The sequence below is a fragment of the Canis lupus genome, chromosome 7 (assembly GCF_003254725.2).
Source record: "Canis lupus dingo isolate Sandy chromosome 7, ASM325472v2, whole genome shotgun sequence".
NCBI lineage: Eukaryota > Metazoa > Chordata > Mammalia > Carnivora > Canidae > Canis > Canis lupus.
Window position 1 is genome coordinate 29,413,575 of NC_064249.1, and position 60,948 is coordinate 29,474,522.

Below are 60,948 nucleotides of genomic sequence, written 5' to 3' on the forward strand. Positions count from 1 at the left end.
GTCCAATGATCACATTCACTTCTTGAGCATTGTACTGGACTATTCTAAATTATCCGGTTTCTTGTATCTATGAATGATACATCCAAGGGGGCAGAGACTTGCTGGACTTCCTCATTCATGGAGAATAATTGATAGTTAATTCCTGAAGGGCAATAATTAACCTATATATCACCTTTGTGCAACTTGACAAAATATTCCATCTGCAGGAGAGGCAATCCAAAGCTGTATAACTTGGCTGGCAGAAAGAGACTTTGTGAGAAGCAATAAAGCATTCCTTCCTCTGAATAGATTTTGCCCTGTGCCATACCCTGAAGTGGTAGTTAATACTAGCTTCTACAACAAAGAAACTAAAAATTACCAGTGGCTTATTACAATAAAATTTTGTCTTGAGTTCACATTGAAATTGCTCATCAACCTCCAACAGGCAGGTGGGAGAAGACAGAGAATGGGGAAAGTCAAGCAGCTTCTTAACCTTTCAGCCTCACTTCTACTTATATTTTGTTGATATGAACCAGTCACTTGGAGGGATGTAGGTAAAAGGGAAAAGAAAATCTGGGAAGTGTGGTTGATATGTGGGGAGCCACTTTTCAGATACAAAGAGATTTCTGTGCCTGAAGATTTAATAAAATGCATTTTGAGCAAGTCAAGGTATCACTGTGCAACATCCTCACATTTAAGGAATCCAAGGAGCTGCTTTTGGCCAATATGGGAAGCTTTTCAGATCCCAATTGTTTTGGGTCATAAGTTCACATGAACATCGACTTGGAAGTCAGTCAGGACTGGATTTAAAAATCTCACAAATTGCTTAGCCACTCACTTTCTGTTTCTAACCTATAAAATACAAAAGGGAAGTACAAAGAATTCCAATTAAGCATATGAATGAATCACTTGTTTGCCTCTGTTCCTTTCTGAAATCTTAGTAAAATGGGTATGAAATGTAAAAACATTATAATTTATGGATCTAGGAGGACAGTGACAGCATGTTAGAAATGTCAATACAATTTTAGATGATGGATAGTGAATTAATGAATAATAAGTGATTTGATATAACAAAAGCAAATAAAGCTTCCCAAAGTAAGGTGAGAGTGAAGAAAGCCCACAACAAGCAAATTGATTTATACCATAGAACCCTATAAGGGCTCAAAATTGGAAGTACCAATTACTTCTATAGGGTAATACTGAAAAGAGTGTTGCCTATAAATACCCTGGGATCCAAGGAGAGATGCAGTGCCATAAAAAACATGTTTTTAAAAAAATCTGAATGGTAAGACCCCTTGCTTGGTTCATGGACTTCAAGAAGTCAGGATTATTTTCTCTCCTTTCTGGAGAAGCTTCTGGACAAAAGAAAAGGTCTACACATACTGCTGTTGGGAGTGTATTAGTTCCAACTGCTACTGTAACAAATGACCACAACTCGTCAGTTTAAAATAATAAAAATTGTTATCTTTCAATTCTGGAGCTTAGAAATCCAAAATGGGTCTCATTGGGCTAGACTAAAGGTGTTGGCATTCTGGACACTCGGGGCAAACTGTTTCCTTGTTTTTCCTGCTTCTAGATGTTTTCCACATTCTTTAGCTTATGGCCATTTTCTTTCAGTTTCAAAAACAGCAACATCAGACCAAGTCCTCTTCTTCTTTTTTTTTCTTTAATTTAAATTCAATATAATTAACATATACTGTATTATTAGTTTCAGAGGTAGAATTTAATAATTCATCAGTGACATACAACAGCCATTGCTCATTACTGCAAGTGCCCTCCTTAATGTCCATCACCCAGTTACCCCATCTCTCCACCAATCTCCCCTCCAGCAACCCTCAGTATGTTTCCGATGATTAAGAATCCCTTATGGTTTGTCTCCCTCTCTGATTTTGTGATCTTTCTTTTTCCCTCCCTTCCCTTATGATCCTCTGTTTTGTTTCTTCAATTCCACATTGGAGTGAGATCATATGATAATTGTCTTTCTCTGATTGACCTATTTCTTTTAGCAAAATACCCTCTAGTTCCATCCACATCATTGCAAATGGCAAGATTTAATTTTCTAGTGATGGCTCAGTAATATATATATATATATATATATATATATATATATATATATATATAGCCACATCTTCTTTATCCATTCATCTGCCAATGGGCATCTGGGCTCTTTCCATTATTTGGCTTTTTTGGATGTTGCTGCTATAAATATTGGGGTGCATTATCCCCTTAAATCACTACATTTGTATCCTTTGGACAAATACCAGTAGTGCAATTGATGGGTTGTAGGGTAGTTCTATTTTTAATTTTTTGAGGAATCTCTTATACTGTTTTACAGATTGGCTGCACCAGTTGCATTCCCAACAGTGAAAGAGAGTTTGCCGTTCTCTGCATCCTTGCCAACATCTATTGTTTCCTGAGTTGTTAGTTTTAGTCATTCTGACCAAATCATTGTGGTTTTGATTTGTATTTCTGAGATGACAAGTGATGTTGAGCATTTTTTCATGTTTCTGTGGACATTTGTATGTCTGCTTTGGGGAAATGTCTGTTCATGTCTTTTGCCCATTTCTTAACTGAATTTTTTGGTTTTATGGGTGTTGAGTTAGAGAAGTTCTTTACAGATTTTGGATACTAGCCCTTTATCTGATAAAATATTTCAAATATCTTCTCCTATTCTGTAGGTTGCCTTTTAGTTTTGTCAACTGTTTGCTATGCAAAAGCTTTTTATTCTGATGAAATGCCAATAGTTCATTTTTTCTCGTTTCCTTCGCCTTTGGAGATGTGTCTAGCAAGCAGTTGCTGTGGCTGAGGTCAAAGAGGTTGATGCCTGTGTTCTCTTTAGGATTTTGATGGATTCCTGTCTCACATGTAGGTCTTTCATCCATTTTGTCTATTTCATCCATGATGTCTAGGATCATCCATGTAAGACAGTGATCCAATATCGTTGTTTTGTATGTGGTTGTCCAATTTTTCCCAACACTATTTGTTGAAAAGACTGTCTCTTTTCCATTGGATATTCTTTCCTTCTTTGTTGAAGATACTTGACCATAGAGTTGAGGGTTTTTTCTGAGTTCTCTAGTCTTTTTCATTGATCTATATTGATCTGTGTGTGTTTTTGGTGCCACTAGCATACTGTCTTGATGATTACAGCTTTGTAATACACCTTGAAGTCCAGAATTGTGAGACCTCCAGCTTTGTGTTTTTTTTTTTTTTTTCACAACATTACTTTGGCTAATCAAGATCTTTTCTGGTTCCATTACAAATTTTAGGATTGTTTTTTCCAGCTCAATAAAAACTACTGATGGTATTTTGATAGGGATTGCATTGAATGTGTAGATTGCTTTGGATTGCATAGATATTTTAACAATATTGTACTTCCAATACTTGTGCATGGAATGTTTTTCCATTTCTTTGTATCTTACACAGTTTCTTTCATAAGTATTCTATGGTTTTCAGAGTACAGATCCTTTACCCCTTTGATTAGGTTTATTCCTAGGTATTGCATGATTTTTGGCACAATTGTACAAAAGGGATCAATTCCTTGATTTCTTTCTTCTACCTCATTGTTAGTGTATAGAAATGCACTGACTTCTGTGCATTGATTTTATATCCTGCAACTTTGCTGAATTCCTGTGCCAGTTCTAGCAATTTTGGGTGAAGTCTCTTGGGTTTTCTATATCAGTGTGTCATCTGTCAAGAGTAAGAGTTTAACTTTTTCTTTGCTTATTTGGATGCGTTTTATTTCTTTTTGTTGTCTGATTGCTGAGGCTAGGATTTCCAGTAGTATTGAACAACAGTGGTGAGAGTGGACATCCCTGTTGTGTTCCTGACCTTAGGGGAAAAGCTCTCAGTTTTTCCCCAAGACCAAGTCCTTTTCATGCTGCCATCCATCTGATTCTCTCTTTCAATTCCTTCTTCCACTTTTAAGGATCCACTAGGTCCTTGTGATTTCACTGGGCCCACCCAGATAATCCAGGATAACTTCTTTATTCTATGGTCAACTGATTAGCAACCTTAATTTCACCTACCTGCCTTAATACCTCTATGTGCATAACATAGTATAGTCACAGGTTTGGAATTAGTAGATAGATTATAAATACCTTTGGGAGCCATTGGATCACCATTTGTGTCCCAATCTGATCACCCTGTGAGTGAGCCCTACCAACTCAGAAGCTCTGCTCTTGCAGAGAGAGTCCCTACTTGACTTTTTAAAACTACATCCTTCTGTGTAAACTCACAGTCAGGGACCACCAGATATTAGAAAAGTGTTCAGAAGTTAGAGACACATACATGGGCACATACAGGCACATAGCAGTAGATCAACATACCACACCAACACACATCTACACTTATCCCTCTTCTCCCTCTACATGGCCCTACTGAACATAGAGTAGGGATGTCCATTAGGTAAACTGGGCCATTCTAGAAGGAGCAGAGCTTATATTATATTTTCCGTCTTATCCTTTAGAATGAAAATAGAAGAAAGGCCAGATCCACTTATTTATCAAAGAATAGGTGAAGCTGTACACACACTGGTCTGGGTATCTGAGTCCTGTGGTCCAGGCCAGTACAGAAAGGTTCTTGGAAGTCTATGAAAGGAATTTTCTGGCAATAAGTAAAGAGGTTGGGTCTGAGTTAGAGTTGGAAATCTAGGTCCAATTGGCTACAGACAAAAGGACGAGATCAGAAAAATTGTTGGGTTGTTAGGTAATACAAGAGAGGCTGGGAACATGGCCATGCGCACAGTACAGGTTCTACCTGTATATCTGCTATTCTTTCCCTTCCCAGTCCTGTTATTTCTCTCTTCCCTCTATTTAACTTTTTTTTTCTCAGCTTTTCTCCTTCTTTCTCTCCTCTAGGCTTTTCTATTTGTTAAAGTCTTTATACTATGACAATATCCACCCATTTTATACATAAATGTACACTAGAGTCAATTTACCTTTTTCCCAATTGTCCTAACAATTTTATAGAATTGTCATTGCTGACATATCATTTCTCCTGTCTCCTCAAGATTTCCAAAGAGCATGTGAAGCTTAGGAAAGACTTTTAACAAATGTAAAAAAAAAAATTTCTTTCCTTTCATTAGATGTATTCTGAGAAAGTGTGCTAATGGAAGAGGTGGAGATTTTGTTGCCTTTAGTCAATAAACTTAATTAAAACATTTCAATTACTCCTCAATTTCACCTGTGGGTTAATGCAATATCTTGGTTACAGTCATTTTGGTAGTGATGATGATATCAATGAATGTTAAATGCTAGGGGAGAGGTAGGGGTTAGCTCAGAACATTCTGCTCCTGTGTTGATGATTCATATCCCAATGCATGCCAAGAGGAGAGCTTTGATATTCTAGTTTCCCAAGCTAAGCATTTACTAGAACTATCAACAGCATCCCAATAGTCAAAAGAAGATCACAATTTATTATTTTTTTCTTAAATATGAAAAGGAAGGAATTAGGTGTTTTTCAAATATATAATTAGATTTCAATTTCTACACAATCATGTCCAAATTGATATAAAAGAAAAAACTTGCATCAAAACTTCCTAAAACTACCTACCATTAAATACCTGTATATTTGATTTGCTTCACAGTTTTTAAGTTTTAACACGTGAAAAAATAATTTATGTATGTAGTCCAATATTTCAAGCAGTGCTATAATGGTTTATAATTTTAAAAAGTGGGCTCTCAGCTCTATCTTTTCCCATTCTTGATTTCTTTTTTTTTTTTGTTTTGTTTTTTTGTTTTTGTTTTCCATTCTTGATTTCTATTCCTAATATGTGACCTTTCAATTCTTTAGATCTTTCTAGGTATTTTTTTTTCTTTTTCTTTTTTTTTTTTTTTTATGATAGTCACAGAGAGAGAGAGAGAGGCAGAGACATAGGCAGAGGGAGAAGCAGGCTCCACGCACCGGGAGCCCGATGTGGGATTCGATCCCGGGTCTCCAGGATCGCGCCCTGGGCCAAAGGCAGGCGCCAAACCGCTGCGCCACCCAGGGATCTCCTTTCTAGCTATTTACCTCCATCTTACTAGAAAAAATACTGTGTTGCTATTTCTTTTTTTTTTTTTTAATTTTTTTTATTTATTTATGATAGTCACAGAGAGAGAGAGAGGGGCAGAGACACAGGCAGAGGGAGAAGCAGGCTCCATACACCGGAAGCCCGACGTGGGATTCGATCCCAGGACTCCAGGATCGCGCCCTGGGCCAAAGGCAGGCGCTAAACTGCTGCGCCACCCAGGGATCCCGCTATTTCTTGATTTTTCAATTTTACTTAGTTGATTTCCTACAATAGAAAATGAGGACTTAACTTTTTTACTCTCCATTGTCTCTGCACACTTACACTTCCCTCATCCCCTTATTCAGGATATATTATTGTCACAAATTTGGGTACATCAATATTCAGGTCTTACAAGGTTATGATGATATTAATAGCTGGGCTACATGGAGTATTACATTATGTTTCTCATTCCAATTTTTCTGTCAGTGGAATTCATCATCACTTTTGTGGTTATTTGCTTAGTTTTCAGTGTCCTACAACTAATTCACTTCCAAACCCCCTATCAGATCTGTAAGACACCTCTCTTTATATTCAAGTATATCACAAAATGTGTAAATACTTTTTTCTGTTTGTTTTGTTTTTGTTTTTGTTTTGTGAACCATCACTTCTGGAAACTTTCTCTCTTTTGTTTCTATGTGTACTGGTTGTTCACTAGCCCAATAAATAGCCATTTTCTTGGGTCTTCTTTTCATTATTATTTTTTAAATGTCCTTTGTTTTTTTTCCTATGTTGGATATTGCCTCATGGTTTTCTAAATTCCTTATGCCTCCTTATTTTTTGTCTATTCTCCTTTCTGATGAAAAACATTCTTTTAGCAACTTACTTTAAAAAAAAATTATTTATTTATTTATTTATTTATTTATTTATTTATTTGAGAGAGAGAGCACAAGTGGGAGGGACAGAGATAGAGGGAGAGAGAATCTCAAGCAGACTCCACGCTGAGCACAAAGCCTGATGCAGGGCTCAATTCCTGGACCCTGAGATCATTACCTGAGCTGAAACCAAGAGTCAGATGCTTAACTGACTATGCCACCCAGGCACCCCTCTTTAGTAACTTTCTAAGAAAGAATCTGCTATTGACTGAATGTTCATGTCTCTTTCAAATTCATATTATAAATGTATGCCCAGTGTGATGGTATTTGGAAGTGAGGCCTTTGGGAGGTGATTAGGTGAGATCCCATTTGGGTGGAATTAGTGTCCTTATTAAGATGCATCAGAGTGCTCCCTTGCCCCTTCCACCATGTAAGAACATGGCAAGAAGGCAGTTCTCTATGAGCCAGAAAGTAGTTTCTCACCAGACATCAAGTCTGCCAGCACTTCGTTTGGGACTTCCCAGCCTCCAGAACAATGAGAAAGAAATTCTGGTGTTTAAGCTAACCCATGCCATAGACTTAAGATATTTTTATCATAGCAGCACAAATGAACTAAGACCAGGTTCAAGGTGGATAAGTGTTTTGAGACTTTGCGTATAAATGAAAATCTCTTTATTCCACTTTTTTTTTAAGTGATAGTTTATCTGAGTATTCAGCTGTAGGTTGGAATTTAACTTTTCCTCAGTCTTTGAGATGCTTTTTTACATTACCTTATAAATGCTAGATTTGTTGTTAATAAATTGAATACCATTCTATTTTAAGTTGTTATGTGTTACTTTTTTCTGTTTGTGTTTGTTTGCTTGTTTATTTCTTATCTCAAAAAGTACTGAGGATGTCTTTAGAGTCAGTGCTCTGAATTTCCTAGTGATGTGCTTCAATGTGAATTCTTTTTCATTCACCATAAAGGGACCTATGTAAAGTACTGAACACACATCGAGCATTACCAATGATCATGTGAAGGCAATAACAAAAAGGCTTAACCTTCATTAGATTACATGAATGAAGAGATTAGATTAGAGATTACATGCTCTAAACATGTGATAACATGCATGCTCCCATTTGTTTCTTTTTTTCCCTTTTTTATTGAGATATAACTGACATAACACATGTTCTTAGTTTCAGGTGTACAACATAATAATATTTGCATATGTCGATATATACAAATATACTATTTGTGCATATATAAGGTATATACATGATCACAATAAAAAGTTAATATCCATTGCCACACATAGCTCCATATTTTTTTCTTGTGATAAGAACTTTTAAGATCTATTCTCAGCAACTTACAAATACGCAATACAGTATTATTAACTACAGTTACCATGCTACATACTATATCTCATGATGACTTATTTATTTTACAACCTAAAGTTTGTAGCTTTCACCCATTTTACTAACTTATAACCCCCCTACTGGTAACCAGCAATCTTCTCTGTTTCAATGAGTTCTGAGTTGTTTTCTTTCTCCACTTATAAGTGAGATCATATGGTATTTGTCTTTTCCTGTCTGGTGTTCTCACTTATCATAATACCCTCAAAGTTCATCCATTTTGTTGCAAATGGCAGGATTTCCTTCTTTTTATGGCTGAATGATATTCCATTGTGTGTGTGTATTTTCTATATCCATTTATTCTTTGATGAACACTTAATTAACTTATGACAAAAAAAAAGCTAAGAATATACAATGAGGAAAGGACAGTCTGTTCAATAGATTATGTTGGAAAAACTGGACAGCCACATGTAAAAGAATAAAATTAGTTGACTATCTTACACCATACACAAAAATTAACTCAAAATGGGTTAAAGACTTGAGCATGAGACCTGAAACCTTAGAACTTTTAGAAGAAAACATAGACAGTAAGCTCCTTGATATCATCATTGGAAATTATTTTTTGGATTTATACCAAAGCAAAGGCAACAAAAACAAAACCAAACAAGTAGAACTACATCAAACTAAAAATCTCCTGGACAGCAAAGGAAGTCAATGACAAAATGAAAGGGCAACCTACCAAATAGGAAAAAATGTTTGCAAGTCATGTATCTGATAAGAGGTTAATACCCAAAACATATAAAGAACTCATATAAATCAATAGCAAAAAAAAAAAACTATTTCAATTTAAAAAATGGGCAGAGGCATTGAATAGAAATTTTTCCAGAGAAAACATACAGATGGCCAAGAGATACATGAAAAGATGCTCAACATCACAGATCATCAGGGAAAGGCAAATCAAAACCACAATGAGACATGACCTCACACCCATTAGATTGGCTATTATCCAAAAGACAAAAAATAACAAGTGTTGGTGAGGATGTGGAGAAGGGGAAACACTTGGGAACTGCTGGTGAGAATGCAAATTGGTATAGCCACTGTGGAAAATGATATGGAGATTCCTCAAAAATGTAAATATAGAACTGCCATATGATTCAGCAATTCTACTCTGGGTGCGTATCCATAGAAAACAAAACACTTACTCAAAAAAGATATATGTACCCTTATATTCACTGAAGCATTATTTATAATATCCAAGATATGAAAGCAGCCTAAGGAACCATACATGGATGATAGATAAAGGAAATTTTGCATGTATACTATATACAATGGAATATTATTCATTTATTTCTTATAACAACAATCTGAGACAAGAACCAGTATTATTCCCATTTTATATATGAGGGAAAATGAGGTGCCAATGGTTAAGTAACTTGTCAAAGATCATACAATGAGAAAATACAGCACTAGGCTATGAAACATGATAGGCTCATAATCACCATGCTGCAGTATTAAGAGACCAAAACATTAAAAAGACTTACTTAGAGACTTACTTTATAATTAGGGAAAACCAAAAAATATAACTAGAAGACAATCAATAAGTAGCCTATTAAAAGTGCAAAGGGCATCAATTATTTAAATGAAAAAGAAACTAGAGGAAATAGAGACATGGTAAATCCAAAAAAAACTTTCTAGAACTAACAAATTTTTAAGCCAAAAAAATACGGTTCCAGAAACTCCAACTAAGATTCAACTATAGTAACTTAGGGACAATAAAAACGTTGATATAAGTTCTTTTTATATTTTATTTTTTTATTTTTTATTTCTACACACTTACTCTGCACCCATTTCTCATGTCTTATCCTAAGCAAATCATGGATAATGATGAAAATGTCTCCAAACAGGTTTGGAATTCAACAACACAAATTTTTCCATCCTTCCATCCAATTATTTGTTTATTATCTTAGTCTCTAGGACACAAAGATGAATAAAGTATAGTCCCCTCTCCACAAAGACTTTGTAAAATAATGGGAGACACAGAAACTTAACCTATGCTGTAAGTGTAATAATAAGAGATAGACATCAGAATTTACAGGGAGAGGAAAAAGGGCCTCCTGGGACCTGGGAGAGTCAAGGAATTCTCCATTGAGAAGTGATGTCCAAATTAGGTCTTAAAGGGAAAATTGAAGTGAGACAAGCAGAAGAGGGAAAAAGAGGGAAAAATGAGCACAATAAAGCACCTTTAGTGGTACTAAAGCAAAAAGTACATCCTTTGAGGACTGAAGCTGCACCCATCATGGTAGGCCATTTATGTCGGGCTGGGTACTTACATGTTATCCAGGTGGTAAATAGAAGCCACTGAAAGCTTGTCATCAGTGAAGGTCATTCCAAAATCTTCTACTGCTTAGCCCCGGTATGCGACCTCTCATCTTTGTGTGATAGTGGGAGCTAGCTACTCTTCCAGGAACAATGAGTTGGATTGCCCTTCTGTTAAGATATTTAAATTCAAGTAACTTATTCACCCACCTTCAACCTACCTACAGTGACACAGGCAATTGATATCCTAAACTTTCTTCTGTTAATGCTGCTTTATGGAACTTCTGGCTTAAGCTCAATATATCAATGGACAATGAAGGATATCTCCCAAGCTCACTGCAACACATACATGAATGTCATTGTCCTTCTTTCTTACAAAAATAGAAGAGCAATCTATTATATCTTATATCCCTCACTGACCCTCATGTTTTCCCATTTATTATTTTGATCTTTAGAAATTGATAAATAAACTAATAAACTAATTTATTCTAAGAAATAGATCATTAATAATGGTCTATAATATTAACTCTTCCTAATAATATATTTGCATATTCGCCACATTCTTCAATTCTCAACTCAAAGCAATCCTTAAAGTGGGAATGTCAACCACTTGACAGGTCATTGGAAAAGGAATCTGTGGCTGGACTTTCCATCACATAGTTCCTCCAATCTTAACATGTGGACAGTCTCATACACTGTTTATAGTCAGAGTCAGAGTGGCTGAGTTTTCTCTGTCAGGATGTCTATGAGAGCTCATGGTGGCAATCTGCCATGGGGAAGATACTGACCTTCTGAAGATAGCCAAATTCAACCCAGATCTTGGCTCTATTAATTTGACCATATCCACAAAAGAATTTCTACAACTATGCATTGCATTGCAAGCATACCTGCCACTGTGTTACTCAAGATATAAGATTACATTCATTCCTAAATTTGTATTCTGCTCTCTTTATGTGACCCCTTATCATGCAAAGTGACCACAAAATGACTTCAGAGGAGATGTGCTCTTCCTTACTGGAAGTGCACAGAAGTTCAGATAGGAAAATAGTATATGCATTCTGACTGCTATAATAAAATACTACATGACTGGATAGCTTATAAACAACAGAAATTTATCTCTCACAGTTCTGAGGCTGGAAGTACCGGCATTGTTGAGTGAGGGCTCTCTTCTGTTGCAGAGATCTTCTATCCTCAAATGGTGGAAGGCAGCGAGGTATCTATCTAGAGCCTGTTTAATAAGGGCACTAATATTATTTATGAAGACTCTGCCTCAAGACCTAATCATCTCCTAAAAGCCCATCTCCTAAGGTTTAGTATTTCACAGTATGAATTAGGTAGGGACCACAAACATTCAGATAATAGCAGTGTAGCGAGTAAACCTAAAGAGGTGAGAAATGAAAGGTTTTCAGGCCTCTTATCATTGGAGTTAGGGTTTGGAAAGTGCCAGAATTTCCTAGTTTACTGGTCTATATAGTGACACCAATTTACAGATAGTTTTCATTGATCTGCTCAACATTTTTATCTGAAGCTTCTTAAAGTCTAAAAATTGCTTAGTAAGCAAAGTGAATATAACCTAACTTAATTGATAAATGTGATTTTAATTTCACTTTAGTTGTAAATGATTTAAAATATATTTAAGTAGCTTAAATTTTTATGGAAGCATTCTCTCTCTATATATGATAGATCATATATTGTATATATAATATATACATATATTTTTTATAGATTCTCTTTATATATTATATTACCTATTGAGGGCATATATACATTCAAACAACTAAAAATCAATAGATATATTATGTATACATGTAAGTTTTGTGTATATTTTACATATTGTATAACATATACATTCATATAATAAATGTAATAATGTATAATTTATATCAAATTTTTAATGGTTTGAGTAGATATTTTCTTAGCCCATAGTATAGTTAGTATAGTTAAATTCAGGTAAGCAATCTACAAGTGGTTCTCAACCTTGGCTTCAAGTTGGAATCTTCTTGATATTCTTACTTAATAGACTTGGGGTGCATCCCAGGCAACTGGGCTTTTAAAACTTCCCAATGATTCCTGTGCATAAAGTTGAAAATTACGAATTTAAATCATACTTCTACCTCCATAATGATCAGTGACTATATATCCATAATCACCCCATTAGTGACTGTATATTACATGTCTTCTTGTGATTTCATTATTATATTTTAAATTGAAATATAATACAATAATGAATTGTAATTCATCATCCTACTGTGAACACAACAGCCATGTATTTTCCTCCTCAGTAAACAGATAAAGGAAACAAGGCTCCGAGAAGTTAGATAACTTGCTCAAGGTCACATGACTAGTGAAGTGACAGAACTTGGAACTTAGGTGGGGTGGGTGCACTAACTGAAACTGGGACTGTTTGATTCCATGCCCAATGTTCTTGCCAGCTTGTCACACCATGATGTCTTCTCTTCTGCAAACCCATCAAGATGCAGATTAAAACTGTAAAGGCTATGGGAGGAAATTGATTCCACAACACAAAAATAACATTTTCTTTTTTTATAATTCACATCTTTCCTGTAACTTTCTTTGTGACTATACAAACCCATTGGTCTGGGTCTTACCACTTGTGGTACATGTTCAAAGCCATTTTGAATATTGGAGATTTTCCTAGGCAGATGTACTTAGTGATATCCATCCACAAGATCAAAGGCCAAGACTAGTACTCATGTTCTTGGTCCTAGCCTTTCTTCATCATCTTCTACCCATCATCAACCCTTTAGATAAAAATGAAGCACCTGACTTTCCTCTGGTTTCTTGAAGTCCTGCATTCTTGTATTTTGGGTGACAATAGGAGTATAGAAGCATACTACCAAGTAAAAAAAGTGGAGGATTACAGTGTAAGGAAACATGAAAATATTGCTTAGCTGGTGTTATGGATTTATTTGTGTCCCTAAAAAAAAAAAAAAAAAAAAAAAAGATATGTTAGAGTACTAACTCCCAGGACCTCAGAATGTGACCTTATTTGGAATCAGGGTCTCTTTACAGAGATAATCAGGTTAAAATGAAGTTATTAGGTTATGCCTTAATCTAATATTTCTGGTATCCTTATCAAAAGAAGGGATTTGGATAGAGAGAAACACATAGAGTTAGAAGACAAGGTGAAGAAACAAGGACACAGGGAGAAGATGGCCTTCTCTCACAGCCGTCAGAAGGAAACAACTACACCAACATCTTGATTTCAGACTTGTAGCCTCCAAAACCACAGGACACTACATTTCTGTTGTTTAAACCACTCATTTTGTGGTACTTTGTTGAGGCAGCTCTAGAACACTAATATAGCAGGTGAGTGCAAGGCAATCAGGTTCCAAGAGAGCAGCCAGATGGGGCTGATGTGCTCTGCTTAGCAAACATTAAAGTCAGGGAATGGGAGTCTCCAGGGAACCCCCCCCCCCCCTCAGAGCTCTGCATGTGTGCAACTCTCCTCCTCCATCACTGAAGAAAAAAGCTTCTTGTCTGAGCAGTCAGCATCTGGTTCTCCTTCCACCTGGGAGCAACTTAGTCTCCCTGTTGCCATGCCAACCATTGAGGTCAGAAAATTCAGGTTCTCTCTCTCTCTCTTCTGCCAAAAGGCCACCATTTAGGCTCTTAATCAGGTAGGCTTGAGGTCTTAAATTTTCATTCTAAAATGGATAAGCCTTAACTTTATCTTTTCCCCTGATTTCAAGGATATAGTCTATTTCTATTAGCAGGAACACTTCTATGTATCTTGAAAAATTCACCACAGGTATTAGGGCAAGTTCACCAACTAAAGTGTTTTGGTTCTTTGTTGTACACAGAAAGGTGATACTCCCTCAGGCTTTGAGCCAATAAATGCACTTCTTTCATTGCCTGACATCACACACATATCTCTCTTTGATTCTCTCCTGTCTGTTCCACCCTCCCTCATCACATACCACACCACCACAGGTATTCCTGTGGGAGCTCAGGTGTCAGACTTCAGGCTGCTTATTTTATCACTATGATGATGACAGGGCCATAAGTTATTCATGACTAGCTCTCCTGAACAAAATGAATAGACAACACATACTCTGCCCTTGTGTCCATAAAGCACAGAGACTTACAAGCATATAGAGCATCATGAGAGGTCATGATTGAGGCTTTCTGGAGGGCCTTAGCATTAGAGTAGCCAGCTTTAAGGAGCTGGAATAATAGTTATGATCTGTTGAGATTCACGTACACAGTGACTATGAACATAGGTCATATTTATAAAGTTCTCAAAGAAGGGTGCATTGTAAAATATTTATTGACTGGAATGAGAATAGTGGGAGGCATGCAAACAGGAGAAGTTCTGCAAGAGTCACCACAGCACACAGAGCAGCCAAGATGGTGGCAGTGACTTACTTTCTACCTCCTTCCTGTCTCCCATGAATGCTGACAGAACTTATGACCACTAGAGCCTAGAAGGAGTGTATAGCAGAACTAGTGAATGTACTGTGCCAAAGTCATTTGACATTTATGCTAAATAAAAGATTTTTCTTCCAACTTTTCTTTCTATTCAGTTAGTTTTCGATAAAGGTATAAAATTACAGGAACACTCTCAAGAAAACAGCATTACATAGACAAAGTTTAAAAAAATGGGGCACCATAGGGCTGGATTGTGAATCTTGGCTATACTGTTTTATTAGAGTCTGAAATTGGGAAATTTCTTTGATTAGTATTTTGGGGAAGGGATCTATAAGGGAATCTTTGCTGATAGATTGATAAGTTGTAAACAATGTATCCCCCGTTCTTCTCTTTTGGAGTCTTTCCTCCCCTCTCTGAGCACATGGGCATGATGATAAATTTAAACATCCAAATGAAATGAACAATTATCTGTAAAAAAAAATTTATCAAGTTTTTCTTCAGAAAACAATTTAGGAGTTTTCTAAATTTTTCACTGGCTGACTTAGATGCAGTGCCTTCCTGCTCTCCTTCCATATTTAATTCTCCTCTATGTCTTTTTACCACCATTTTATTTTTACCTCCTTGTCTGTTCATTTTTTTATTACATGACTTTTCCCCAACTAGATTAAATTTCCATGAGAATAACTTTTAAAAATTGTGTTGTTGTTTTTTGGGGGGAGTGGTGTTTCTGAACTGTCCTCTGCAAGGTCTAAAACTCTCAGAATATTTCACCTGCTTCTAAATCCTCAAGTAGGCCCATATTTCTTTCTTTCTCTCATTCTTTTTCCCTAAAAAAACACAAAAACAAAAACAAATTAAAACAAAAACAAATGCATACAACACCCCAAATATCTCAAATGACATTATCTCTGAGCCTTGCTAGATAATTGGCTTATTAATTCAATTGAGACATTACTCATGTAATTTGTATAGTAATAATATAGTTAAATTAATTGTATAATTAATATATAAAGTATATAATTAAATAGTCTTATTCATTTAATTCACTTTTTGTATATGTTTGATGTACCATTGTGCTGTGCTCATTGGTATTATTAAACTTGTAAGATACATTTTCACTTTTAAGAACTATTGTCAGTGACCCTAAATTAACTTTTGGGAACTTCAAGCCCTAAGGCAGGCAGATATTTTCTGAGCCATAGAAGTAAATGAATGTTACACTTGTGAATGGCAGTGAGTTCCACACCCAGGGTGACACAAGAGCACTAAGGAGGGACAAATGAAATTCAATTCTTATGACAAGAAGGTCCTCATCTGATGCAGGCAGCCCTGAGGCTGCTGACTGGTAAATTATCTCTGTTAACTTTGTCCTATCAACAGATTAGCAGGGAGCCCTTTCTGAGGGGCTTTGAAAAGCATCTGAAGCCCACATGAGAGACACAGAGGGAGAGGCAGAGACACAGGCAGAGGAAGAAGCAAGCTCTCTGCGGGGAGCCCAATGTGGGACTCAATTCCAGGACCTAGTATCAGGCCCTGAGCCAAAGACAGACACAACCACTGAGCCACCTAGGCGTCCCTGGCGTATGGGTTTTTGATGATAGATATGAAAGGAGATTTCTAAGTAGATGGTAGACAAACCAGCAGAGTCAAAGGGGTAAAGCAGTGAGGGGAATCTGGATTCTTCTGTACATCTATTCAATCACTAAGCTTCTAAAGAAATAGCATGTAAAATGAATAACATGAAGAAAGCACTCTGTTTAAAGGAAGGCCTTTAGGGGAGTTACATATAAAGCAAATATTCTTTCAGTTAGGTTGTTTGGCAAATATGGGTTTTTGATATTAAATGTTTTTTATAGCATAGTACCCTGTGTAAACATAGAGGAGAAGTAAGCATATGAAAATCAATAAATGTGATACATCATATTAACAGAATGAAGGACAAAAATCATATGATCTCAATAGACTCAAGAAAGCACTTGACAAAATTTAATATCTTAAAAAAATTCCCAACAAATGTAGGTATAGAAGGAATGCATCTCAACCTAATAAAAGCCATATATGGCAAGCCTATAGCCAACAACATATTCAATGGTAAAAGCCAAAAGCTTTTCTTTTAAGATCAGGAACAAGACAAAGATACCCACTCTCACCACTTGTATTCAACACCATATCAGTCCTAGCCAGGAAAATTAGTCAAGAAAAAAAAAAAAAGAAAGAAAGAAAGGTATCAATATCAGAAAAGAAGAATTAAAATTGCCTTTCTATATAGAAAACCCTGAAGACTCTACAAAACTGTTAAAACTAATAAATTCAGTAAAGTTGCAGGATACAAAATCAACATACAAAAATTAACTATGCTTTTTATACACTAGTAAGGAATTATCTGAAGAGAAATTAAGAAAGCAATCTCATTTTCAATAGCACCAAAAGCAATAGGATATACTGTCCTACTCTCTCTACTTTCTCTACACAGAAACTGGCAGCTGCCTCGCAGTGGAGAGCAATGTAAGGAGCAGCAGTACCTAGATGTATCAGGTCTCCAGGGCCATTTGCATTTTAACAAGAGGCTTCAGGAGATGCAAAACAGTAATTCAAAGAAACATATCTCTAATAACTGAAGAGGAATCACTTAGGAATTCCCTCAAATAAATCATCTGGGGAAAAAGGTCAGTTAATGCCCTGCATTGGTCTTTCTATAATACTGAAATTTAGATAACATCTCTAATAATTTGAATAATTAGGACCAATCAGGGCTAATCAATTTATAGAATATTTGTTATTTAAACTCCCATTTAGGTAGACTATGGAGGGCTGAAATAAAGTCTTTGATTAAAGGATTTCATTATTTTCATTCAGTAAATATGGTATACCTACTATATCACAGTCACTGCTCTAGTATCTTAGGATACACTAGGGAACAACACAGACAATGGTTCTGCCATCAGGGAGCTTACATTCCAACTGGGGACCCAGACAATACACAATACATTGAATAAATAAATATACATATAATAAATATAAATATATTTATATTTATAGTGTATGTAAGAAGAGAAGTAATAGAGCAGGGTGAGAGAGTTTGGCTCTATAGAGGGGTGGTGGGAGTCTGGGTGGCAGGTTGTAGTATTAATAAGGTGGTTAAATTAGGGTTCATTGAACAGGTAAGAGAAAGGAGTGCACCAGTGAGATATCTTAGGAAAGAAGTTTCCAGCATATAGAAGAACTAGCACATATCCCTAAGGAGGAAGCATTTTTGAAAAAAGCAAGAAGAGGAGAGTTATTGAAACAGGGGCAACAAGGGGAGAATAACAGAAGAGAATTCATTGAGGTAATATCCGTAGAGCAGGTCTTACAGGGCTTGTAGGCCATGGTAAGGACTTGTACTCCCACTCTAGCTAGAAAGGGAGACAAAGCATATTTTAATTAGGGCAGTGAGGGATCCCTGGGTGGCTCAGCGGTTTAGAGCCTGCCTTCGGCCCAGGGCATGATCCTGGAGACCCGGGATGAGTCCTACATCAGGCTCTCTGCAGGGAGAGTGCTTCTCCCTCCCCCTATGTCTCTGCCTCTGTGTGTGTGTGTGTGTCTCATGAATGAATAAATAAAATCTTTAAAAATAAAATTAGGGCAGTGACATGATCTGATTTATATTTTTAATGTATTACTGCTACTGCTCTGTTGGGACTGTATAGGGGCAAAGGTAGAAGCAACTAGAACTGTTAGGGGAATTGTATTCCCAGCAATTGATAATGGCAGCCCAGGTGGACCATAGCGCACGGGAGGTGGTGAGAAGCGGTAGAGTCTGGATATGTCTGACAGTTGAGTCTATAGGGTTACCTGATGTATTATCTCAATGTGAGAGACAAAGAGGAGTCAAGGTTATCTCCAAAGTTTGGCCCTACCCACTGGAAGGGGAGAGTTTTCAAAACTGGAATAAAGAAGGCCATGTGTACTGCAGGTTTGGGAGTAGGGACTAGGAAAGACTTGAAGTTCCTTCTGGATATGTTGACTTGGAAATATCTATGGATATACAAGATGTTGAGTTGGTAACTGCAAGAGAGCTTTCTGAGTCTCCCAGTGTATTCTGGTGTCTCACATACAGTGGATCAGCTCTGCCAAGAGGCTGGTGTAGCACAGTGACTGCAGATGAAAGGTGGTAACTTTCCCTACTTTAAAACCATCTTGTGTCCAGTTTCATTCCCAGAAGAAACCTCAGCAAACAGAAAGAACGAGGGACTTGGATATGCCCCAAAGGCATGAGCATCACTTATCAGGCATACATGTGCAATAACCTAATTGCTGTAAGGAATGTCTTACCTCTGCTGGAGCTAAATTTACATGTAGGTATTTACTGATTAGCAGAATACCACATTTAGTGGTAAATCTCAATAAAATCCATCTCTGTAAAATCTCAATTTTACTTGCTTTTTATATTGGTTAGACTATTGCGATAGCACATTCAAATAAAAATATTATGGGAAAAATCATGTATAATCTTGTTACTATATTACAATGACTTCTTTTTTTTTTTTTTACTTGTTTTATTTTCAGATCCTTTTCCATTCCTTTCCAATTCTATATAAAGACATTGATTAGGATATTTTTCAACATAAGACTCTCCTCATTGTGCTGGTAACTCAGAGGGGCCTTTGGGGAAAAGTGTAGCAGGATTCAGCCCACAGTAATAGAGGCAATTAGAGCTAACAGTGTAGATAAATAGAACTGAATTCCATTGAAACATCTTTCTGTTTTAATAATTTTCCAAGATAAATGGACAATTTATTGTATTTCTGCCAATAATAACCTACTCATGAGAGTTTTGTTTTCATACGTATCAGGTGTTTGCTTTGTTTTGTATAGTTTTTTACCATTTACTGTTTACTTTTTTTATTCTGAAGACTACCTAATACTTTGTTCATACTTACACATTCTTATTTTATTCTCAATTTTACGGTTGTAGTACATAGATAAAATAAAATAAGGTCCCTTAAGATAGCCCAGGATATATTTACTGCATCTTGCAATATATGATCATTTTTCACTTCCCCTACAAATTCCTAATGTCATTCAATTCAGTTAAGTCTCCAATTGTCCTTTCCTCTATATTTTTGAAAATTAAATATTTGAAGAACCAGCTCCTAAGAAAACAGTGACAGACTATAGAACACCTATAGATGTAGGTGGTATTTTTGCAAAACCATGATCAGTAACAATGAGAAATAGTGGCCAAAAGACAGGACTCTGGAATCTGAGGAAGATTTTCAGAAACAAAGGAAGATCCTCATCAAGAAATGTATACATTAACCAGAGAAAAAAAAACCGTATGATCTACAAACTTATATGACTATGCATCCCTATTAATAAAAATGTTTTAGATCATTACCCCAAAAATGTATGCATTTATGTAAAATACATGTACAATTGTACTAGTATACTATGTATCATAAAATATACCCAAAGCAGAAATTAAATATAAGTTAATGTAAATAGCATCCTAATAATCTCATCCTGTACCCTAGTGGACCATCTTTATTCTTGGGAAGCATGCACCCCACTGGAGCGACCAGTGAACATAGCAATTGAATGCAGTAGGATCTTCCAGCTAATGGCAGCCTCTCGATATTCCCTGTGTTTCAGTTCCAGATGCCGCCTTGCTGCACCAAACACAAAACCACTGTGGTCTGCTCCTGTCACAGTGGCCTATAAGTGACCACCCCAAGCGGCCAGTCAGTCTGACACTGGAGACAGGGAGGCGTCATGTCAGTTTAAAGGACTGGAAGGGGATAAATGCCACAGTCTCAACCGGCTCCTGCCAAGTTCAGAATACGCCAAGCTTTTTGTAGGGCCTTTGAATGATTTGAATGAGTGTTCACCCCTGCCAACAGCAATACAAAAATTGCCCCTCTCAGAAGCAACACTTTGCTATTTGCACAAGGCATTCTCTCTCCCAGGAAGGCATTTCCACTTGATCATATGCCAGCCACTGACAATCTTATGATTGCCTTACATACACTTGGGTCCATATTACTTGGTTGTTTCCCATCATGGGCTCCTCACATGGAATTTGCCCACTTTTCTCCTGGAGAGAATGTGTGTTTCAGTCCGTATGTGCTGAAAGTCCATTCATGCTGTTCAAGGAAAACTGCTTGAGTTTCAGTTGATACTCAGAGAAGGAAATAAATAATTACATCTTTATTTTAAACAAATGGACAGTCTACATAAGTGGCAATAGAATAATTGAATTCCTCTTTATACAATGAACATAGACACAAAGTTATTGGCAAGCCATCATACTCCTGATCTTAGGAAAGTGCCATGATTAGTCCTTTGTTTCATCTTTTTTAGTGATTTGGGTGGTAGATGATAGATCAGCTGAGCTGAAGATATCCAATAGCAGTTCCAAAGAACAGAAAAGTGAGCCACTTAGATGGTTTGGTTCCTATGTAAAATACTCTTAAAGAGAAAGAACAATCCAGATTATAAATTAGGGCCTTTATTTATATCTGAATATGAAGAATAATCACTTCTTGGCTTAATTAAGTCCCTGTAATTATTACTAAGTTTCAACAAAGCGTAGTGCAACTTAACATCCCTCCTGGTATGAAATCTATATGATAAAAATTAAATATGATACTGAAACACATTTTCTTTTTATAGCAATCATTGCTTGTTTTTTTACCTCAATAGAACATTTCATGAAATTGTTATTATTGACAACTTAAATATTAATGGAACTTTAGTTAAATACTGGAATTTTTTCTTGACAAAAGCCATTAACAAATTTTCACCTTTTTCCAAACTACAGATTTAATCAGAGTATCTGATTAAAGGCTAAGTAAAGGAATTCAAAACAATTTTTTAAGTTAAAAAATATAGATTTGACTCACTGTGTTGGCACATAAGGGTACTCTGGATAGCTAGTTTAGTATCCTGGCATATACAAAAATGTATTATGTACTATTTAGTATGAGTACCGTATGTGTGTTTAAATCTACAATGTTCGTGTTGCAGATCTGTGAGGTTTAATTATCATACATATTCACACTACTTGTCCTACTCACAAACACTAAGAGTTAAGATATATAAAGGTACTTATATATGTGTCTCCAAATCTCTTTTGAGACTAAGAAACTGTTAAAAAGAATAGAAATTATTTTATAGAACCTTTAGGTTTAAACAGGACCTAAGCATCATCTCTCCAATCCATTTATTGAATGGCTGAAGAACTTGAGGTTTGTCCCAATGACTCACAGCTGTGAGTCAAAGACCAGAAGACAGAAGGTCTGACTCTTTCAAATTCTTAGTTTTTAACCAAAAATGAGCCTAACCTTGGCTTCCTCCAACCAAACAACAAAGAAGAAAATTTTGAAGTTTAATAAAAGTTTACAAAGTTAAGATTTCCTTGGTATATTTGGTTCATTATTATTGTATATTCCAGTACACTATAGGAGACTATACAGCAGTTTATTATACTGATAATATAATCCCTTATTGGGCTTATATTTATTCTAATGGAACAGATGTTCTAACTCATTACTCATTCCCAGTCATGTACCTCCTCTTGCCACCAGACTATCTAAATTATATTAACTACATACAGTATAAGTCTGACCTCTTATTTCTGTGATAAAAAATTTTCAGTGAACTTTCATTTTCCACACAGGTCAAAGGCTAAGCTCCTTCACATAACCCTGTCCATATTTTCCACCTCATCACTTGCACTGTCTGCCTCAGTCTTTATCTTCCAACAACACAGCTGTTGGTGGCTCCCATACATCTCATATTGCCTATTGACCTGCATTTGTTCCTGCTCTGCCCCTCACCCACCCCTGTCTGAAACATGCTCCTCACCACCATTCAGCCCCACTCCACTCCATGGCTCATTATGCCCCACCCTTGGCCCTGCTCCACCAACTGGCTCATGCTTGAGGTTCAGCACTCATATGACACCTTCTTCAGGGGGTTTTCCCTAATACCTCCCCCATTAGCTGTCCCTCTTCCTCCATGATTCTGTATTTCTCTTTATACTTAATAACAGCTTTTAGACAGATCATGAAATAAATCTATTTTACTTAATTCACTCTGAGTTCCCTGAGGGAAGGACAATTTTACAGCAAATGTAGGGTCTGATATCTCATAAGAACTTGGCATTGGCATAAAGCTCAACAAATGTTATTGGGATGATTAAACGATTAATCATTAAATGAGTTAGTATATGTAAAGTTCACAGAACAGTACTTGACATATAGAACATGAAGAATGCCAAGAAATAAATGAATGAGTAAACTTTAAGATCTGCCACAATCCTGTGTTCTTCTGACTGGTAAACATTATGCTTCAATACCAGTCAGATGGTAGGTGGATGATCACTGGAATTTGCCAGAAGAATTGGAAAAAAATTTTGATTTGGGAGACTTCTATGAAGCATCTTTAAGAGTGGGTGTATTTTTTATTGGCTTTGCAGAAAGTACTAAGAATAAACTGCAAAAAAATCAGACAGTTTCATGAAGCTCTTTCAGTATACAAAGAATACTGCTAGGTGGATTTCCTTCCTAATTCCTTGGCATTCATAATGTTTGCCTTTAGTTTATGACTTAAATTTTATGCCTAATTTATCCACTAGGGGTCAAACTTTTATATACAGTGTATCTCATCACACTAGTATTGCTGGCCTAGGGGAAAAAAATTTACTTCCTTCTCGGTTTGAGTAAAAACTGCTGTTTTCTGTGTGTGGATTGCATAGTCAGCCAATCTCCTATCATAATTTGGGGAATAGGCATAAATAAAATTTTTAAAGAGAATGGTTTTCCTCCTATCTTATATCTACTTCCACTCTTACGAGAAATGGGTGACTGTAGCATTGGCAATTCAAAGAGTATATGTTTGTGAAATGGTATATATATAAGTTGCCTCTGAAAGCAGCCAGTGGATTCAATCCTTTCTAATTCTGATGTAATTAATTTTCTGGTTTATTTTTGTTAAATATCTATTGCATACTATAAATTTGGTGCATTCATGAACCTTCACTTCTTCCTTAAACTACATTAATTAATTTTTGAAGAATTAGAATAATATTTGCATAGTCTCTTATAGTTGACAAAGTATTTCTACAAGCATTGTGCTATCTGATCTTGTAACACTCAACTTAGTTGGATAAGGAACAATAATTTTATTACATTCATTTTATAGTTGAAGAAATCAAGTTTTCAGTAGTTAAGTGACTTGCTCAAGGTCACACAGGCAGAACATAACAGGACTAAAATGAAAATCCCATTGGTGAAATAAGATACCTGTGAACTTCCTCTCTTGAAATTCACTTGCAAGATCAGTTTATATTGATTTCCAACATTCTTTAAGTCACCCTAATAAATATTTTTCATATGTATTTGTCTTCATAAATTGATAGATTCTTAGAAAGAAGAGTTTGGGGGATGAATTAGTGTAATTTACAATCTCTGAGAAGGTAAGTATTTCCAAACCTGTGAAACTGAGTCATCTTCTTCTTGAAAGTTCTAGGTACTGAGCTCTTAGTTAACACATTTTTATCACACTGATGATTTAAAAGTTATTCTTTACGTAAAACAAAAACCCACCCTGATTTATCACTATTTTCTCGCCTACCCTCTGATATAACAGAGAACTAAACATCACTTTTTTCTGTTCTGGAGAAGATAAAAAAAAATTCTTCCCCATTTTCTTTTTTCCTTCTTATTCTCATGCCAGTTCTTATTCCAAATATTTGCTGGCAGCATTTCTCATCTAATTTCTGCATGACCACTGTGGCCTTCCCTATGCCACCATGTGGACTGCATCATGCACAAGCTCTTATCAAGTCTTCCTGATGGCAGAAATCTTCTCAGTGTATCATAATCAAGTTGCTTCAAACTAGTGATATAGAGAAAAATGTGGAAACACCCATGGAGTGGAGAGAAAGCATAATATGTGCAGAGAAAAAAGAAAAGATAGGAAGGACAACAGACCTCTATTTGGAAAGAATGAAGTGTGAAGACAGTAGAGCAAATCTTCATTGTGTAAAATAAAAACAACAAAGACTGGAAGGGAAGAAGTGGGACGATACTTCCATTTGTAAGATTCTCTATGAAATTACTAGAATGCTTACTTTCACAATTTAAATGTGAATACTATAAATGCTTAAAGCAACCAACCAAAACACAGCAAATACTTATAGTTAATAAACCAACTAATGAGATAAAATAGAATCATAGAAAATTAATCCAAAAGAAGGTAGGGAAAAAGAGAAACAGGGGAAAAAACAAATGAGACAAAAATACATCAAATAACATTATGTTAGAATGAAAACCAACCTTATCAATACATGTTAACTGTAAACAGCTAGACATACTGATTAAGAAACAGAGGTTGTCCATCAATAGATAAGGAAGATATATATATATCATATGTCTTATATCTTCCTTATCTTATTTTTATTCTTATCTTATTCTTATTATGTATATATAATATATATATAATGGAACACTACACAGTCACATAAAAAGGATGAAATTGTGCTATATGTGACAACATGGAGGGACCCAGAGGATATTATACTAAGTGCAATAAGTCAGAGTGAGAAAGACAAATACCATGTGATTTCACTTATATGTGGAATCTAAAAAACAAATGAATAAACAAACTTACTCCTACTTACTTATGTTTGCTTTTGTAGTTTGTGCTTTTGGTGTCATGTCAAAGGATCATTGTTAAGACTAATGTCAAGGAGATTTTCTCTTATGCTTTCTTCTAGGAGTTTTACTGTTTTAGTTCTTGTGTTTAAATCTTTAATTCATTTTGAATTAATTTTTGTGAGTGTTGTAAGATCAGATTTCCAGTTTTCTCAACACTGTGTATTGAAGAGATTATCCTTTCCCCACCAAGTATTCTTGGCTCCCTTGTCAAATATTAGTTGACTATATACCTGTTGGTTTATTTCTGGGCTCTGGATTCTGTTCCATTGTGATATGTGTATATTTTTATGCCAGTACTAAAATATATTTTTTGCCATATTGTTTTGATTATTATAGCTTTATAATAAAGTCTGAAATCAGAAAAAAAGTAAATAAACAAACTAACACAAAGTAAATTCAGACCTATAAAAACAGAGAACAAACTGAGGCCTGTCAGAGGCAAGAGAGGTGGGGGGGGATGGGAAAAGTGGATGAAAGGGAGTGGTAAACACAAGCTTCCAGTTATGGAATTAATAAGCCATGGGACTAAAAGGCACAGCATCGGGAGTATAGTCAATGATATTATAATTGTGTTGTATGGTAATAGATGCTAGCTACACTTGTGATAAGCATAGCATAATGTATAGGGAAGTAAAATCCCACGTTGCATACCTGAAACTAATGTATCATTGTATGTCAACACTACTCAAATAAAAAATAAAATAAAAAGAAGCAGACATTGTCAGATTATATTAAAAAGCAATATTCAACTATTTGCTTCCTATAAGAAATCCACTTTAAATATAATGACATGAATAGGTTAAAAGTAAAAGGATTTATAAAGATTTACCTTATAAACTCTGCTCAGAAAAAAACTGGGATGGCTATATTAACATAAGACAAAGTGGACTTGAGCAAAGACTATTACTAGGGACGAAAGTTCCATTTCATAAAAAAGGAGTCAATTTTTCAAGAGGATGTAAAGATCAAAAATATTTATTTACCTAATAACAGAGTTTCCAAAGAAATGAAGAGCTTCAAAAGCTGACAGAACTAAAATTAGGGAAGCCTGGGTGGCTCAGTGGTTGAGTGTCTGCCTTCACCTCAAGTCGTGATCCTGGGGTCCTGGGATTGAGTCTTGCATCAGGCTCACCACGGGAAGCCTGTTTCTCCCTCTGCCTATGGCTCTGCCTCTCTCTGTTTCTATCATGAATAAACAAATAAAATCTTAAAAAAAGAACTAAAATAAAAAAGAGACAAATCCACAAGTATAGTCAGAGATTTCAGCATCCCACTCTCAATAATTGGTAGAACAAATAGGCTGAAAATCAGTAAGGCTATGGAAGACTTGATAGCACTATCAACTATTGATTTGATTGAAATCTATGGAACACTCCAGGAAACAACAACAGATGAAGCACTCTTTTCAAATGGACAAAGAATATTTACCAAGGCATACCATATTTTGGTCTGTAATGCAAATCTCAATAAATTTGCAATAATTCATATCATAAGAGTATGTACTATGACTACAAATGAATTAAACCAAACAGATAACAGAAAGATCTATAGAAAACTCGAAATATTTGGAAAATAAATAATACAGAACAAAATATCCAAGGACAGTGGAAAAACTACCAAAAAGTATATAACATAGGTGTAATGGTAATATCAGGTGAAGAAAGAAAGAAAGAAATAGAAGAAATAATTGAAATAATAAAGACTAATAATAATTTCCCCAAATTAATACTAACATCAAATCACAGATCTAGGAAGCAAACACCAAACAGAATAAATGCCAAAAAACTATGCCTAGTTATAGCATCAGAGATAAAGAAAAAATCATGGATCTAAATAAGGCAAGAAAACCTTGTTTTATTGTACTTTGTTCTATCTTGCTTCAAAAAAATATTTTCATTTTTTACAAGTTGAAGGTTTGTAGCAACACCATATCAAGCAAGTCTATCAGCACCGTTTTTTTAAACAGCATTTTCTCACTTCATGTCTCTGTGTCACATTTTGGTAATTCTTACAATATTTTAAACTTCTTCATTATTATTATATTTGTTAGGGTGGATGGTATACACAGCATATGGTATATAATTTGTTACACTGATTGCTGATTGTGACTGCTAAAAGCTCAGATGATGGTTAGAATTTTTTAGCAATAAATATTTTTAAATTAGGGTATGAGCATTGTTTTTTAGACAAAATACTATTGCACACTTAATAGACTGTGATATAATGTAAACATAACTTTGATATGCACTGAAAAACAAAAAATTCATTTGACTCACTTTATTGCAATATTTGATTTGTTGCACTGGTCTGCAATCAAACCTGCTATATCTCTGAAGTTTGCTATATTAAAAGAATTATACAACACAACCAAGTGCAATTTATCCCAGGTGTGCAAGCATGGTTCAACATTCAAAAATCAATTAATGTAACCCATCACATCAACAGACTAAAATAGAAAAAAATCACATGATCACATTAGTAGATACTGAAAAAGCATTTAACAAAATTCAACACTCAATCGTGAATCCTAGAAATAAAAGGAACTTTCTCAACTTGATAAAACTATCTACAAAGAACTTATAGCTATCCATCATACTTAATGGTGACAAATTCAAAGCTTTCCCACTAAGATAAGATACAAGACTATGATGTCCACTTTTTTTTCAACATTGTACTGGAAATACACCTTGCTAATTAAATAAGGCAAGACAAGGAAATAAAAGGTATACAAATTGGGAAAGAAAACATAAAATTACCTTTGTTTACAAATAACATGTTTCTTTATGTAGATAATCTGGAAGAATTGACAAAAAAGCTTTTGAATCTAATAAAATAAAGTTGCGGAATACAAGATTAATATACAATAAGTCAATCACTTTCCATACACCCTCAATGAATAAGTAAAATTTGAAATAAAAAACAATATTGTTTATATTAGTGCCCCCAAAATAAAATATTTAAATGTAAATCTAACAAATATATACAAGATCTATATGAGGAAGACTACAAAATTCTGATGGATGAGATCAAAGACCTAAATAAATAAATAGTCCATGTTCATGTATAGGAAGACTCAATATTTTCAAATGTCAATTCTCTCCAAACTGATGTATAGATTAAATGAAATTCCAATAAAAATCCCAGCAAATTATTTTGTAAATATTGATAAACTGATTCTAAAGTTTACATGGAGAAGTAAAAGCTGCAGAATAACCAACCAATATTGAAGAACAAAATTGGAGGACTGCTACTACCCTACTTCAAGACCTACTATATCTAATCAAGATAGTGTGAAAAAAGAGACAAATAGAGCAATGAGACAGAACAGGGAGTCCAGAAACAGATTCACATAAATATAGCCTACTGATCTTTGACAAATGAACAAAGGCAATACAAAGAAGCAAAGGTGATTTTTTTTCAGCAAATGGTACTGGAAGAACTAGACATCCACATGCAAAAAAAGTGAATGTAGACACAGAACTTATATTCTTCACAAAAATGGATCATAGCCCTAATGTAAAATACAAACCCATAAAACTCCTAGAACATAGTATAGAAGAAAATCTGAATGACTGTGGGTATGGTAATCCTGTTTTAGATACAACACCAAAAACATGATCCATGAAAGAAATAATTGAGAAGCTGAACTTCATTCAAATTAAAATTTTTTGCTCTGTGAGATACATCCAGAGAATTAGAAGACAAGCCACAAACCGGGAGAAAAGCACAACTCGATTAAAAAAAAAAAAACAAAACAAAACCCTGTTATCCAAATATACAAGGAACTCTTAAAACCCAACAACAAGAAAACTAACAACTCAACTTAGAATGGGTCAGATATCTGAATAGACATCTCACCGAGGAAGAAATAGAGATGGTAAATAATCATATGAAAAGATGCTCTACATATGTCATCAGGGAAATGCAAATTATAACAAGATACCACTAGACACCTATTAGAATGGCCAAAATCTGGGACGCTGACAACAGCAAATCCTGGCAAGAAAGCAGAGTAGCAGGAAATCTCATGCATTGCTGATGGGAAGGCAAAACAATACAGCCACTTTGGAAGACAGTTTCACAGTTCCCTACAAAACTAAACATCCTCTTACCATATGATCCAACAATGGCAGTAATTGATATTTACCTAAAAGAGTTGAAAACTTTTGTCTACAAGAAAATCTGAACATGGATGTTGATAGCAGCTTTATTCAGAGTTGCCAAATCCTGGAAGCAACAAAGATATCCTTCTATAGGTGAATGGATAAAGTGTGGAATATCCAGACAATAGATTATTCAGTGCTAAAGAGAAATGATCTATCAAGCCATGAAAAGACATGGAGGAGGATCCTTGAATGCACATTACTAAGTAAAAGAAGCCAATCTGAAAGGCTACATAATGTATCATTCCAAGTACTTAACATTCTGAGAAAGGCAAAATTATGGACAAAACAAAAACTTTAGTAGTTTCTAGAAGAGAAGAGAGTGAAGTAAGGAGATGAATAGGCAGAAAAGATGATTTTTAGGACAGTGAAAATACTCTGTGTGATATTATAATGATGAATACATGTCATTATACATTTGCCCAAATCCATAGAACGTACAACACCAAAAGTGGATTCTAAGGTAAACTATATTGACTTTGGGTGTTTATGATGTGTCAGTGTAGATTCAGCCTTCACAGAAACGGTACCATTCTGGTGAGGGATGTTGATAAAGGGAATGCTATGCATTTGGGGATACAGGATAAGTTGGAAATCTCTGAACCTTCCTGTCAAATGTGTTGTAAACCTACAAATGCTTGAAAAAATATATTTTAAAAAGTCACATACTGTATTAATTTGTGTAACACTTTCAAAACAAAAAATTTTACAGAGTTGAAAGATATATGAGTGATTTCCACAAGCCAGAGATGATAGGAGAGGTCAGTGGATATGTCTATAAAAGAGTAGCACAAGGGAGATCTTTGTGGTGATGGACTAATTTTGTATTTTGGTCATGGTGATGGTTACTTAAACCTACATAAGTTATAAAAAGAACTACACATACTCATTGTACCAATATTATATTCATGATTTTGATATTGTACTACAATTATGTAATCATTGAAGAGGCTGTAAACAGGCTGAAGGACACTCAAGGCTTTTTTGTATTATATTTGTAGCTTCCTGTGAATCTATAATTATTCAAAATAAAGTTTTAAAAATATGCCAATTATTCTCAGATTGATGTATAAATTCCATAGGATCCCATTAATCTTGGAGGTCTTTTTTTACAGTAATTATCAAGCTGATTCTGAAATACATATGAAAGTTCATAGGACCTAGAATAGCCAATACAACTTTGGACAAAGTCAGATGACTTATACTACTTGATTTTAAGATTTTTTATAAAGCTACAGTCATCAAAGTAGTATTGCTTAAAAGATAGACAAATAGATCAATGAAAAAGACTCTAGGAATAAACCCATATATACATGGGAAATTAATTTTTTACAAAATTGCAAAGGTAATTTAATGGAAAAGGTAGTCTTTTCAGTAATTGGTGCTGGCACAACCAGTTATCCAAATGTAAAAGAAAAAGGGAATTTAGATTCAAATCCCATAGTCTATACAAAAATTAACTCTAAGTGGATTATAGAGCTCAATGTAAAACTAAGTCTATAAATCTTCTGTTAGAAAACAAGTGAAAATCTTTGTGAGCTTGAGTTAGGCAAATATTTCATAGATATGCCACCATGAACTAATGCATGAAAGAAAGCAATTGATAATTTGGATTTCATAAAAGTGAGAAACTCTTAGTCTGTGAAAGACACTGTTAAGAAAATAAAAAGACAAGTACAGTCAGAGAGAAAATATTTGCAAATGAAATATCTGATTATGGTTTTATATTCAACATATATAAAGAAATCTCAAACCTCAATAACAAGAACAATAAAATGCATGGGGGAAAGATGTACACAAAATTTCACCATACAAGATATATGGATGGTAAATAAGCACATGAAAGATATTCAATACCATTATTTACTTGGGAATTACAAATAGAAAGCACAATGAGATCCCATTGCACATTTATGAAAATGGTTACAATTTTTATACTGTCTATAGGGCGCCTGAGTGTCTCAGTCAGCTAAGTGTCTGTCTTTGGCTCAGGTCGTGGTCCCAGGGTCCTGGGATCAAGCCCGCATCGGGCTCCCTGCACCGTGGAGAGTCTGCTTCTCCCTTGGACCCTCTCCCCTGCTTGTGATCTCTCTCTCTCTCTCTCTCTCTCCCCCTCTCTTTCTCTCACACACACACACAAATAAATAAAATCTAAAAAAAAAAAAAAAAAAAAAAAACCAACAAAAAACAAACAAACAAAAAAAACCTGTCCTTAGCATGTGTTCACATAGAATGGGAGGATAGGAACATGGTTGGTTGAAGTCTAAAATGGTATTAGCACTTTGGGGAAAAAAATGTCAGTTTCATCAAGAGTTAAGCATATATCTAACATCTATTCCAGTCATACCACTCTCAGGCACTTACCCGAAAGAAACAAGAAAATGCTTGTGCATGAGGAATATATTCAGAGCAGCTTTACTTGTAATAGCCTCAAACTGGAAAGTACTTTCAACAGGTAAGTGGTACATTCACGCAGTGGCGTACTATTCAGCACTAATTCACACATGCAATGGATGAATCTTAAGTAATCTTGCTGAGTGAAAGGGAATAAGTGAAGCCAGACCAAAAAATAGTACAGGTAATATAAGTCCATCTATATAAACATCTAGAAAAATGCAAACAAATTTACAGTAACAGAAAACAGATCAGCATTTGCCTAAGTAGGCTGGGGATAGGGGTGGGGAGCTAGAGACAGAAATCACATAGACAAAAAAAAAAAAAAAAAAAAATCCTCAGGTGGTTGATGGCAAATAAGCTATTTTATTCTGTTCATTGTCTTGCTTGTTGTGATGGTTTTGGGGGTTTACGTATAAGTCAAAATTTACCAAATTGTACATTTTAAATATGTACAACTTATTATATGTCAAGCATACCTCAATAAAGCTGTAAAAATAAAACAAAAAAAATGTTAAGTGATGGCAAGCAGACAAAAAGACAACAGTATAACAATGAATCTAGCTAAAGGCAGACCTGGAAGTGCCGCTGTGAGGTTCCAACACTTCCCCTATTGCCACCTTGTTCCTCCTCCGGGATGGAAGAAGGATCTCCTTTCCTCCATGTGTACTCTGGGTCCTGCCCCTTTGACCCTGGTCAGAATTTGCCTCCTTAGCTTCTCATCTCCCTCCTATCACCAATCTTTTACTGTCCTTGCCATCAAAACACAAATGTGCTATTCTTATCTTACATTAAAAAAAAAAATCTTGTTAAACTAAATATATCCCAGTAGATACTGACCCTTCCCACATACATACATGTATACACCATATGCATGCACACACACATATGCAACATATAGTCCCCCAAATCTGATCACAACAGTCTCATAACTTTCCCAAATTTTGTGAACTTGGACATGATATCTCTGCCACACTAAAAAACTAATGAACTAAGATAAAAGTTAACATAAAATACACACTTGCCATGGACTTGGAGATCAGATAGACCTAGTTTTGAATTTCAGGTCTGCTGCAGCCTAATAATGTGACTTCGAGTGGGTTATGTAACTCCCTTTAGAGTTTTTACTACCTTTAAAATGCATTTATGATACCTGTTTGATCTATTTTGGAAAGCCTATGTAAGGAGTGAGTGAAATGTGTTTCCACGTGTGCTAGCAACCAACCAGGAATACATTAGATCCAGTCAATATCCAGTTGCTACACTTCTGCTTGTCTTGCCTCCACAGACAGGATCATCCTCCAGTTTCTCTTGTCCCCTTTCTTCCAAGGGGTTAGTTTGTTTCAAGGTGCATGAGTCAGCACAGCTGGCACCTCTCACAAATTGCTCACCTCATTTTCCTTCAATGCGCCAATCTCCCTTCAAGCCCAGTGAGCATTGCTAGGCAGCAAGGCTCGCCCCCACATCCACCCTGAGAATGCTTGCTGGGTACGGAGCATGGCAGCCCTGGCTTACTCAGAGCTTTTAAATAGCTCTCATTCTCAAAGCCTGACTCAATGTCTAATATCTCCCTAAAACATTGATTTCTTTATAGCAACTTAATCTCCGTATGCTTTTTAAAATCACCTTTCATACACAATCAACATAGGAACAAAATAAAATATAAACAAATAAAAATAAAAGCATTCCTATACTACTTATAATGTGTATCTCACAGTAGGGCCACTTTTTAAGTATTCTCTTGTATTAATCTCATTTGGTTTGTGTTTATATATCCCTGAATACTGCATAATCCTTGAGGACAAGAACAGTTTTCTTTTGGGTTATGTAGAAGTACTCAATATAGTGCTCAATTTATATTTGTTCCATTAATGATGATGGTACCAACTGAAAGATCATAAATACCCAAACTTCTCCCAACTCATGGATTTCTTTACTTCTAGATTTCTCCTCTCTCTGGAATTCCTTTCCTCTTCATCTCTATTCCAGAAGGTAGAGGCTCAATTTAGATCACACCACCTCCATGAGACGTTCTTGTATTGCTTCAGTTTAAACTATTCTCTCCTCACCCCTGTCCTTCTATCATACTAGAATGGGACTTACAAGACCCATATGGCAATTACTAGCTATGAGAACATGGGCAAGACATTTAATCTCTCTGAGCCTTGGTTATCTAGGATTCTAAAATGACAGTAATGACACCTATCTCACAGAGCACTTGTGAAGGTCAAATGAGGTAATGTACATGGAATTTCTTTGTAAACTGAACCAGGATAAACAAATGAAAGGGATAATTATCTCTATTACAGCTTTTATCTTTGTCTGTCTTGTATTGTACTTACTTGTCAGTGGATCTGTCTCCTGAACTGGTTTGGGAAATACTAAAAGAGTAAAGAATGTTTTACTCATCTTCATCACTCACACTGTGCTGTGCACACAGAGGTGACATTGGAGCGTGTTGAATTGAATGTGATAAATGCATACTGGAACCAGGCCCTTCTTCCTACAGAGAAGCAAATGTCTATCACAGCATTTGTAATTTTATAGATAGCAAAAAAAAATCAAAACACACAAAAAAAACATATTTGCCCTTTTTTAATGCACCAAAAGATGCTTTACAAAGGGGAAAAAGGGAGTCATTTCTCCTGATAAGTGCCACATGTTCAAAGACTGCAGAACAAGTAACTAACACAATTCATCAAATGAAATTATAGGAATTCAGGAAACAGCAAGTCCTAATTAAACCAAAACAACAATCCACAGCAGATGCACACTCTATTTGCAAGCTATGATCTTGTATTTTAGTATCCCACAGGGTTTGGAGTCAGGACTTGCAGCAGAGGGGTTGAGCTGGGAGCCAAGATAGGATGATGGGACTGCTCTTGTGGAGGAGTCTAGATTGGAATGTCAGATGTTCATATTCAAAGTCAGAGATGTCTTCCATCCAAGGAGTGGATGGTGCTCTTAACCAACCAACTGATTTCCTGGATCCAAAGATGGAGGAATAATGTTGAGAATTCTGTTACAAATTGTTTCTCTTTTATATAACTTCTTCAGGAGGTATCTTCTGACCCTCCTGTCAGAGTTGGGCCATTTATCTCTGTGTTCCCATTATTCTTTGTTCATCTAGCCATAATACACTGGGAATAAGAATAGTCACTTGATCCATGTCAGGCCAATCAGACTTTCAATAAGGCTTTGAAAAAAGACTAAATTAGTCAAGTGAAGGTAAGCTTGAAATCCCCCAAGAAGAAATGTTGACTAGACTACTACTGGATGTGATTTTGGAGACCTGAAAAGATCTGTGGGCTGAAAATATACATTTGTTAATCACCATCATAGAGATGGCTAGCCATGTGGATGAAATCTTCCAGGTTGAGAGATTACAGGGGTAAGAGAAGAGAGACAGGGAAGAAGGGCAGAGGACTCAAGACTCAGACTTACTGTTTATTTACTTGATGAGGGATTTTAGGAAAAGACCTTGATCATCCTGAGTGACAATTACACTTTCTGAAAAAAAAATATTCATTCAGTTATTCATTTGTTTAGCTGACAAAGAATTTCCTAAATGCTTATCATGAGCCAGATGTTCTGCAAGATATTAGGCATACAGTGGTAAAAATGACACAGACTTTGTCTTAAAATATGTATATAAATCCGGAGTGAGACTGAGATCAATGACAGAGACAGAGTGAGATAGAATGTAGCCAGGATGGTTTTGGTGCCCTTTTAAGAGGCAACCACTACAGACCTAGGGGATCATGAGAAGTTTCTGGAAGAAATACATCTAAGAGGAGACCCATATTATCTGGGTGAAGGTTAGGAAGTAGGAAGAAGTGAATGTGACAGAGGGGACAAGTGCAGAAACTCACAGACAGGAAAGGACATGGGGAAATTTGAGGTATAGCATTTTCATATGATTCTGGGCAAGAGTATGCCGTGAGGAGAGACAAGAGAGGCAGGCTCCATCCAGATTATGAAGCATCTTGTAGGCTGGCTGTAGGAGGCTGACTTTCATCTTGAAGAAAGTGAAAAGCTAAGCAGGGGTTTTAACCACAGGAATTCTTTTAATAGAATTGTGTTTCAGCAATAGAATTCTTGTTTCACTGTGCAAACTGGATTGGAAATAGGAAGGCCAGTTAGGAGACTTGTTTAAATAATCTACATAAAGGATGATGATGCCCTGAATCAAAACATTGGTTGTAGAGATGGGGGTGGGGGGTACTTTGGATTCTAGAGGCAATGAGAGGGCAAGATGCACAGCTGCTAGCATTCCTAGGGCCAGCAGAGTCAAGAGAAACATCTTCAGCAGTGAGATTGCCTTTGTTGTAAGTTTAGCAACAAGTAGCTACCAAGATGACCTCTGACCTTGGTAAAATTATATATATATATATGTGTGTGTGTGTGTGTGTGTGTGTGTCTATGGATGCATGTTTTCCACAAGAAACCATCAACCAGGACACCCTTCACTTTCTCATGGAGACTCTGAACTTACCATGTTAGCGTCTAACCTTGCGTCCTGTGCACCCTAACTCCAGTATCTCTCTCTGTGCCTTGGGCCCTTCCATTTTCATTTATCTTCTTATGAACAATTTCTCTTCTGCCTCTTGCACATTCAGGCCCTTCTTCTCCATGGGATCCTTCCTATTAGCATTTAAATATGCTCATGTCCTTCCCAAGGCATAGGACTCAGCCCTGATCCTTCTGCCAGTCCATCTTTCTCTTCCCCTTTCCTACCAAATGTCTTGAAAGAACAGTCCAAACTCCTTGACCCCCTTCTCTCCCTTTCAGTCACCATTCAGCACATGTTAGTCTGATGTCTGGTCAGAATTCCTTTCCTTTGTGTTTACAGACAGTTTTTCACATTGAAAAATACAAAAGAGAACCAAAAATAACAAAAACCACATAATCAACAAAAAATTTTTAAATGCTAACAGTTTTCACAAATACTTCAGAATGATTTTTTCAAGAAATAAAATTGTTGTTAATACCACAGTTCCACTCCTTTCCTTCTCTCTTTATAGGGCAGGCATTACCAGGCACTTAATGTATAGCCTCTCCGTTCATGTCCTGCTCTCCAGGGCTAGCACGATGCCTGGCACACAGCAGTATCCAACAAATATTGTTGAATTCATGAAAAAAGAATATTTTATATTTAAGTGCTTAGGGGAAGTGGGGAAGATTGTTATTTTTCTGAGAATAAGATGGAGAAAGGTAAGTTACCTGGAGGAAATATATTCGTGTAAAAGAAGCAGGGTCCCAGACTCACCTTTAGGGCTTCAGGAAGGACAGTGCCAGTCTGCAGGCATATTGCTGGCATGGTTACAAAATCCTAGCTTTCGGTTAGAAAATCCAAGCTTCCTGGAATACAGTTCAGTGACAGGTAAGACATTGCTTCATAAAGTAACTCATTCCATACTCCTTGCTTAGACAAAAGATTGTTTTTCACTTTGAGATCTCTTTTCAGGTATTTCCATAGCAACCACTACACATGACACATGTGTGGCTAACACAGACAGAAAGTTTTCTCCTTTCAAATAATTGTGACATGTCTCAAGAGGAGGATACTTGAAAACATCAATGTCTACGGCAAAGCAATACACCAGAGAGAGCAAGGAAGGGAAGGGAAAAAGAAGGAAGAGAGAATGTGAGTGAAGATTAGTTACAGAGATGCTCAAGTTGTAGTCTTCAATGCCTACCACTTAAACACACACACATACACATGTACACACATGTGTACATACACACACATAAGGAAAAATATGTGCAATTAGGGGAAAAATCAGATTTGGGAGTCTATACCTGTTCTTAAACCCTGTGTTTCAGCAAAGTATTCTGTATGCCTGCTAGTTGCTATGGAAATACTCTGAGGAACTTGCCACATGCCTTATGTCTAGCCTCACAAGGGAGATACTTAATCATGCAAATAACATATAGGTCTAGGAAGAGAATAGAAAAGTAGGGTGGATCATTATGATTTCATTTCACAGACTCAAAAACTTCTTAATGCTACACATCCAAACAGTCTTAGTAGCCACAGATAGGAATAGATTTTTCACTAGTTTTATAAGTGAAAGGCTGCCAGGCATCCTAATTTAGCTAGAAAATAGCATCAATCTATATAGTTCTGTGAGCCAAGAAGTTTACGAGAAAAGAACAGACCAGGAGTCAGGAAATCTGTCTTCTAGTACGAAATCACAGTTATGCACCTATTTGACCTTGAATAGGTCAGTTTCCCTCCGTGGGCCTCATTTTCTCAATTCTCTTTGTAAATTGAGAAGAAAGGACTGGGTAATTCCAACAGATTGCATCATTTAGGAGGCTTTAGGTTGTAATGACAAAAAAAAAATTAAAATTGGCTTCAAAATAAAGGAAAAGTATTGGATCGTGAAATGGAAAATTCCAGAAATCATCAGGCTTCAGATAAGATTTAATTTAATGCTTAACAATGTCACCAAGGACCCTGTTTTGATATCAACTTAACCCTGAGGCTGGTTCCAAGATGGTGGCCAACAGTCTCAGAGCTACACGGAACCTCATGTAGCAGGAAAGAGGGAATGTCTTTGCACTGGAATCCCAACAATCACTCAGAAAGTTATCCTAATTGAAGCAGCTCAGATAGCAAACCCACCCCCTTAAAAATCACAATGGCCTGGGGGGTAAAATGAATTTACTAGCTTAATTTAGGGCAAACACGCTCCAAATCTGGCACAAAGATAGGATTCAGTTTCCTTGGAAATACATGAATCTTTAAATGGAAATCAGAGACAGTTGGGAAAGGGGTAGAGGGAATTCTGAGGAGACAATCAACAAATGTCTAGTCTGGGGTATCTCCAATTCTGACATATTTTATTTGCATTTTCTGTGCTAACAGAGAAGCAAGTTAACTTTAAGCATGAAAGGAGATACCACGTGAAGGCACTTGTGCTTGAAAGTCCCTACAGCCTTTGAATTTTGCCCTAAAACTAACCTTGAAAGTAAACTATCCAATAACTTCTTAGTTTGAGGTTTTTTGGTCTTTAGACAGTTAATTAAAATGAAGCATATAGGAGAGGAGGGAAAATACACATACACACTCTATACCGAAGATATTTCCATTCTACGACATAGTAATTATCCTTTCTCTATTTTGAATTTCTGGTCCTAAAATTCATCTGGAGTTTTTCTCTATACTTTTATAATTCTCTGAAACTATTCACTTTTTAAGAATTTTGATAGGAAACTTGATTTTTAATGAATAGAGGTACATTTATCCTTCCTTCATTGTCCATTCAACATATACATGTACACACACACATATACCCATGCACTAGAGAAGAGGAACCAGTATCTGCAAGAATGAAACTAAAAGTTTCATCAGTTAGGACATTCTAGGTGGAAGTAACAAAAGGCAAAATCCAAAATGGTTTAAATGTAAGGAAATAGAAATCTAGAGTTAAAACAAAGATAAGTTGGTAAATTTATCAGCTTAATTATATCATCAAGGACCTAGGTTCTTTCTATAGCTTCACTATGCCTTCCTCAACACCCTGGCATACCTTTGTAGGATGACTAACCTCATGGTGTCAAGATGGCTGCCACAGCTGTATCATATGCTGATGGCAAATCTAAACATAAGAAAGAGTAGTTTTTCCTCATGCTTTCTTTTTGGAAAGCAAAACAAAATCTTTCCCTGGACCATTACTTCCCTCCAAAAATAATTCCCCTCATGATTCTTTGGGGAAAATGATGCCACATGCCCATTCTTATATATCCCCAGAGAGGTGAGTTATCCCAGTTGGTTACCAATCAGGTTCACCTCCTGAAACACTTGATTGCCTGATACCTGATGCTAACTGATTCTGCTACATAGGATGTTCAGAAGGAAACACTCTAGGGAAGAATGTGTAGCATGACGACTTTCTCTTAAGCCCCAACCCTCAACTCACAGTAGACTTTTCCTCATGTCTCATTGGGCAGAAACAGGTTGCATGTCTGTTCTGAAATAACACTGTTACAATACCAAAATTATGTACTGCAATAACTCCTCAATTAAAGTTCATATTCTTATTATTATTGGCCATGGGAATAAGGGGAAATATTATCACTGCGCCTTAATTTACCCCTTTATACAATGGGAATAGTATCACAAGATTAGCCTCACCATTGACTTTTGAAGGCTAAATGAAATGGCATGTAGATATGGTAGTATTTCATAGATAGTACTTCCTTTCTTATTTTTCTATTTTTTCCTACTTTTCATCATAAAAAAATACTAAAACTATGAAGAAACTACCAAAAGTTTAATCAGGGAACAGGCATGATCTGAACGGTGTTTTGGTAAGATAAAACTCAAGGTGGATAAAGTAAGGATTTGGGTGAGTTTTTCTGTTAGTAGACACTTTCCCTAAGCTCCACCAATACTACCACTCTTTTTATTAATTGTTAAAATTTATAACTAATAAAATGCTTTTTGGGGAAACTTTTATCAAAATATATCCTTTGGTTATTTTTACTCCGTGCTTCAATTTGCCATCCAAAAAAATGTTTAAATAATTTAGTTAGCCAAGGTTTTCCCTGGAAGAAAATAGGCTACCTTTATCTCAGGAGTTTACGCTTGTTTACTTCTCCAGTCTTCCCCATTTATCAGAGATTCTGTATCTTTCCTCAATATGGAAGTGAGACAACTCTTCAGTCTCTTGTTGGAAAGTGTCTGTATGGAACGCCTGGGTGGCTCCGTGGCTGTGTCTGGCTTTGGCTCAGGGCCTGATCCCAGTCCCTGTGAGGAGCCTGCTTCTCCCTCTGCCTATGTCTCTGCCTCTCTCTCTGCATTTCTCATGGATAAATAAATAAAAATCTAAAAAAAAAAAAAAAAAAAAAGAGTCCTGTAGAGGGAAGACAACCTTCTGCTGTGAAGCTGTTAGAAAAGTTTTTTGGAGAATGGCTATAGTTATACAATGTCACCCTTGAATTCCTTCAAATTTTGGAGTGAATTCCATGTAAATTCAGTGATTTATTTATATTAGTTTGACAATTTGATCTAGGAAGTCCTGTTTACTCTCAATCTTTTTTCCAGCTAAGCACCAAATGGTACTTTGACGATCTTCCCTTCATTCTTTCAAATTAAAATCGTTGGTGGATAGAATGTAGTAGCTGGGATGCCATCAAGCTGTGCTCTATAGAACACAGAAATACAAATACAGATTTTGAACCTGGACTCTCCTGCAGTAAATCCCTGGATTAACTGCTGGCTGATACATTGCATGGAAATGGGAAAGATCATCAAAAAAACAACAGATGAGGTTACCAAAACAATCAGACTAGAAAATGGATGGCTCATCTGTTTTGACCATCTAAATGACTAAATTGAATCTAAGATTACACAATCACTTCTCAGTTAAAAGCTTAAAAGGAAGCCTGAAGCTTGTTTACTTAAAGACTTATTATTTATCGTACTCAATGTGTAGTTAATTTAATGCTAAATTTTAGGTTAAGTTTCTAAAAAGACAACATTATATGGTCTCATTCATTTGGGGAATATAAAAAATAGTGAAAGGGAATAAAGGGGAAAGGAGAGTAAATGAGTGGGAAATATCAGAAAGGGAGACAGAACACGAGAGACTCCTAACTCTGGGAAACGAACAAGGGGTAGTGGAAGGGGAGGTGGGCGGGGGGGTTGGGTGACTGGGTGACAGGTACTGAAGGGGGCACTTGATGGGATGAGCACTGGGTGTTATGCTATATGTTGGCAAATCGAACTCCAATAAAAACATATGCAAAAAAGTTTCTAAAAGGATAACTGAGGTCATATATGTAAGCAAATCCTATTCATTTTATTTACTCAGTCATAAATGTTATCTGGTCTGTGCCCTACACTATATGAGGCATAGAGAATATAACCTCAAACATGATCCTGCTCTCAAGAAACTTAAACATATAGCAGTAAGTATCATATTAAACTTGATAAAGATATGAATATGGGCAAAGAATATTGCTAAGGAACATCAGAGTCACACTGAGGGATTAGGAAATATTTCCTAGAGAAAGTAATGATTGTATTTGTTTTTAGAAGATGATTAGGAGATGGCTTGTCTATGAAGGTGGTGGTGCTGGTGGGAGAGATATTACAACAAAATGACAGTCACAAAGGCATGAGAGATAGAACAGCAGGAGCACACAAGTCTCTAAACAATGTGAGTGGAGGGTGACTGGATTGCAGTAAGTGGCCTGGGAAGAACTGATAAAAGATAAAGAGGAGGAGTAGGATTCAGAATATAAAGAATTTTGTGTTCCAAGCTAAAGCACTTCCATTTTACTTCAAAAAAGGCTTCTTTGGGAAGTTCTTTTTGGCTTCTGTAATGAGGTCAAACTCCTCTCACAGTGCTTATAACACCATGAATCTTTTTTTTTATTTTTTTTATTTATGATAGTCACACAGAGAGAGAGAGAGAGGCAGAGACATAGGCAGAGGGAGAAGCAGGCTCCATGCACCGGGAACCAACGTGGGATTCGATTCCGGGTCTCTAGGATCGCGCCCTGGGCCAAAGGCAGGCACTAAACCGCTGCGCCACCCAGGGATCCCATCCATGAATCTTTTTTATGTGGAGCTTATCACAGATGTTATTTTGGTTTACTTACATGATCAAGTGTCTGATACACATCCTTCCCCTTTAACAGATTGTAAGCCTTCTGTGCTTCTGCTTGTTTACCACACATACCTTTGTTTATACTGTGTCCTCTACTATAGATTCCATGAGGGACTCTGTTCACTTCATTCAACTTTGTATTGCCAGAATTACAGTGCCTGGCACATGGTGGACATTCAGTAAATGGCTGACTGACTGAACAGACAAATGAATGCCAGTCTGGGGAGCCACTGAAAGTTCTTATGAAGTGGATGACTTGCTGGATTACCTTTCCATCCTGGAAAGATCCCATAGGGAGTAGTCTTGAATGATGAATGCAGGCAAAGAGATTAGCTAGGAGGCTATAGGAGTAGTACTGTCCAGACATATACAAGAGTTTGAAGTAAAGTTGTGTCAGAGGGGGTGCTGAAGAAAACAAATTTAAAAGCAGAAAACAGATTTATTGATACTATTTGTAGATACTACAAAGCTTGTTATCTACATCACTTGGTATTAATTGGGTGAAGGAATAAATGAAATTGAGACATTCAAGATGACTATCCTAGGTTGGGTTCCCATGAAATAGACTCAGGATTGATTGGTATACAGAAGGTTTATGAGGAAGTGCTCTTGGCATTGACATCTGTGGAAGAAGAGGGGAAAGGAAGGGACAGGAGGGGAGGGGAGGGATGGCAATAAACCAGGTTTGGCAGAGAGGGAAGCTGGCTCAGATGCAGTCTCATGAAGGCCTCAGCCAACCCTTTGAAGAGCTCTGAAAATGAGATAGCCCTTTGAGTAGACCTATATTTGAGGAGAGTCTGAAATTTCATATTTCTGCATCAGTCATTCACTAGATGAAGACTGCCCCAAGAAAGCAGCACAACCTTCATCAAAGCAACCCTCTTCAATTCAAGCAGCTCAGAGGAACCCTTATAACTCAGGGATGTCCACCAACAACACTCCAGCAGTTGGGGAAGTACATCTTTTGGTCATAAAGGAGAATCTGGCTGGCACATCATAGCAACCACTACAATGAATCCCTATTTTGAGCAACTAAAAGGATATTTGAAGTTAAATTTTATGGGTAAAACTATTAATACAGTTTGTAAATATAAAATGTAAGGTCTTTGGGTCACCTGTAAAGCACTGCCCCAAAGGGCTGGGTTACAGATAAATGTGGGAGTCATTACAGTGGAAACAGTGGTAAAAGGTAAAGGAAACAGAGAAAATTGGACCTAAGCAAAGGAAGAAAAAATAGGATGAGGCCAAGGGAAGACAGAATTTAAGGCAGGACGAAGCAAGTGCCTATGCCTAAATGTGCCGAGAACCCAAAACCATATGGTGAATTTAGCAAAACTTGCTGACTTCTGCCAAAGTGCTTTCACAGAATGGGGGAGGGGCAGAAACACGGTTATAGCATGTTAAGATCGTACACCTAGCAAGGGGCATTGCTGTGTGAAAATAGGAAAGATTATTCTCTAAGATCCTTGCCTGTGAAGGGAAGCTAAATCACAAGGCAGTAGCTAGAGGGGGACATGGTGATCAAGGAAGGTTTTATTTGGTTTTGGTTTGTTTTAAGACAAGGCATAAATATCTTTATGCCCAAAGAAAAACAGCCACTAAAAAGTTTAGGACCAGGAGAAAGGGGTCAAGAACACATCAGAAGATGTGAAAGGATAGGATCAAAAGCAGCAGGAAGGAGTTAAGTTTTGGAAGGGAAGGAGGGAATAAGGAAGGTAGTGGGCACATTTATGGAATTGTGAACTCACGCCTCAATTTTCTTACTTACAGGAGTAGGTAGAAATGTCAAAAAGGTGGTGATAGAGATCTAGAAACAACAGAGATGATGAAATTAGTTAATAAGAACATTGAGACGTCTTCTATAAATATATTCCATATGTTCAAGGATGTAAAGAAAAACCAAACATAGTGAGGAGATAAATAGAAGATATAAAAAGAACCAAATGAAATTTCTAAAGACACAAAATGTAGCATCCAAAGTGGAAATTTAACCAAATGGAATTAACAGTGGCTTAGACCCCAGGGAAAACTCACAAGACTTGAAGACAGAGCAACTGTTCAAAATCAATCGTGGGGAGAAAAACGAAAAACAAAACCAAAAACAAACACTGGAAAAACAGTGAGGAGGGAAAGGTTTCCAGAGGCACAGAGGAAACATCTACTGGGAGATGCTCAAGGAGCATAAACTTAAAAGACCTTCAACTTGACAGGACAAAGATGGGAGTCAAGGAGGCACAGGTGAAGAGCTTGTCCCTAGGGTATATGGTGGAGTGTGGCCATTCATTTAATTTATTTTTAAAATGCTTACCAAAGCATGCTCCTATTTGTGCTTTCTATGTGTTATACTTTGTCCTAACCCTAAGAGATAAAATATGTACAAGGCTCTGTTTATAGTCTACACAGGGAGGCAGGCAAGTTAACAGGCAACTACAGAATAGGATGTTAACTAAGTACAAGCACAAGTCTGAGGACATTTAAGAAAGTCACTACTTCCCAGGCCATGCAAGTACAGAGTTAGCACCTGACTGATGGTGAGTGCTCACTCTAGATACCTCTCTGGTCTCACCGTTTCTGGGTGCTGGGTAGGACAAGTTAATGATACCAGAGAGAAACATTGGATTTAGGATTCAACTACCCACAGTTCCTCCTATCCAGTGTTACTGCCTGCATTATGGCAGAATCCAGCATTTGAAGGAAACCTAAGCCTTTGCTTCTGGAGAAGAACTACTCAACACCGAAGCCTTGGATCTAGAGGCCTTCCTTGACTACACCACCACTAACAAAAAAAGTTAAAAATAGAGCTATCCTACAACCCAGCAGTTGCACTATAGTAGGTATTTGCCCCAAAGATACAAACATAGTGATTCTAAGGGGCATCTGCACCCCAATGTTTATAGCAGCAATGTCTACAAAGCCAAACTATGGAAAGAGCCCAGAAGTCCATCAACAGATGAGTAGATAAAGAAGATGGTATATATATAAAATGTAATACTACTCAGCCATCAAAAAAATGAAATCTTGCCATTTCATTGTTCCATTTGCAACAACATGGAACTAAAGGGCATTATGCTAAATGAAATAAGTCAATCAGATAAATACAACTACCATATGATCTCACTCATATGTGGAATTTAAGAAACACAACAGAGGATCATAGGAGAAAATAAAACAAGGCGACATCAGAGAGGGGAAAAACCATAAAAGACTCTTAGCCATAGGAAACAAACTGAGCATTGTTGAAGGGGAGGGGGTGAGAGGACAAGGATAATTGGTTGATGGGCATTAAGGTGATGTAATGAGCACTGGGTATTATATAAAACTAATGAATCACTGACCTCTATCTCTGAAATAATAATACACTATATGTTAATTAATTGAATTTATAGAAAATAAAATAAAAACAAAGTTTAAATTTCATTCACAGCTTCTTACTTTGATTCAGCACCTCCTTTCTGTATTCTATCTTCTCACCAACAACATTGTATTGCATGTGTGGTCTTTCCTACTAGACTGTGAGCAATCTGAGGACCAGGACTGTTCTTATTCAGTGTTGTTGTGGATTGTTTTTTGTTTTTGTTTTTTTGTTTTGTTTTGTTTTGTTTTGTAAAACATTTTAATTATTGCAGTAAAATATATGTAACAAACTTTTCCATTCTGATCATTTTAAAATATATAATTCAGGGCATTAATTACATTCACAATGTTGTGTAACCATTGCCAGGATCTATTTTTAAAATGTCTTATTCAAGTTTTGTATCCTTATCACAGTGCATGGCACAAGTGTGATTTTAATCAATACTTATTAAATGAACTGTTGAAATGATGCATGAATTAATCCAGCAGTCTAGAGGTTGACTATAAATACACAACAATTAAGATTTCCTTTTCTGCTATGCAAAACAGTGACAGAGAATAGAGACAGTACAATTTAAACAAGCTTTAGAGAGTAGAAGAATCAAATGGAATATCTTTAGAAAGAGAATCTATGCTAATGAGGAACCAGGGCATGCTTTTGATGAAGCTACACAACAGTACTCAATGACCTCCATAAACAGGTGATAAATTCCTTTGCTAAGAAATAAACTTTCAAAGGAGGTGGACCTGTTAGCCTTTTGCAGATGATTTGACTCCTGAAGATGTTTACAAAGTATTCCAAAGATTTTTCATGTTTAATCAGTGTTTTATCTCTCCTCTCTAAGAGGAGGATATCCTTGTTCTTTTATTGACTTTGAACATGAAAATTAGATTGACAGTAATAACTCTCCTTGGTGCTTCGTCAGTATGGGAGCTTCAGGACACTAGGCATAGAATGGAGGTAAATACTGGCTTAATTTCACAGTGGCGGGCCAGTTCTATCTAGAGGCAGGGAAGGAATGCAGAATAACAAACAGAAATCATAGGTGGGGCACCTGGGTGGCTCAGTGGTTGAGCGTCTGCCTTTGGCTCAGGTCATGATCTTGAGGTCCTGAGATCGAGTCCCACATCGGGCTCCCTGTGGGGAGTCTGCTCCTCCCTCTGTCTATGTCTTTTCCTCTCTCTCTTTGTGTCTCTCATGAATAAATAAAATTAAAAAAAAAGAAATCATAGGTCATATGGAAAAATTAATAAAGGTTTGTTTTATTCTAGTGAAAATTTTCCAAATATGTTAGCATGCTGTCCAATTTGCTAATGTTCCCTGCTTCATTCACATTGTACCCGGGAGGAACTTAAGATCTGTCAACCCGGAGAGCCTGGTGTGGCCCAGTGCACTGGCTGAGGCACAATAATGACCAGTAGGATGCTCCTGTGGTCAGAAACACAGCTGTAAGTCCCTTCTCAACCTCCTACTGGTTCAATGAATCTTCTTTGTATCTATGTATTTACGATCATCCAAATTTATGTCACTGTCATGAGTATTAGAAAACAAGTGCCATAAACTAATGTCCAAATGACTTTTTCTTCCCCTCAGAATAACTCTGCTTCTAACCACCAAACAAATCTAAAAAAAGCTCATGCTACCTCCTTCCAGAGGCATGAGTGCGCAGATGTGGTATATGAATTAGAGTCTAGTTTACTCTAACCTATGTGAAAGCTCTTTCCACTGTCATAGGAGACAAGTAAGCTTTGCCCAATGTGTTCTCAATTACTGGCTTCACTTCTTGACGGGAAAAATCCTGGCAATTATGGTCGCTGCTGCCAAAGGAATAATGGTAACTAGGAGAAAAGAAATGGTCTTTAAGAGCTTTTTCAAGCAATCCATCTGCATTAAGTAAGAGTAAATGACCAACTGATTCCCTCAAACTTGGGTTCAGGAGACTTTTTTTAGTAAAACTCAACCATCTACTAATTCTTTTCCTTTCCTTTGTGTACTTCCCTGCTCTCGTTCCCAACCAACTCATAACTGTAGTTCTTCAGCAAATGTGAATTGGTGATCCACGCTAAAAAAAAAAAAAAAAATCAGCTTAAAGTCACTAAAAAGATAACTTTAATTTATTTATAAGTTTAAAATTCAGCTCCTATAGGCATTAGCAAATATCCTATAAATGTACACAAAGATAATTTATAGTTTCTGTAGCTCAAATTCTTGTGCTCCTTAAAAAGATCCTGCAGGGAAGACACAGGGATACTCAAAAGCAAGATAGGTGTAGGGCCAGAACTTCCCTTAGGGACACACTGATGGTGGGATGGTGGGAAGGTAATTTTAGGAGCTTCTTTTAAAATTCTAACTTTTCTGTGGCCCCTTTCAAAATGTAAATATTTTATTTGAGAAAGTCTACTAATTAATTCATTATTACTAACTAAAGCTTCAGCATGGATTTTTTTCCCCCCTTCAGAGACAGAATCTAAAAAAGAGACAGAAAAAAAAAAAAAGAGGATATGTGAAGGTTACCTCAGAACAAGTACCTTCTGAAGGCAGAGGCTGAGGGACATCTGCATCCAGGCGGCAGGCCAGTGGACGCACCGGAGGGAATTGCCAGCTTGAGAACACAGTAAAGCTTAGGAAGGATGAGGACCCCAAATAAACTTCACTTCAGGGTTCAGCTCTGGACCAGCCTCAGCTCTATCACCTTCTCTCCCCAGGGGTTCCCACTGTCCAGCTCTCCCCCACCTCCCATCTCCCTCACTGAGGCTCTTCTCCAGAGCTTTCTCTGCCCAGGGACAGCCTCTCACCAGTGACTTCTTCGATCTGGTGAAGCCTGTGCTTCTCCTAGACCCCGTCTCTCTTCAGAGAGGGTGTGAAAGAAAAGAGAAAAAAGAAAGCAGAGCCAGGACCTCTCCACCAGCTGGTGGGCTGGGCTTCCTCTGGAGGTTCTAGAGTCTGGAAGATATATGCCGGGGAAGGGGGGCAGTGGGCCTCAGAGCCTGGTGTCCTCTGGCTGGGGAGTAAGTCCCCTCAGCACTCAGAAACCATGGGCACGGGGAGGAGGGGAGCAAAGGAGTTAGGTCGCCATGGGCAGTGCAATGTGAGGGACATGGTCTCCCCACACTCCTGCCGGAGACTCCCTTCCCCACCAGACCCCGTGCTGTGGGAGCACAACTGTCAGAGGCACACAGTTTCAGCAACGAGCTGTCCCTGCCCCTGGTCCTTTCCATTTTCTTTATCATGTACATAGCCTTGAGAGCATCCTACCCGAGTCACTGATACTTCAGTATAAAATAATCCAAAAACTCCTTTAGTCACAGGAGAAGGTGTCTAAGCGCTCTAGCTGCAGGGTTGGGGTACTGTGGGGACAAAGAGGAAGGACAGAGACAGGGAGGGGAGACATGGATGTCAAACGCCTTCACTGACAGGATCTCTAGCCCCGCCGTAGTGGTGCTTCTCACATCTCGTCCTCCCTTGTTAGGGCCCACAGGGTGTGTGGGTGCGTGTGTGTGTGCATACGTGTGCATGTGTGTACCCACCCAGCATTCCAGTATGTAGCAAGTCTGTGGTGCACAGTAACTATTGAGCCTATAGAGAGTGTTCTAGAATTCTGTTGTGTTACAAATATTTACCTGTGATCCGGTGCAGAACGATCAGTGAGAAAAAAGAGCTCAGAAAGTGCCTTTCATCTCACTTCAGTAGCTGCTAAAAACTACCAATTTTCTCCCTCAACCTCTAAACTGAAAAACTTCATTTGTCTCACAAAAGATTCAAATTATACCCACAGAAGTCACCTCAAAACAGAGTTAACTGCTGTTCTGGAAGCAACCTGACACATTTTCCAAAATCCTAGGGCAAAGGAACGGTCAGGTGTGAAGCTTCTGTTAACCTATCTCAGAATGTAAGGTATAAATCCATTTGGGAACAAACCACTTACCTGCAGCCTTCTTTGCAGGGATGAGGGAGCGGGAGGTGGAAGGATGCAGAGAATGGCAGAAAACAAAAAAGTAGAACTTGTGAGTCCCCCTGCTTACTGCTTATGAGTGTTTCCTAGGACTTCTTGCTCTGACACCTTCAGGAAATTGCTAGGCCAAGTTTTTCTTTTCCCATTTGATGCTGCCATAGAAACCCTGTGTGTGCCTAGGTGGAGATCGCATCCTACAGGAGAGCCTTGCCAGGCCCAGGTGACTCCTACTACCATGAAGGTTCTGTTCATCCACACGCAGTTCTCGTAACTCTGCTACGCTTATGGTTATTTTACTCAGAAAGAAAAACCCATGCTGTAAAATTTCTCAACTATGAAAATAGTGTCCTGGTTGTTTCCCAAACCCTCTTGGACCTGTGTAATCAATCAATCAGAACTCCTTGCAGATTTAGACCTAAATTATTTGAAGCAGTTTTGGATCTTTCCTTGTTATCTATTATGTAAATGGAAATCCCAGGAATGAGAATAGATTCTGATTCATATCTCCACAAGTGAATATCTGGATTAGGACTTGGCACTTTTCCTGTAAAGGCCACATGGTAAATACTTTAAGGTTTCAGGCCAAATGGTCTCTGTTGCAAACACTCAACTTTGCCCTTGTAGCTGGAAAGCAGTCATAGGGCCTAGACAAATGCATGTGGCTGTGATGAAATTAACCTTTATTTACAAAAACAGGCAGCAGGCTGGATTTGGCCTGAGCCATGGGTTGTTGAGCCCTGATCCAGGTAGATTTCTAAAATACCACTTTAAAAAAATTTTTTTAAAGATTTTATTTGTTTATTTATTTATTTGTTTATTTTTTTATTTATTTATGAGAGGCAGAGAGAGAGAGAGAGAGAGAGAGGCAGAGAGGCAGAGACAGGCAGAGGGAGAAGCAGGATCCATGCAGGGAGCCGGATATGGGACCTGATCCTGGGTCTCCAGGATCACGCCCTGGGCTAACCGTGGCGCTAAACCGCTAAGCCACCAGGGTTACCCTAAAAATTTTTTATGTACTCCCTATTACCATTATCTGAGCATTAAGAAAGTTCTTAAACTTGCATAAACTATCTATACATTATATATACAATGGAATATGACTCAGCCATCAAAAAAATGAAATCTTGCCATTCACAACAATATGCATAGAGCTAGAGAGCATTATGCTAAGTGAAGTAAGACAGTCAGAGAAAGACAAATACACATGATTTCCCTCATATGTGAAATTTAAGAAAGAAAACAGTTGAACAAAGGGGAAGGGGGAAAGAGAGAGAGAGGGAAGCAAATATAAGTGACTCAATGATAGAGAACAAACTGATGGAAGGGAGGGGTGGGTAGGGGGATGGGCTGGAGGAGGGATGGGCATTAAAGAAGGCACTTGTGATGAGCACTGGGAGTTAGATGTAAGTGATGAGTCACTAAATTCTACACCTGAAAGCAATTTTACCATATGTATGAATTTAAATAAAAACTTGAAAAAAAATCTAAAAGATTAAAAAAAAAACCTATTTATACATTTATGTAATTTTCTTAAAAACACAACATAAAAATGTACTTTTAAATGTTTTTTCATCATAACCTTACAGATAAAAAAGACGCAATACTTTCCATCTGGCTTAATTCCGATTCTTTCTCTGAACACATGAACATGTTTTTATTCAGTTGTAATTCTTACCTGTACCCCATTTGCTATGTTGTCATTTACATCGCATACTCCTATAGAGCCACTGTTATATATTGATCTATTCTGCTTATTTATTTTTAAAGATTTTTCAATAACTATTTCACTATATTTATAAAGCTGGCTTACTAAAAATTTTCCTTTTGTTAAATATTTGGATTTTTCCCATTATTTTTCCATGAGCTAAAGAGGGCTGCTATAAAAATCTTTGTACAAGTGACATCCAAGAAAGTTAAAACCCAAATGTAAAAGCTATGTTACTTTTGCTAGCTCTGCTAATTATTATGCTTGAAACCTGGTAGCATTATACACTAAAAAAATACAGCCAGATCATTATTTTTAAAAAGCAACCAGATTGTAAATTCACCGAATTGCCCTTCTTATTAAATGATGTCAGAAGACTATCCTATACAAAAACTTTTTCCAAGAACTGTGATTTGATCTTAAAAATGTTCTTTTAATTCTGTAGTACTTTACAGCTATCAAATATTCTTTCACAGATTCGATGATATATCTCAATATTACTGTATAAGCTTACCTGTGCCAATGGCTTAAATACTTCAATCTATGTTCAAATGGGGTACTTTTGTATTCTAAATGAAACAGTTTCATTAACCTCGTCAGCAACCACATAATTAACATCCCAATACTGTTATGCACAAGTTCATAATATTCTTTTTCCAAACAGGGGAGAGTTGAATCTAAAGGTTAGAAGTTGCCTGTTAGAATAAAAAACTTTTTCCTAGCTTAAAGTTCAGATATTGCTTGGTATTTCCTGGCAGTAAATTCTTGCCTCAGATCCACTGGACGCACTGAGGACTGAAGTAGCAGAGAGAGCTAGATAGAGACACCATAAAGAAATGTTCTCAGCCATTCTTTGTAGAAAGGGGCTTTCTCAAGGTGGCTCTCATTCAATTGGAGCATTTCAGAAATACAAATCACCTACCTAAAACAATTGAGACAACTGGGAACTGACATATAGACTGGTTCTTAACTTTTGTTCTGCTGTTTACATCTTTAGGCATTTAACTCAGCAAGAGAAAGTGTTGAAGATCAGTACTTCTGAAACTATCTATGGTAGAGAATCAATTTGCTTTTTTTTTTAATTTTCAAAATCTCACTGATACCTTTATAAAACACAATAAGAAAAAAAAGTAAAATTATCAGAAAAATAAGCAAAAATCAAGACATGCAAAATACCAATCCCCAATTATACATTTACTATTGGAGACAATTTTAATTTCTTATATTACAGTTAATATACATAAATGTATTATGTTAATAATCATGTTAGAGTTAAGTAAATGCAATCAGAACAAACATAGCATAGGCAAAATTATAAAAACTGAACTCATTTTTCATTAAAAGTGTATGTATTAATGAATAATACAGACTTTACCTTGCTCAATATAAACAAGTCGAAGGCCCAGACTTAGAGCAGTGCCATCTTCAAAGGTCTGGGCTTTAGAGTTAGATACCCGACTAAGCATGTAACTTAGTAAATGCTGAAAAATGATCTCCAGCCTTTCTGTTGCAGGTCAACCAGCATGAAAAAGCTTTAAGGAGATTGAATGATGAAAAATGTAAAGAGCAAGCATGCATTTGGCTTCAGGGTACCACCTAATAAAAGGAGTCAGATATGCAGTGAAAATCCACCGCATAATAGACTTCTGAACTAGTAGGAGTTCAACAAGGCTGCCAGATACAAATTCAATTTACACCATCAGTAATCAACAAGGAACTGTAATAGAATATGAGCTGCCATTCAGAACATCAAGAATCTCTCAAGTTTCTAGGAATAGAAAGAAAAAGGAAGGCATAATATTTTATAGATAAATCATTTAAATTCCATAAAGGGCATAGAAGAAGACATGAATAATGAATGAATGGAATTATCTGATATTATAAATCTGTCAGTTCTCCCCTAAATTAATCTATATATTCCATATGTTCCCAAAAACTCCAGTAGAAGTTTTTGAGACAAACTGAATCTAAACTCTACATTGAAGAATTAAGTTTCACAAATAGTTGTCAATTTTATGTACATACACACACACACACACACACACACAAGAGCAGGGAAGGATTGTGTATACCAGCACAGTAGCAGAAGAAAGCCCAGGATCAGAGATGTGTGTAAGGAAGACATCCAATAGAGATGGGGAGTAGATAAATTGTTTAGTAGATGGTGCTAGGAAAGTTGGCTCCTTAAAACTGGTAGGAGAAAATATGCCCACAGGGTGAAAAGATTTTTTTGCAACAAGACCATATAAGCACAAACCACAAGATAGGAAAGTGTTGGGTCTGACTACACAAATGTTACAAATCTCTATTCAACACGGGCACAGAAAGTGGTTGTTAACAGGTGTGTACCATACCAAGAGAATGTTCAAAGTTTAAAATCAATAGGATTAATGTTTAGATTAAAAAAGAATTCCTATTGGGGTGCCTGGGTGGCTCAGTTGGTTAAGCTTTCGACTCTTGATTTCAGCTCATGTCATGATCTCAGGGTATGGGAGCGAGCCCTGCATCAGGCTTCATGCTGAGCACGGGGCCTGCTCTCTCTCTCCCTCCCCTTCTGTCCCTACTCCCTGCTTGTGCTCTTACTCTTTAAAAGAAATAAAATTCCTATTAATCATTGAAAAAATAGGAAAATGGGAGAAGTATATAAATAGGCAATGCACAAAAGGAAGAAACCTGAATGTCTAATGTTCAAGAGACTCTCATTCTCATCCATAATGAGAAATATCAACATTAAAACAACAATATTAGGCCACTTAATATCCACTCAATTGGAAAATTTTTAAAATTACAGGACTGCAAGATTTCAACAAGTTGGAAGAAACCAGAACACATGTGTTTAGCTGGCAAAGTGGAACTGGTATAGTCTTTCTGGAAAGTAATCTGGCAGCTCATAGGAGAATTAGTGTCTGGGTATCTTATAATCCAGCAGTCTCTCTCCTGAGAACGTGCATAATCTTGCATAAGAAAATCTTGCATTAGCCCATAAGACATTGCAAAGAAAAATGTACGCAGCAGATTTATTTGTAGCAGCAAGTAGCTGTCCATTATCAAATGGAATATTACACAGCTGACAGAAGCAATACACCAGTCAGCATATATTAGAAGCAAGAAGTATAATGAGACACTATTATATAAGCTAAAAGCACATACATACACAAAATACCACTATACGTGTCTCACAGATACATACGTATCAAGAACATCTATTAAACATCATAGGGGTGGTGCCTACTTAATGGTAATGAATAGTAAAGGCAAATGAGGGATGAAGGAGAAACTGAAATTAAATAAGAAAGAGATTTCATGTGCACCATTAGCTGAGAGAGGTGGTTGATTAAATCAAAGCTCTGCACCCAAAACCCAAAGAGTTCAAAGAAAAGTAGACATACACAACACAGAACAGAGTATTACCAAAGGCACTCTTGGATCTCAGTAGACACTATTCCTGAGCACGTGGAAACATGTGAGCCCCGTGGGATTGAAAATGCAGATTGAGTCTGTTCTCAAATTCATGATTCTTCCAGAGTGTTCTTCAGTCTCTGGAAGTTCTTTTCCATTCTGCAACACTAGTGAAGATTAGCCATGTGGGGAGCAGAGGGAATGGTTTCTCTATCCGGAGACGCTGGTGACAAACCTCCTTCCTGGCTGAGGTATCCTAGAAACATTCAATTTGTGTCCTTGCCTGAGTGATAGAGACCATGTTTTTCCTTTACATGCTGGCAGTAGCAAATGTCTCTACCATGGCTGCCGTCCAGAGAATTCGAAGCCAGAGCTTTGCTCTGGGCGAGCATCCAGAAGAGTAATTTGGATTCCATAGCTGAAGAGCCCTAAACTTTAAGGAGGACCCGGAGGCTATGCTGACTGCCTCTTCAAGCCTTTATGAGTTGAAGAGGGAAAGAGGCTGGTAGCCCTCAGCCATTGGATGCTGGCCTTTGATTTTTGTTCTTTTACAGGATGCCAAGGTGCTTAGGAGGATTTCAAAAGCAAGAGGTGAAGCATTACCCAGGGTAGTTCATGTTTTTGTTTTAGATCTTATCCTACCTCCATACTGGATATGTTTAGTTGGGTAAAATTTTCCTTATGAGTGCTGTGTTTGTGAGAACACTGAAGTATGTTTATCTTTTCAGTGTGGGAGAAACACGAGTCATGGACAGAGCAAGCAGGTTCCTCCATGAGGAGACAAAAGGCCTCCAAAGGCCTGCCAATTCCACATCCAATATTCTTCAATAAGCTGAAAGTCCCATTATTCTTATTAATTCTATTATTTAATCATTTTAAGTATCTTAGTGTATGCTGTTTATAAAACAAAATCTCATTTCACAATTTTAACAAAACTGCTAATTAGCTACTCTGATTCCCGGTTTACAAGTAAAGAATGGTATCAGAGAGGTTCCTGCCTTGCTTCAGGTGACACAGCTAAGATACAGCAGACCCAAGAGGCAACTCAGGTGTGTTTAGGTCCACGTGTAGAGCCTCACACCATCTTCATATTGGTCTTAAAAGCTTCTGTTAAGATGCAGATGTATTTTATGCAGCACTTTGGAAACTCGGTCATCCTCAGTACGTTGGTATTATTCATTGGTCCAAATTAGGCAGATGTGGCCTCAAAAGCAAGACCTTGAAAGAGTGAAGCACCGAAAAATAAAAGGCTCCCACACTTGGGACACTCCTCACTTAAGGAGAGCAACATAGCGGCCAGCACACAGGAGAGGAGCAGTCAGTAAAATCCCTTCCTCTTCCTGTCTGTCTTACACATGTACTCCGTGGAGTGTTAGGGAGAAATGGCTGGACACTGGAAGAGATAGCAACAAAAAGTTGCAGACACTTGGGAAGGGTGATAACAGACTCTCCTCAGTAAACACAACGATTTTTCCAATCTCACCACTCGCACAAGTGCTGTGCTCTGTGCCATTTTTCTAGCTAAAGCTGATGGTACCGAAGCAAGGTACTGGTTTTGATGCTTTCCCACCATTTCTCTGTCTGCTGAAAACTCTGCGAGAAGGAGCCCACAGTTTGTCAGTGTAATGGGTCAGGGATATTGACTTCCATGCCCCGTGATAACAGGTAATAATAATTGTACTTTCAGTGATAGCAACTGCTAGTTAAGTACTTAGTATGTGTAGGATGCAATGTCAAATGCTTTCTAAATATCTCATCTCACTTGATCCTCCAAACAACCCTCAAATTTTGCTATCATTACTTCTGCTTTACATGATAAAAACAGAATAGAGAGGTCAAGCAATTTGCCCCTGACCACCCGGCTGGTGCATGGTGGTGCTAGAACCAATTCATTTCAGACTCCAGATGCCATACTCTTGACCCTCACATTGTAGTCTTTGTTACTGTTATGCTAACCATCTATGATCTGGGGAAACTAAGGCAGAGTGTTAACTCATTAAGGTAACAGCTGGGATAGCTTTGTGACTTAAAAACATACATTTGCTTAATTGTCCAGCCATGCATTTTATTAATATTTATGGTGAGAAATAATTTATATAATTGGCATCTGCAGTGAAATATAATGGAACATAGTATATTATTAATAAAGGAAAAACAATTAACAGTAAATGTAATCATATCATAAGTGTTATTTCCTCCATAACTTATTGTATTTTACTTAAAAGCCTTCTTTTATTTCCTCTAAACTGAAGATTCTTAATCTTGGGTCCCAAAGGTTCATGGATAGAATTCTGGGGGTGGAAAAGGGAGGATACATATAGATTTCAATTTGAATAGGAAAAAAAATGACATTTTTGCTTCACTAGCCTCTAACTGAAATGTAATATTTTTCAGTTATAAATATTGCCAACAGACTACCATGGTATATTTAGCAACATCTAACTTTGTCACCAATAGAAATTGTAGATTTTAGAACATTATTTTCAGGTATTACAAATATTTCAAAATATCATTTATGCTTATGTATACTTAGGAATATAATAGTTACTGGACCAGCTGCTAGACCTTCTATTTAATACTTAAATAAAGAAGCGTATGTGTATATATTACTATATCACAAATATTTTAATATTTTGGTAAGTGCATTTGAATATAATTTGTCTCTGTTGTAATCCTATGCAGTTTATTTTATGTATTTGAAACATTATTGAGGTGAACCTGAGGGCTTTACCATAGAAAGTTTGAGAACTGCTGCTCTAAGCCATGCCTTGGAGATACATTTTCCTACAAGTTGGGGCTGGAGTACAGAGAAGGTAAAGCTGCCAACATATGCAGAGCAAGGCGGCCCGACCCTCAGACCATCTCTGATAAGCTTCTTCCATCTACCTTGCTCCAATGAGATAGATTTCTCTCTTTAGTTAGCTTATGTATTCATGATCCCAGAAAGCAGCAGGTCTTCATGAACAGAAATTTCAGCAGTTGGTGTCTCTCCAAATATCAACCAAGACTCAAAGCTTACAGTGCTGGCTGGTCATTAAAGAGCTTAGTGCTGATGCCTGGGTCTTGTTGGGCTCTTTCTGTGATCCTGGACAAGTTCCTCAAGACTCAAACCTCAAGCTCATCTTGTTTAAAATTGGGACAAGAAGGGTTGATATTTGTAAAGTGCTTCACATCTTTCAGATTACTCTTACCTTATCCCTCGAGCTCTCACACCGGGGCTGTGGGGGCATAAATATCATTATGTTGTATTAGATATAAAGGAACTGACTCTGAGGGTGCAGGGTGGCTCTAGAACCTGGATCTTCAGACCCTCAGCAGGGTCACCCTCACCCTGCCCACCCCCATAGAGGTAGCCCCCGGGTACCTCTCTACATGCTGTTTCCATCCTTAAAGACATAACCCCTCCAACGATGACCTCTCATTTCCTCCCATCATGATCCCTCTACCTCACTCTCTGTAGTACCTGCAGGCTGCCTTCTGACCTTACCTTTGACCTTGGATTCCTTCCTTAAGTTGTTAACACTCTCATGTGCTCAGGTCTGAATCTTGGGCCTGAATCTCATACTAAATCTTGGGGTGGCCACAAATTCACTGACTGACCCTGGAAAAGTCACTGAAGCTGCCTGAGCCTTATTTTCTCACTTTTAAGTCAAAGATTTGTCATAAAAATTAGACGGTGTAAAGATGTTTTTGTAGAACTACAACAGCCACAGTAAAGATAGGCTAGGTGGCAAGGTACGGAGAAAGGTCCTGACTCAGGTCTTGGCAAGGACAATTCTATTTGTATAACCTGGGAAACATTATTCTCTCTCCTCTCCTGAGCCTAAGTCCTCATCTTTGGTAGCAACGCTTTTACCTTTCTATTAAAGTTTTTGTGAAAATAAAAGGAGACAGTGACAAAAGTCCTTAATGCAATGCCTGCCCCTCAATACTTTGTGTGGTGGTGGTGCTGTTACTTCTTTCTCTTTGGGAATAGAATCTTCTCTCATATATTTTATGCCCCACTACATCAAGCAATGAACAGGTCTCAATCCTTGAGATCTTTCTGATGTTTTTCACCATTTCTAAAGACCATAGGTTGTATGATCCATTGCACACTGTTTGGTTCCACTGCACAGGAGCCTTCTGAGGCTCTCTTACCCCCACTTGACACCCAGCACCATGAGAACAGAGTTCTCATTTACAGTTCTTCACATTCTCCAGTGTTGGCATGGTGAGGGGCAAGGGAAGGCCCTCAGTGAGGGTCTGTTGCTAACCATAATCATGCTACCCATGCAACATCCTGGGTTCCAGGCTGAAATAGGGCTAGGGTTCTGATACAGGGCCTACTCTACTTTCTCCTTGTTTGAATTCTTTTGACAAAAGCAGCCCTTAGGTTTAACATAAATAGAGAACTAAAACACCCATGGAGAATGCTGTAATTTTTACTACAGGAGTTAATCATCAGCTGACAAATGAAAAAGGTAAGTTTTTATAGGCATTTATTGCTAAATTAATTAAATGCACAGCTGGGCACTATAGCACAATCCCAGCAGATATAATGAAGTTAGCTATATACCTCTAGCTCATTGATTTAGGGGCTCATAATTCTTGATATTAAACAGTTAAGATTGAAGTCTTTAAGTATCTGAACTGTGATGTTTCTGGAGTGGATATCTTACTTTTGTGTCACATTTTACAATACAAATCTTTTTAATTTGCATATCATTTGAGTCTCACAACAGCCTTGTGGAGTGGGTGGCATTATCTTCATTTTTATAGAGGCAGAAACTGGAGTGTAGTGAATTAAATCACTGCTTAAGGATATACAGCCAGTGTATCTGTTATTTACTGATGAGTAAATTACCCCAAAATTTAGCTGCTTCAAACAACAAACATTTATTCTCACAGTTTGTGTATGTGAGGAATCAAGACATAGCTGAGCTGGGGGGCCTATGATTTAGTGTCTATCCTGAGGCTCTGGTCTAACTATCCCTGAGGGCCCATCTCGGGGAGGGTTGGTTTCCAAGGTCAGAATGGGGTGGCATTTAGCTCCCTGCAAGCTATTGGACCTAGGGCCTCAGTTCCTCATAAACTGTCCATCAAAGGCCTTCCTCAGTTCCTTGCCATGTGGCCAGCTCCATGCAATATGCTACAACATGGCAGTGGTCTCCACCAGAGAGTGAGAAAGTGAGAGAGAACACCCAACACAGAGCCACGGTCTTTTACAACCTAGTCTTGAAAGTGGCATCAGTCATTTCTTCTGTGTTCCATTCATTAGAGGGGAGTCAGTAAATCTGGCCACACCCAAGAAGGAAGGGTTCCAGAGGGCTGTCAATACCAAGGGACAGGGGTTACTGGGGATCATCTTAAAGGTTGCCTCCTTTAAGACTCAAGGAGTCAAACTTAGTTTAGTGTTTTGTCTAATTCATCATGTTGCTCCAGCAAGGATCCATTAATTCCTTCAAGTGCTTATTGCTGGGACTCTTCTTGACTGAAATGATACAAAAATAAAATCTGTGACCTGAGGAGAATCACAATATATGAGCAAAGACTGTCTGGATGATGACAGCGTGTGGGGATGAAGACAGCACTAGCAAAAAGCCCACGCTGTGGTGGGAAATCTGAAGTAAGACATGCTACCCAGTCCTGCAGGGTTTGCCCTCTGCCACAAGTGCTGACAGACTGGAAAGACTGGTGAGACCCGGTAATCAGAAGACATGGAGAAAGGCCTTTGCAGCAACTGGGAAGGCAGAAATCAGAGAAGGTCCTCCCTTCATCCAAATACAAATT

General features: G+C 37.2%; 3 long non-coding RNA genes across 6 annotated transcripts; 1 reads left to right on the forward strand and 2 right to left on the reverse strand.

Moving 5' to 3' along the window:
* Positions 1–6,069: 6,069 nt before the first annotated feature.
* LOC112648516 (uncharacterized) lies at positions 6,070–13,946 on the reverse strand. 2 transcript variants are annotated; one of them, XR_007411931.1, is made up of 5 exons: positions 13,677–13,946; positions 13,272–13,426; positions 11,632–11,716; positions 10,503–10,659; positions 6,070–6,253 (listed from the first exon to the last, which is right to left on the reverse strand). It is a non-coding gene; the product is annotated as an uncharacterized LOC112648516 (long non-coding RNA). The 2 variants fall into 2 exon arrangements; XR_007411930.1 differs by having other exon boundaries at positions 11,612–11,716; positions 13,677–13,945.
* LOC112648674 (uncharacterized) lies at positions 13,936–54,130 on the forward strand. Of its 3 annotated transcripts, none has more exons than XR_007411929.1 (3): positions 13,936–14,129; positions 17,354–17,546; positions 53,291–54,130. It is a non-coding gene; the product is annotated as an uncharacterized LOC112648674 (long non-coding RNA). The 3 variants fall into 3 exon arrangements; XR_003129209.3 differs by lacking the exon at positions 53,291–54,130 and adding an exon at positions 19,070–19,216; XR_003129208.3 differs by lacking the exon at positions 53,291–54,130 and adding an exon at positions 20,515–21,083 and having other exon boundaries at positions 13,940–14,129.
* LOC112648675 (uncharacterized) lies at positions 34,770–55,647 on the reverse strand. Its single transcript, XR_004817638.2, has 4 exons — positions 55,189–55,647; positions 37,410–37,501; positions 35,585–35,650; positions 34,770–35,124 (listed from the first exon to the last, which is right to left on the reverse strand). It is a non-coding gene; the product is annotated as an uncharacterized LOC112648675 (long non-coding RNA).
* Positions 55,648–60,948: the final 5,301 nt, after the last annotated feature.